Source organism: Oryza brachyantha, chromosome 1 (assembly GCF_000231095.2).
Source record: "Oryza brachyantha chromosome 1, ObraRS2, whole genome shotgun sequence".
NCBI classification, from domain to species: domain Eukaryota; kingdom Viridiplantae; phylum Streptophyta; class Magnoliopsida; order Poales; family Poaceae; genus Oryza; species Oryza brachyantha.
The window spans coordinates 9,361,483-9,433,415 of NC_023163.2; the positions used below are offsets into that span (position 1 = coordinate 9,361,483).

General features: G+C 42.1%; 5 protein-coding genes across 6 annotated transcripts in view; 3 read left to right on the forward strand and 2 right to left on the reverse strand.

The window, feature by feature from the left end:
- The window catches only part of LOC102706419 (probable receptor-like protein kinase At5g18500), a 5,367-nt gene extending 2,351 nt beyond the window's left edge, over positions 1-3,016 (forward strand). Inside the window, exons 4-8 of the mRNA XM_006644062.3 lie at positions 7-129; positions 456-626; positions 721-850; positions 1,858-2,067; positions 2,509-3,016. Coding sequence (XP_006644125.2) covers positions 7-129; positions 456-626; positions 721-850; positions 1,858-2,067; positions 2,509-2,637 — 763 coding nt within the window. The 3' untranslated portion in view covers positions 2,638-3,016. The remainder of the gene's footprint in view (positions 1-6; positions 130-455; positions 627-720; positions 851-1,857; positions 2,068-2,508) is intronic.
- A 1,130-nt stretch (positions 3,017-4,146) lies between these two features.
- On the reverse strand, positions 4,147-8,444 carry LOC102705028 (pto-interacting protein 1). Of its 2 annotated transcripts, none has more exons than XM_015832718.2 (8): positions 8,130-8,444; positions 7,534-7,624; positions 6,141-6,409; positions 5,921-6,047; positions 5,495-5,768; positions 5,259-5,391; positions 5,084-5,170; positions 4,147-4,577 (listed from the first exon to the last, which is right to left on the reverse strand). In XM_015832718.2, the coding sequence occupies exons 2-8, from the start codon at positions 7,616-7,618 to the stop codon at positions 4,419-4,421; spliced, it is 1,134 nt and encodes a 377-aa protein (XP_015688204.1). In that variant the 5' UTR covers positions 7,619-7,624; positions 8,130-8,444; the 3' UTR covers positions 4,147-4,418. The 2 variants fall into 2 exon arrangements, with proteins under 2 accessions (XP_015688204.1, XP_015688202.1); XM_015832716.2 differs by having other exon boundaries at positions 6,141-6,412; positions 8,130-8,443.
- A 5,825-nt stretch (positions 8,445-14,269) lies between these two features.
- Positions 14,270-19,222, forward strand: LOC102705303 (CRS2-associated factor 2, chloroplastic). Its single transcript, XM_006645770.3, has 6 exons — positions 14,270-15,099; positions 16,140-16,267; positions 16,921-17,146; positions 18,001-18,128; positions 18,244-18,397; positions 18,788-19,222. Exons 1-6 carry the CDS (start codon positions 14,307-14,309, stop codon positions 19,219-19,221), a joined length of 1,863 nt encoding a protein of 620 aa, XP_006645833.3. The 5' UTR covers positions 14,270-14,306; the 3' UTR covers position 19,222.
- Positions 19,223-31,105: 11,883 nt separating this feature from the next.
- Positions 31,106-33,463, reverse strand: LOC102706694 (S-adenosylmethionine synthase 2). The gene is made up of 2 exons (XM_006644063.3): positions 33,365-33,463; positions 31,106-32,699 (listed from the first exon to the last, which is right to left on the reverse strand). Exon 2 carries the CDS (start codon positions 32,684-32,686, stop codon positions 31,502-31,504), a length of 1,185 nt encoding a protein of 394 aa, XP_006644126.2. The 5' UTR covers positions 32,687-32,699; positions 33,365-33,463; the 3' UTR covers positions 31,106-31,501.
- A 6,508-nt stretch (positions 33,464-39,971) lies between these two features.
- LOC102705583 lies at positions 39,972-43,624 on the forward strand. Its single transcript, XM_040519934.1, has 4 exons — positions 39,972-40,513; positions 41,827-41,896; positions 42,319-42,514; positions 43,185-43,624. Exons 1-4 carry the CDS (start codon positions 40,284-40,286, stop codon positions 43,622-43,624), a joined length of 936 nt encoding a protein of 311 aa, XP_040375868.1. The 5' UTR covers positions 39,972-40,283.
- Positions 43,625-71,933: the final 28,309 nt, after the last annotated feature.

Below are 71,933 nucleotides of genomic sequence, written 5' to 3' on the forward strand. Positions count from 1 at the left end.
TTTCAGAATGCTTGTCTATGAGTATGTAAACAATGGAAACCTAGAGCAATGGCTTCATGGAGCTATGAGTCACCGTGGTTTCCTTACATGGGAGGCCCGCATAAAGATTCTTCTTGGGACAGCTAAAGCGTATGTTCTTTCTGGAGATGTCATTGCTTTTTTTTTTCTAGCACGTCATTGTTTGTTCATTAATACTTTCAATCCACCTTAGGACAATGCAGTTTTATATCATGTTCAAAACTGCATCATCTTTTTTTTTTCCTGGAGCTATTTCTGTTATTGTACTTGCATCATAATATGACATTCCTCTTTATTGGAGTGAGCGGAAGCTACACAAATTCCTAATACAACACTAAACTTCTGGTTTGTTGTTGAACTTCGTTCACTTTCTCTTCTTCCTGTATTTTGATGTGTGGATTGAACTGAATCCAAGAATTATGACTACCTATCTGCAGGCTTGCTTACTTGCATGAGGCAATTGAACCCAAAGTGGTGCACCGCGATATCAAATCCAGCAATATTTTGATTGATGACGATTTTGATGCCAAAGTATCAGACTTTGGTTTAGCTAAACTTCTTGGTGCTGGCAAGAGTCATGTCACTACTAGGGTTATGGGAACCTTTGGGTATGTTGAGTAAATTGTGAGCAAGAGTTTCATGGTTAAAAGAATGTTAGATTACTAGTACTAGTTACTGATGCATTGCATTGACTCACTGCAGCTATGTGGCACCAGAGTATGCAAACACTGGACTCTTGAATGAAAAGAGTGACATTTACAGCTTTGGAGTAGTTCTCCTGGAGGCAATTACAGGGAGGGATCCTGTTGACTATGGTCGTCCAGCGAATGAGGTAGTGTTAAACCCATGAAATCAATTTGTTCTGATAACCTATCTGTGCATTGTCCTTCAATACTTGTGGTACCAAATTGTAAAATTAGGATGGGAACATTAGGCTTCTTCTCACCAAATTGAGTCTCCTAACTCCCAAGTTTAAATTTTATTTTTAGAAGGATCTAGAATGCTTGGTGTTGACCTATAAGTTGCCTGTCCTAGAAAATTCTTCTATATTTGATTTAGTTGACCAGGCAGTTTTTTTTTTAAATAAAAGCTCTAGAACATCTGAAGGAAAGATCAGTATTCAGACAATAATCAATACAGTCTAACTGAAGCAACAAAAGAACAGTAGACAATATGCCAATACGTAGTGAAGTTGTATGGTTTACTTATGTGCGATATATAAATAAATGCCACAATATTGTTCTTCGAAACAACTAATCTGGGATGTTCGGACTTTGGGTGTTCTTGAAACTTGTGGTGAAATATGTTTTACACCACTTCATATGATCATTAGCCAACCATAGATTGTTGAACTACTGTTGTACCTGCCCTTCATGTGTCCTGATCTATTGGATTGACCTGAAAGCTACAACATTGATGTTACATAAATTCCGATCTGAACATCTTCAGAGCTGTCTACCTATGAAGCATAACAATTAACCTAGCTGTCGTTGAGTTGGAAAAGCAGCCAACAATGCTGTAAATTGTTGGGCCAGCCTGTCAAATTATTATCTGAGGCTCAGTGTAGTGTCCCAAGAGCCCCACATCTGAGGCTTGATAGTACCATCCAAAACCTAGTGCAGCTTATAACAGCTACGTTGCTGCATATTTAGTTTTCGAGTTCCTATATGCAAAAATAGCATAACTCAGCCATTGTAGAATTAAGTATCATTTACAATATTGATTGTCACGAACAGTGCCAATCGCTATTTGTTTCCTGTTAACAGTTTAATAATAATAAATAAAAAGGAAATTCTTCCTACTTTTCTGACTGGACATTTCGATTTGTGCCACATGCAGGTAAATCTGGTTGACTGGCTAAAAATGATGGTTGCTAGCAGGCGATCAGAGGAGGTGGTGGATCCCACCATAGAGACACGACCTTCGACAAGAGCTCTGAAGCGTGCACTTTTAACAGCTCTGAGATGTGTGGATCCAGATTCAGAGAAGAGACCAAAGATGGGTCAAGTTGTGAGGATGCTGGAATCGGATGACCCAATTCCTCGTGGGGTATGTATCAACATATTACAAAGAAATAAGGAGTTTATCCTTGTTATCTTTAATGCAGAAGCATGATTTGAGTTTTCTTTCTTTATGTTCCCTTTCTTGTGAAACATTCCCATCCCCATCTTTTCGCTTTTGCTTACGCTTATCAGCCAAGATTTGGATTTTCAACTTTAAATTTGGAGTTGATTTTGAGGTTTTTTCACTGAAGTTTATTTGCGAGTCTTAGTTTTTAGATTGATAAAAATACATATATTAAATTTATGTGTATAAATTATTTTTTATTTGTAAATATGTCGTTCGACTTTTTTCATGAAAACCCAAACAATCACCCATCTGATTATATGGCAGTCTTTTGAACTAACTCTGTTCCTAGCCGTGCACTTCAAATATTAGCTGGCTCTTGATTCATGTCATACTGAAAGCGGATAATTTTTTGTGAACCAGGATAGAAGATCAAAACACAACCATGGAGGGAGCACTGAAATGGATTCCCAAAGGGACAACAACTCTGACACGGACAAGAGTGACAATCCAGATTCCAAGCCGAGGAGCAGAGCCTCATCTTCCAAATGAGACCATCCATCATTCCTCTCCTATCATATTCCTTTTGGTCCATAATGGACCTTCCATGCTGACGAATTGGTAACCGCAAATTGCTGAAGCTTTGAATACAAAAAGAGCTCGAAGACACATTGGTTCGCATTCCTTCTTTCTTTTTTTCCTCTCTTCTTTTTTGTGGCTGTAACGGTTTATGATTTCTTTGTAGAGAAGGTATTGGTTTTTCCACTTATGAAAATATATATATATATACTCATAAACTTAACGGTGGTGTTGACAATTTGTTGTTGTAAGTTTTTAACAGTGTGTACAGTTGTAGCATTATGAATACTGGTCGAACAAGAATATTTGTGAATGAAAAAATTCCAATTGAATGCCTCTGCCCGTTTTGAAAGAGGTAGATTTACCCTGTCTCAGTAAAAAAGGGGCAAAAGTACTCTGAAAGTAGTATGAATTATTCTGTTCACAATGTCATAGTTGGCCTCTACTCTCTAGCGCATAAGCTGAAGAATCAGCTGAGTTGAGTAGAAAAGAATTTCTGGATAGTGGTTAGCTTTTAGCAACTTGGTATGTATCTTGAGCTAGAGGGTTTTCAACAATAGCCATAAGACCAAGGTACTGCTCAGAAGGCGAGCGCGGACGCTCGTGGGAATTAGATCACCTGCCATTCAATCCTAATGGCACCTGATGAACAGTACAATGCTATTGGTATAATCTTATCCGTTCGTTTCTAGATTGACGGCTATAGATTCATCTGCTATAGTGTTGTGCCATTTTTTGCTTTTAGATGGACGGCTATAGATTCATCTGCTATAGTGCCGTGACATTTCTCTCTTTATTTTCACTGTGCTATCGTGGGAACTGGATTCTCTGCAGTCAACTGCAGAGAAACTCGTCGCTGACATATGGACCTAGCGCCCCCTTGGCCCACATGTCAGCGACGACTGCACGAGGCAGTCGACTGCACCCTCTTGGCCCACATGTCAGTGACGACTGCATGAGGCAGTCGACTGCAGAGGGATCCCGATCCTTACAAATACAGAAACTGGATTGGCGAAACTGGACTGGCGTGACTAGGAGTTTCAGTTTCTTAGGTTAAAGCTTACATTCTGGCTTTATTCTTTTCTCACTACCGATTATGGATTTATCGTGGGCACGCTTCCTAAGCATTTAAACAGTGCGTCTTCTACACAATATTTTTCTTACAAAAATTTCTTATTTGACCATTCTAAAGTAATTTTCAATTTTGCAGTAGATAATTCAGTTGTTTATAATCTAGAAAATGTAAAAAAATCAATGAGAAAAGAACATGGCCGCAACGATTTGTTTTTTGTTAACCTTTCAACGTAACCCAGAAACCATCTTGTTGAAAAGAACGAATGAGAAATCACCAATCTCACAGATATAGAGTTGCATCGCCTTTAACATTCATTGGCCATTTAGCAATTAGCATGGCTTAAGCAGTGACACAGCAAACAAAACTGGTGCCAGTCTTGAATGAAACTGCTGCTCAACTCCGAAAGGTGGACAAGCAAGAAGCATATATTCATCCATTGCTCAAACTACTATAGAGGTCGAGAGGAAACATATTCAGGAGAGGGGATGCGACAATTTACAGAGGCAACGAAGACGAGCAGCAGCAAAAGTTATACCCTCTCATGCACTTCACGCACAACACCAAATCAATTCCACTAAATTTTTTTACACATTGGGAACCCATGGAAAGCGAGCCACCCACCCGTCGCCGATCACCGTCTTTGTTCGTCGTCGTCGTCGGCGGCGGCGGCGAGGGGGTCTCATAACCCAGAATGGTCGCTGGCAGCGCCGACGGCGGCGTTGGTCGGACGGTTGTTGGGGCGGCTGGAGAGCAGTGGGTTGAGAGCCTTGACGACGATGCTCATGTTGGGCCTGAACTCCGCCTCGTACTGCACGCACAGGGCAGCTACAGCAGCCATCTGTTTTCCAGCCCAAAAAACCACACTGGCAATTAATTCAGAATCATGGCAGACAAATTTTCAGGCTGACACTGGGGTTGATTGTTTGGTTTTTCACGAGAAAAGCCAACTAATATATTTGTAAACAAAAAATAATTTATAAATAAAAATTATATATGTTTTCTTAGCGATCTAAAATCAAAGACCGAAAAACAAACTTTGGTGAAAAAAAAATCCAAAATCAACTCTAAATTTAAAAGTCAAAAAATTAAATTTTGGCCTATAAGTATAAACAAAAGCAAAACAACGGGTATCTTGATAGCTAATGAGCTTATGACGTAGAAGTATAGGTCAGAAAATTCAAAGATGCAAATGTTTTATGCTCTTTGAAAATAAATGGTAATAATTGGAGTTTCCGTTGTACTTTTCCGCATAACAAGACTGCTGATTTGATAAAGAACGTCTCTAATACGTTCCGTGTAGCAAACTTATGGTTAAAAGGTGGGCATATGCAAAGTTATTTTTACCTTGGCAACAGCCTTTGGAGGATATTCCCCCTCAAGCCTTGGATCCACACATTGCCTCACCTTGTCTTCACTTAGCCTTGGTGTAGCCTGCAATAATCAACAATACTTGAGTTGCTTGTGTCATGTTTGTCAAGAGCCAAGAAAATTTTCGTGGATAGTGAAAAAAATTGGTTACCCATGTCACAAGGCTCTGCTGGCCACGTGGCAGCGTATGATCGACCGGTTTCCGACCGGTTAAAAGCTCCAATAACACGACTCCAAAGCTGTAGACGTCGCTCTTCATGCTAAGCTGCCCGATCATTGCATACCTGGCAGATTCCAAAAATGAAAGCAGCAAGTACAAGAGTAAATTTCATTGCACATGCCTACTTGATGAATTACAGAAGAACTGGAAATGTATGGGTTGCGTACTCAGGAGCATGGTATCCAAAGGTGCCAAGAACACGAGTAGAGTGAAGGCGAGCAGCCATGTCGGGGGACTGGTTAGAGATATCAAAGTCGCCTATTTTAGCAACATCGTTGTCAAAGAGCATAATGTTGCTGGATTTGATGTCGCGGTGGACAACACGGGGCTCTGCCTTCTCGTGCAGGAACTCGAGCCCCTTCGCGGCACTCAGGGCAATCTTCACCCTCTGCACCCATGACAGAGCTGGCCCTGGCTGAGATCCCTTCACACCCTTTTTGCCTGTGATGATCATGATCCAGACATGCATCAGCTTTGATCAGTAATCTTGATTGGCTCTTACATCAGTGATACTGACAAGAACAATATGAATGGTAGTTTGACTCCATCTGGTGTAATAGCAATGGAAACAAAATTGGTTTATTATTACTGACCGTGGAGAATGTCATGCACCGAGCCCCTTGGTGCATACTCATAGGCAAGAACACGGATGCTCCCTTCAGCACAGTATCCGATAAGCTGGATAACATTCTCATGCTTCAGTCGTGAGACGGCTGAAACCTGCAAAGGAAACGGGAGTGAGAAGAAGGCAATCCGTTGCGTCACATACACATGAAGAGATCTACACAGAATGAAGGAAAGAGGAACAGAAACCTGCAAAAGGAATTCTTGATCAGGCTGTTTGCTGGAGTCGAGCTTCTTCACCGCAGATCTCCTGCCATCTCTCAGCACGCCAAAGAACACTCTGGCGTACGAGCCTTCTCCTATGAGAGCATCGCTGCTGAAGTTCTTGGTTATCTCCTTAATTTGGTCAAGGGGAATGGCCGGTGCTGCGATCGGCAGAGTTCTGCCGGTGGGGGTGGAACGGGCAGGGGCTGGGGCTGGGGCTGGGGGGCCGGGCCGGCTCTGTCCATAGTTGCCACCTGCTGCATGTGGGAAAACAAAAAGATGAAATGAAATTACAAAATTCGGTGTTGCTAATGTAACTCTTAATACTGTTTTGTGCAGTGAGATGCATATTTTAACAAACAGGGTGCAGTTTGTTTATTTATTATTCATCTACAGTTCAAATTTGAATTGAGTTTAATTATACCTCAAAACTAGATAATTAGGGTGTGTTCAGTTTGGAGGAAAAAACAATGTATTTGGATTCCTAAGGAATTCCTGTGAGCATCATTTGGTTTGTATAAATGAAGCATAGGAAAAAACAAAGGAAATTTGCATCCGCAAACAGTTACTCCCTCCGTCCTAAATTAATCATCATATAAGAGAAAACTATAAATCTCAAATTGATCATCATATAAGAGAAGATAGTCTATTATGCATTAATTGTAGTGTGAAAAACTCTTTGGTTAACACGCACATTAAATGCTTATATGCGTCTACCCAATCAGCTTTGATCAGCTTTGATGTGATTTGCAAATTTTGATTATGCATGTATACATGCAGTTTGGGATTTGTGACTCTAGTTTTCCAATGCTAATTATATAGATTCTTGGTCTTTGTACCTAGAGCTTATATGATGATTAATTTGGGATGGAGGGAGTATTTGCTAACAAATAAGCTGGTCAAGATGTCAGCCCCACAAAAATTTCCCCAACATACAAACTTGGAGTAACAATTTTATGTTGACTTTAGAATTCTTTGGCTGATTAAAAAAAGGTCCTTAATGTGGATCAGGGTTGGTAACAAGCTGGTTCTACCGATGAATTTCATTTGCATGCAGGTGCAACTTTTTCAAGTCAACTAATTAATCTGCACGAATTATTGAGCTGTCATAATTAAGTATCGCCTTTACTACTTCCCCTATCTACTGACGAAGAAATCAAAGGAAATGAAATAGCAAGTGCTATGTGATAGAATTTTCCACACATTACAGCTGTATCACGCATATATTTTAAACCAGAGGACAAAAAGAAAGCTGCAGTAATCCATTTTCGAAATGGACAAATTTGTTCGATTCAGCAAGAACTCAGGGCTTTCTTCGATCTGCAGCCATAATCAACAGCATGGGGGATGAAAGCAAAGAGAGGATTAGTCAGCAAACCTGGTTCAGGGATCGGGACGTAAGGATCGTCGCGCTTCTTCCTCTTGCCGACATCGTCCGCTCCGCAGCACGAGAAGCAACCCATCGTTTCCTGATATGATATCCGAGGGAGAAAAAAAAGGAAAACTTAGCACACATTTGCATCAAAACTAAATCAATCCAGAAAAAAAAAGAATTTACTTGTCCGATCAAACCCTCCCACCCAACCGAAAATAGCAATCTTTTCACACATCCGCGTTCCTCGAATCGAACCACACACAGCTGAAATGCGAGTTGGAAGGAAGAAACTGTATCGAACACTTGGAATTTCCCCACGCGACGGGGTTTTTTTTCTCTCGTATATCGATAGGGGGAAAAAGAAATCAAGAAACAGGGCACCCGTTCTTGGTAACTGCTCTCTTCCGCCGTTGCACGAACAAGAAACGGTTCTACATTTCGTCTTTTTTTTCTCAATTTTTTTCACCGTCGAGGATGGATCAATCGAGAAGACGAAGTAGCAAAAGAATTCACCAAAAGTTTTTTAAAAAAGAAAGATAATCAAAGAACCAAGAACCAAACAACAAAGAGAACAAAACGGCAGTAGTCGAGGCAGGCACCTTTTCCTCGGATCCTCGGGCCGAATCGAGAGCGAGAGCAATGCGATGGATGGATGGATGGGTGGGTGGAAGAGAGAGAGGGAGATGGGAGGAACACGGCGCCCTAGGGTGGGGTGGTGGCCTCTCCCTCCCCGCGCGCGGCCGCCCTCTTCTCTCTCTCGTCTCTTCCTCCTTGCTTGTTAACTGGCTCTGCCTCCTTCTTCTTGGCCTGTTTCGGGCCGTTTCATCTATCTTTTATTTATTAGGGTTTCACCTCCTCCCTTCCTCCGTCTCCGGCCTTCCCTTCCATTCTCTTCTCCTCTCCTTGCCTTTCGCTGGCAAACCGCCAAATGGGAAGAGCCAACCGCCTCCAGGGCTCTTGCTATTCTTGCCATGCCCATGCCCTATTTGACCTGTCAGTCCTTGCTATTACGCGTACTCCGTCGTAAATGAATAAATTTCTTAAAGAAAGACTTGATTAAATTTTATTATCAAAAATGCAAAATTTGTTTCAGAACTTTCAAAAATACGTGTAATTGGTCAAGGGACATGGTAAGATTTTAACATGGCCCAAGTTCACTGAAGCCGGCCATACCACTGTCATGGTTATCGTGATAACCATAATTATCACAATGAGAAGCCATCCATAGCCATAACAAAAACCGTGATAATTGAGTGATAATCGTGGTCCACCGGGCAGTGGTTTTGGAGCACTCCACAATAACAAAAACCCTAGACACGACTAAAAGACACTTCAAAATCATATAATTTGCCAAAGGCCGTTTTCTTATTATTTTTTGAAATTTCTAGGGCAATTCGAGAGAGAAACCACTGAAAATGACCCAATAATACTGTTGTCAAAAGCCACATGGACGAAAAATGACTCCACTGTAGAAGAGAAGAGAAGAGAAAACGGAAGAATCAATTGAATACAAATGAAGTGCAAAATACACATTTCTCTTAACTCAGTGGAAAATATTTTTTTATTCTTGAAGGTGTCCTTCTACAAATTACAATAGCTGTGTCATGATCTTGTCCCTTAACTAATTACAAATTTTCGATGTCCTTAGTAAATTTTAATTTACCTGAAACACATTAATAAATGTATTGAAAAAATGCACAAAATATCTTATGTTTAATGTTTATATACTCGATTTCGTAATATGCATGCATCGATCACGGAATATACATAAAGATAGCGAGGGAAGACCATGGGTACTATGTCAAAATGCATGATGTATCCAACTTTCTATTTTTAAGCACTACCTCCAGCCAATTTCATTTGTCGTTTCAGACAAATGATTAGGCCTATTCCCTTTCTTATTTGATTGTCCTAAACAACATATAATTACGTCCTGAGGGAATGCTAATTTAGGAATATAAAGGGAGGAAATTTTGTTAATTTAAATTTGCAAGGTTTTTAAAATTTGCTGTTTAAACCTTTGTAAATTCAAATTAATAACGCGACATTTGGTATATTTTCTTTGAAAAACAAATCTTTAACCGCACCATATGTGATGAGATTTTTTATTTCTTGCATCTTAATATTTATTTTTAAAATAAACATTCTTAAATTTATTTTCAAAATCTACACCATTTTATCATACTAGTTGGTGTCAATATATTATTGTCACGTGACATTGCTTTTGGCCACGCTGGTATAGCATTGCCATGCTTGCGGGGCTGACATAGCCAATGAGGTATTCTTGAAAAAAAAATCTATACATTCCAAAATACAATCATTTCTAGGGTTTGAATTTAGTATCAAAATATAAACATTTATGGCATTATTTACAATACTGCATGTCCATTCAAAATCACTTTTCATTCAAAATTCTTCCCATTTTACTCTCACATATTCTCCTATCTTCATTCCTCGTTTATTAAGAGACACTATAATTTTTCTTCTCAGTTTTGATTCCTGCTAAAGAACATATAAACACTTATTTTTTTGGACCTACATAGTATATTTTAAGATAGTTTATTATCAAAATGAATATTAAAAGGTGCAAGAAATTAAAAAAAAATCCTGCGACGGCGTAACAAGATAAATCTGCCATGTGGTGTGGCACAAGCAACTTGACATGCTGCAGCAAGTAGGGTGGCAAAAATCTGGCTATACTAGTATGATTTTTATGGAGTAAACTGCATGGCCGGTCCTTAAACTTGCAGTGGGGTACTACTCAAATCCATAAACTTAGAAAATACACGTTTAGGTCATAAACTTGTTTTAATATACCATCTAGGTCTATGAACTTGTTTTAATGTATCATCAAGGTCTATGAAACTTGTTTTAATGTACCATCCAGTTTCATGATTTTAGACATTAAAATGAGTTCATGGATCTAAATGTGCATTTTCTAAGTTTATAGAGCTAAGTGATACCGCGCCACAAGTTTAAGGACTGGCTATATACTTTCCTCATTTTTATGGCGGAGTAACATGGTTCTGGAAATATATTTTAGAGTTAAAATTTTGACATGTTAATAACATAAGAAATAAAAAATTGCTATAACTAATTGCATCTTGATCTTCCTAATAGGAAAATATTTTGAAATGGGAAATCACAATAAAAATTGGCAAGTTTCGTAAACCATGTGTATATTCAATCCATCCCAAAATATAAGAACATTTGGAGTATGTTTTAGAGTATAGGATACATGGACTAAAAAGAAAGTAAAATAAAGTGAAAGATGGTTTATGATTGGCTGATATGAGAAAGTAGGCTAGGAAATTAAATGACAAGTGATTGTGATTGCTTCGGAGTAGAAAGATAACTATATTTTAGAATAACTTTTAAATGCTAAAAGTCGATATATTTTTGAATGAGAGAGTACTTTGTTTGAGCATGACAACTAAACGAAAACATTTAGTAACAGTTCAAAGCATAACATCTCGAATTTAGTACCTCTAATTAAAATTAAATATTGTAGCTTCAGACTTTTCAACATGCGAGAGGTCAATGGTACTTCCACCGTTTCCTAACGTACTTTTTTACTTACAATATTTAATCATTTATCTTATTTAGAAAATTATAAAAGTATCATTTATTTTGCTTGTGACTTACTTTATTATCAAAAAAATTTTAAGTACGACTTGTCATTTTTATATTTGTACTAAATTTTTAAATAAAATGAATGGTCAAACGTCTTAAAAAAACAAACATCTTGCACTATGAAACGGTAGTATATAACTTTGAACGAGAAATATGTCAGAGGGCACATCCATTTGCACCAATTGTATTTAAGGATAACGGACCTCATGCGTTGTTTTGCTTATACTCATGCGTATAAGACAAAAAATTAAATTTTAAAATTCAATTTTAAAGTTGATATTGTTTTTTTCACCCCTGTTTACTTTACATCATTTGTTTTTCAATTATTGTGGACATGTATATAAAAGTTTTACCCACGAATTATTTTTTATTTGCTAATAAGCCTATGAATAAGCATATGCATAAGCTAAGCGATATGACTGAATATCGTCTTAAGTAAGGTCGTGCCAACATATTCCTCTTTGTACCAATAAAAAAAATGTGGCCATTTGTCACCTTGGACGATGTCATGTCAGGGCCATATTATAAAATACAATCTGCTAAATAATGCTGCTGATTGCAACGACAAAAGAGGTCTTCTGCACTGCATTCCCGTCCTCTGTTATGATCATAAACAAAAAAGAGGATGTGAGAAACTGTCATCTCCAAAGTTTGACCACTCGATGAATTAAAAAACATATCCTTTTTATTTAGCTTACTAACAGGATGTTTACTTGGAGAAATAAAATTTTTTGGATGTCACATCAGACTTTTGACTAGATGTCAGAAGGGTTTTCGGACACGAATGAAAAAACGAATTTCACGGCTCGCCTAGAAACAGCTAGATGAATCTTTTGAGCCTAATTAATCTATCATTAGCGCATGTTTTGCTGTAGCACTTATGGCTAATCATAGACTAATTAGGCTCAAAAGATTCGTCTCAGGATTTCTCACATAACTGTGCAATTAGTTTTTTGTTTTATCTATGTTTAATGCTCTATTTAGGTGTCAAAAAATTTGATGTAATATTTTTGGGGGAAAATTTTTGGAAACTAAACAGGACCTAAATGTCTCTAGAGGTGCATTTGAGGGTACCACGCATGTTCGAAAAATTCGTGGAAACATCTACTCACCTCTCCGGTGCAAATACTTCACGTATTCAAGCAAATCCATGTGTGTTATCATCATCAATCGGGTGCATGGTTTATCAAACATCAATTATATATATATATATATATATATATATATATATATATATATATATATATGTGGCTTCTCATCATGGCAATAAACTATCACCAATTGTGTATGTGGCTTGTTGAAAAATAAGATTGATATGTGTCGGTCCGGTCAAATTTCTCATAGGGTTTAATTAGATGGTTAAAATGAGTTTTTTTAAAAGAATCTTGTATATATATAGGATTTAACTGGACGGCCAAAATATGACTTTTTCTTAATATAAAGAATTAATTTTTTTGCAGACATAGCAAAATTTATGCATAAAAAAACCAACTGTTGATTGGTTTTAATAATAAAAGACAACCGTGAAAACCGGATTGATATTATTTGCAGTCATTTTCAATGTGCTGGTAGACATATTGTTCACATTTTTTTCACTTATGCTTGTGCTAAAACCTAAATTTAAATTTAGAGTTAATCTTCGCTGATGCTTGTAACAAAATAGTGAAAAAAGATAGGGATTTAACAATACGTGAATGTACTTACGTACGAAAAGGACCAATCAACCATAGTTGTAATTATCGCATCGTTTTGGTTGGTTGCTTTGCTTTGTATTCTCCAACTCTTGGTTAGTACGAATTTACAGGTGGTAAACCTTTCCTTGCAAGTAAATTAACTAGGAGTCGACGACGTACGACATTATATTGACAGCAGCAAAAAAATATTTATAGCGTGGAGTAGTATTCTAGCTCTCGATGGTTACGTTCTATCAACGATCCAAACCGACTGCTATGCGGGCCAAATTAAGGGGAAAAACGAGTATTTAGTTAACTAATATTGATACATTCCTGCATATTTTTACTTTCTGTTTGTACTTATAGACACAATGGATAACATGAGCATAGCTCAATAGCTTAGATTAATAGATTTGACACACTGAGCACTTATATTTAAATTTAATTATTTTTAGGGGTAGGAGACACAATTATTAGCGATGAGTTATTCATCTTGACTTCGTCAATCCCAAGATATACTGGTTTAGTTTTTTGAATATACTTATAAGGGTATACACGTTCACACGATATGATGAGTATGCACGTGTATTATAAGCCTTTGTGTTTGCGCTTAGTTTAAAATATTATCAAGTGGAGAGGCATTAACTACAACTACTGTTACTTCGCTTAAAAAAATCTATAAATTAGATAGACTACTCATGTTCTTGTATTGGACATCATGACTTATACATCCAGTATTTGGCCAGATATTTCACTTGTCGAACAGATTCACTCAAAATTAGTCGTAAAAATCCATTCAAACATAGACAAAATATACAAAACATATCTCAAGAGAGATAAAAAAAACCCGTCGAATTTCAATACCTACCTACGAAATGGCTTTGTCCAATAGCATATTTAAGAGTATGACTAAAATTTGACTATCCAAATCTCAATCTTGCCATTCACGTGAAAAGATTATATTTTCAAATTGATGTAACAGACTCTTCATTCTCACTCACCAAATCATAAGGGCTAGCTAGCACTATTCAAATTTTGAAAACTACAATAACTCTAGTAGATTCTCCATATTCACGCTCTATATTTCTTTAGAAAGTATGAGTCCGCCCCCATTCAACTTATTAGAAAAAATACTTGCTAGATTTAAATATTGAGAGAAAAAGTTTAGCCATTGTCATATAAGTAGTCTACATGAGATCATTTTTTCAATATAATTATTAATATTTATTAATATAGATAGTTATTTAAATCGTTATTTGGTTGCGTGAAGGGAATTCAAATCAAATCCACAATTGTACCGTTGGCTCGAGACAAGACCAAGACAAGAAGAGAGCCCACACGGCCAACGGCCCACGGCCCAGTAGCCCACCACAACAGCGAAAAAAAGGGGAGCAAAACAAAAAAAATATCTCTTCGTTATCTCCTTCCCTCCTCGTCTCCGCCCGCCACCTCCACCACCGGCTTCCAGCCATGACGCCGCCGCCGACGCAGCCGCCGCAGCGGCCACCGCCCTCCCGCGCCGGCCGCGCCAACCTCTTCTCCTCCCCACCCCCTCCCCTCCCCAACCGCTACGACCCCAACACCCGCTCCCTCCCCGTGCCGGGGACTCTCCCGTCTCACCGTCGCCTCCCCAGCAACCGCCGCCGCCACGAGCAGCCCCCGCACCGTGCACGGGAGGGCACGGCTTCCTCTCCGTCTCCGAGGACCGGAAAATCCAACCCGGCCTTCCGCACGCCGCACCTCCGCACCGCCTACCGGAAGCCCGTGCCCCCCGTCGCGGCCTCGGGGGAAGGGGAGGCGCTCCTCGCTGCCGACCCGAGCGACGCCGCGGAGGGCCGCTCCGTGGTCGTGGGGCCGTCGGGGGTCTCCTTCCGTCTCCCCGGGGCGCCGTTCGACTTCCAGTTCAGCTACTCCGAGTCCCCCCGCGCCCCGCCGCTCGCCATCCGGGAGCCGGCGTTCCTGCCCTTCGCGCCGCCGACCATGCCGCGGCCGTGGACGGGGAAGGCGCCGCTGCTGACCAAGGAGGAGAAGGCTCGGAGGAGGGGGGTGCGGCTGCACACCCCGCTCGGGCAGGAGCCGCCCGAGACGGTGAGCGCGCACGGGATCATGATGGAGGTGAGGGGGAGGAGGAAGCTGGACCTGGCCAGGGTCAGCCCCGGCGACGGCAGGAGCAGGGAGGAGGTGCTCGGGGAGCCGCTCACCCTCGCCGAGGTGCGCGACCTCGTCAGGCCCCACATATCGCACAACCGGCAGCTCAACATTGGTAACTCACTATACTGCATTGCAATTGTTTACACAATGGCGTTTTCTATTGCTAATTGTCGAAACTTCAGGCTAAAGCAAATTGTTCAGGCTCCCATCGTTCCTCTTTTTTTGGGAAGATAAAACAAAACCGTGGTTTTGCAAACGGAAAATAATTTACGGGTAGAACTTCTATATCATGTGTCCATAGCAAGTCAAAAGCGAAAGCTGTAAAATAAACAATGATGAAAAAACCACAAAATCATGTTTAAAATTTATTTTTAAAATTCACATATTTGCTTATAAGCACTTGCAACTGCGAAATGATGGAGCCTTCGAGTCTAACCAGGAAGTGCTTCAAACTGATTAATTCACTAATTTTTGTACATGTTGGTGCAAATTTCACGAAACAGCTGTAATCTGCAGGAAAGATTGTCGGCAATTTTCATGTTTTCTTAGTTGTCACGTTGAGTACTGTTTGATCTTTGACGATTGTTTCATGTCATGGAAATCTCATGCTTTCTAAATATCTGGTGGTGCCAACGTGCCATGTAATAAAGTCCGAAATGGTTTCTTGCCTAAGAATGCTACTGTGTTATGTACTTATATCACCTCTCTACCAGAAGTAACATGCTCAGCTGCTTCTTCAAACTTGGAAAATGTATGCGGCGTAAATAATTATCATAAAAGTTTGTCTGAAAGCTTTTAAGGTCTTCTGTCTTAGAGCCTTCTAGTTGTATAGTTGTGTAGCGTATGCATACTACTGAGATTGTGATCTGCTATGACCCTCACAATTTTCATAATCAAAGCTGTAAATTCTTATATATCCAGGAAACAAGTTGGTCCAGAGCTTGGAACATGCCATAGTTAAAAACCAACTGGAAAACTAAAAAATGGACATTTCAGTTGAGGTTTTGAGACAATTTTAAGACACCTGACTCATGCACAACTTGGTCATTTTCCTGAAACGCTCGATAAATTAATGCAGAACTAAACATTGTTTTTGATGTGGTCTGCAACAAAGTAAGCATTTTGTGATTATTATTATTTCTTTACTTGTAGGAAGGGATGGATTGACCCACAACATGTTGGAAATGATACATTGTCATTGGAGACGCCAGGAAATCTGCAAAGTGAGATGCCGAGGAGTTCCTACTGTTGATATGAAGAATCTATGTTATCACCTTGAGGTATGTACCTTTACCATATATAGCTAATTTTCAATTGTGCTCATATACATGCATTCATTCACTCTGGTAATCTTGACATGCTACCTCCTAGTACAATGCACAATGATTTCCATTGTCAATTGCCATTTATAATTTTGTTCTTCAATGCCATGTTATATTGTACACTTGCAGTGAATTTATTGACATTTGAGAAGCATTCTAGTGAAGTTCATTTTGTTTCCTGGTTTTCATAATGGCTCATATATAATGGAAGATTATAACATCACAAGCTTAGCCAGAAAATAACAGAAAAATGACGGATGCTATCTAACCTTTCTTGTACACTTGTTCGTAAAGGGCATTAAGACCCCATTTGTGATGTGACTTTTGCCCCCAATTCCCTTATTTAATTATTATATCCGTGCTACAGTGCAATCAAGGTAGGACATTAGTATCAATATGGATGTTGTGAAACCAAAGTAGTGCCATAAAATATAATTGCATGTTCTCTTCACACTAGACATGTACATGACCCTTGACTGGAGAAGGCTACCGTTAGCCCTCTGTATCGTGGAACAAAAAGATTTCTGTTTTGACATATGCATGCTTGAACATTTTCCAACACAAGTATCCTGTTTTATTACGCTCCAGACATGTGACATCTACAATTACAGGAAAAATCTGGTGGAAAGGTTATTCACCGAGTAGGTGGTGTTGTTTTCTTATACCGTGGAAGAAATTATGATCCACGAACTCGCCCACGCTATCCATTAATGCTTTGGAAGCCAGCTACTCCTGTCTATCCTAAACTTATACAGGAAGCTCCAGAAGGTCTTACAAAAGAAGAAGCAGATGAAATGAGAAGGAGAGGGCAGGAGCTGCTGCCGATTTGCAAATTAGGTATGTATTTATGGATTAGCTAATATTCGTGTTCTACAATCTACACGGTCTTGAGGACCCCCTGATGGGATTACATGCTGAAATCTTGCTTTGTTCCTCTGTCATGTTCCATAGGAAACAGTGCGCAATAGACAACACTGCCAATCAAGTACAGACACAGCGGTGTGACTATAAACCTAGCTTATTTCTGAAGGAAACTAAACCCTGCTCTACACCATTTAAGCTTAACCTAATACCATGAATTCAGAGCTAATTGACAAGGAAGTTCCTATTGCCCATGATTTCTCATTTTTCTTTCCTTCATCATTTGCAAGATTGTGTTGCAAGTGTGCAAGGTAATAGACACACCGGCAGAGCTCTTTTGAGTCTGCCCAGTGAGAGCTCCTTGAGTCCACCCAGTGAGAATTCCTTGAGTTCAGAATGGGTTATGTCCCTCTGCGTTTGATGGAAATTGCTTAAGAAATCCATTCATTATGCAAATTTGGCAACCAAATACTAAAATGACCTGCTCATAAGGTTCTATTTGTTTTGCTTCACCCTCCGCCAATGAATATGCAGTTGTTAATTCTACTACTTGTGTTGTATCTTCCATCTGTTGATGGGAATATACTGGATTAACTGAGGTTGCTGGCTTGTAAATGGAGTATTAGACTGATATATTATTTACCTCTTAATCTGTAAGTCTGTAACTAAACAACCTGGATAACATTAGCAAACGAGAAAGAAAGAGTATATACATATTAGTACATGAGCTGGGCCATAAATGGGCCTGGCCTATAATATCTATGCCTGTAGCTATCTTAACGATATGGAAGCTACCATTGATAATTTTCTTTTGTTCCTTTGTTTTGTAGCGAAAAATGGTATATATATCTATCTTGTCAAGGATGTTAGGGATGCTTTTGAGGGAAGTGATCTGGTGAAGATTGACTGCGAGGGCTTGAATCCTAGTGACTACAAAAAGATTGGAGCAAAACTAAGGGTGCAGCTCATGCCCATAGCTTGCCCTGTTTTCATCTCATTACAGATAGTAGAATTGAATCCTGTATAAACTTTCTGACCCCAACAGATAAAATTTCTTGTTTTTGTACATGCAGGATCTTGTTCCTTGTGTTCTTTTGTCATTTGACAATGAGCAGATACTAATGTTCAGAGGCAAGAAATGGAAGTCCAGATACCCAAAGCCTCTGACTCTTATTCCAAAAATTCAAAAGAACAATCTGCCAACGTCATCTGATGAGAGTAGTTCAGGTGTGTATCTGTAACTTTCTGCCATTATCACAAGTGAGATAGGAGAAAATTTTCAGGCATAAACTCATAACTACAACTATATAAGGTCCAACTAGAAGCAGTGTAATCTTGACCGGATTACTTTAAAATCTATCCACATTTTACTTGAATAGCATTCTGCAATTCAGTGTTTGCTTTTTGGATCTATATCTGCGAAGGATTTATCAGGTGTTGAGGTTTTGCGCATTTCACAATTACTTTAGTAATACTCTCATCTCAGGTGCTCGAATGTCATGGAAACTACTTGCTGCCCTTTTGTTCTGTGTGAACAAAGTTTTCTTTACAGTTATTTTATAGTTTTCTCCCTCAAGAACTCTGTACTCTCTGGATTAACATCTAATTTTCGTACAGATGAAGCCACTGATGCTGATGATTATTTGGCAGCAAGAGAAGTATTGAGACCTAAAATGTTTAAACAATGGACAAATGCAATTGAGTCATCTGTGGCACTTTTGCTGAATGATGCTGAAGTGGATGCTCTTACGCCTGATTTGCTTCTTACAAGGGTAGAGGACTTCAGTGTTATATCTCAAGCTGTCGAACATTCATTTCCAGCTCTGCTTGTGTCAAATGTTGAGACAAACCCAGATGTCCTAAATGTTGAATTCACGGAAGATGGGTCTGAAATAGGATCGGTTGAATCCCTACAAGATGAGTTTACAGAATCGCCTGACATCAGCGAGGACGATCACTTCGAATACGACATGCTCGAGCGTTTGGAATCGTCAGTCCCACTGGGAGCACTACCGATCGACGAAGTGGTAAATCAACAGAACGAAGACTGAATCATAGTTACCATACAGTCGGGAGTTCAGTGTTGAGGCCAATGGGGCAAATGATCTACAATCACAAATACACCACACCCCCAGAATACATGCTCTGAATGAACACCCATTTTCCACCGTCCTCTCAGCCTGATCGATCACAATATTTTGAGGATCATCAGCAATCTGCAACCAAACATCATGTAAAGTGACTAGATACTGTACAACCACTGTAGTCTGCAGAACGCATCCACATGTGTAGATAAAACTGATCCATCAACCTTCATCAAATAATACAGTAGATGGCAGTGTTGTGGTTCCTGACCTGCTGCAGCTGTACATACAGCATATGAATAGGTGGTTGTATGTAAACGTCCAAAATGCTGGGGCGTCACGAGTGTACGTTGGCACTGAACAAGGTTGGGTGGTGCTGTGGAGGTGTCAAACAGCAAGCTGGCAGCTCCAGCGAAAGAGACTGCGCAAGAATTCAGGTTTGTCTGGTGGTGCTGAATGAATTGAGGTTTCGTGCTAAGAATGATGCAAAGGAAAGGGAGATCAAGAAAAGCTATCATGGTCAAATTAGAATATCCTCGATGCAGAAATATATATATTTTACCCCAAACATCCTGATTCCCTGCGCAGAAGCTCTTGCACTGTCATCAAACATCCTGATTCTCTTTTTGGCAACATGTATAATTGATCAACTTGAGGGGAAAATGAAATGGCCAAACAAGTGAGCTGTAGACCTCTTTCCCTGCCTGACGATTTTGAGAGCAGGAAGTTTCAGGTTTCGGTTTCGCCTTCTCCGTGCCACGTTTGCCCAGCCAAAAACAGCACACGAGGAGTCAGCTGCAGAGACCAAACAGAAATGGCAAAAAGTTCATCAAGTGTACATGAATCACGTGCCGTGAGTTCCCCAGAAGAGAGACAAGAGACGAGTGTTCCAGTCATCTTCCTAGTTCAGTTCAGACTGCTGTACAACAAAGTAAACCCGACGACTGGAGCTGCAGTGCACGCAGTTGCGGTCGAAACAAAAGACCACTCGCGCTGTCGGCTCCGGATGCATGTGGCCACGTTCCCGGCCAAGTCCATTATCATCCTGACTGCGTTTTCTGGCCATCGAGCTGCCCTGTGAAAGAAAGAGGTGATCACCTGCATGCCACTCTAGCTATGTCAATGGCAGATCATGACTGTATGTGTATTCATCTTTCGTCCTGTTCGTGGCGACCTTCACTTGGCTAGCTGCTGCCTCGCCCACACGTCTATGGTGGACGTGTCTAGTACTCAAGTCACGGATCCATGAAATCGAGGTCTGAATAAACTAGAGAGATCTCTAGCTTTTTTCCATTGATTTTTAACATAAAATTTTAGAAAAAGCTTGTTGCGAAGCTCAAATCCTAATAAAGATAGTGGGGTCCTCGAGGCTTCCGTTCTCATGATACATTCCCCTTGCTAGTATTCTACTAAAGAAATGTTATAGAGAAAACTTTTATTAGAGAAATCTGGTTAAAATTTATGAAAACCGCACAAGATTTGAGAAATGAGGTTTTCATAGCCCTAAGTAAAATCAAAGTTTGAAAATTGAAATGCAGGAATTCACATGAATTTTATATAATATTGACAGGAATCAGCTCATTTTTATTGTGTTGTGTGTGTGTGTGTGGGGGGGGGGGGGGGAATCATTTCGATTTAGGACATAACGTAAAAGATTCTCTTGGTTCAAAGAAGTACTTAGAAAAAAACGCTCATATTATGGCCTTATTTTTTTTCTTGAGATTTTGTATTTCTCACATATATATACTTCCTAAGCTCCTAAACGGTGTGTTTATTGTAAAAGAGAAAAATTAATTCATTCGTTTGTATATAAAATCACAGCTTTTGTGATATGTCTCAAACAATCATATAACCCAAAAAAAAAATCTAAAATCATTGTATGTCTCAAACAAACAAAACCTCCGTATCACAGCTTTTGTTTCCAATAAAGATGATGCAAGAACAATATTTTCTTTCCTAGGGCATACTATATATGTTGGGTATAATCAGGTTGGCCTCACTCACACATCATGCAAAAGACATCTGACCATGTATATATTCAAGGAAGCTAGCTGGAAGTCGACTACTTAATTATCCAATATCACACACATCGATCTTACGGGAGATTTGCTCCGGCCGGTCCAATAAAAGTACTTCGATGTATTAAATCGTTTTTCATCATTGGATCTAATTGAGTAGGTTGTGCACTGTTAGATCTAACTATTAGAAATAATTTGGTATCGCGAGATATCGGTACCTTGAGAGACTTTTCATTAGACCGAAGCAAATCTCATCTTATAGGATCTGGTTGCATCTTGACCAACTTTCCAAAAAAAAAAAAGGCAGACAACCATGAGGTTGAGTGTTGGACATGGACCAACTGCAAATACTGCACCTGCAAGCAAGAGAAAAGAGAGATTATGGGGTTGGTAATGACCGGTCCCGGGCCACAGCTCAGTGGAATTGGCACGTACGCCACCACCCGGTCGACATTTTAGTTGCCAGATCCAGGCGACTGCCTTGACCACCAAACACCTATACTGACCTAATTAACTAAAGGTTTTGTAAAAATTAATCGCACGCGTGATGTTTTTATTATAACATCGTAGTAACTATAGTATAATTTATAATGTAACTGCAGCGTACTAAGTGCTCTATCCATTCTAAAATAATTTTATTTTTACTCATCAACATATCAATAAAAAACAAATAATCTAGAACATCATCCACTTTATCATATCCCAATACTGATATATCCTACTTTTTTTGTGTCAATGTATTTATTTCTTGATTTTATGAACTTAAATGTAATGATTACTTAGAAATATTATTTTGAAAGAAGCTAGCGTGAATAAAAATGATATTATTTGGAATGAATGTAGTATATAATTATGCTATAATTAGTATATAATTATAATGTAATTGGAGAAATGGTACATATATTTTTTTTGTTACATGAGACTTGCATACTAGATATATTTATAATTATAATATATAATTATATGAACATTCGTGTGATTTCGGTTAAAAAATCTTTTCAGTGATACAGGTAATCCTTTAATTAATACCTGGAGAAAACTGAGGCTACATGTGTATAGTCCCATGTTTAATTTGTGGTGGATGGTTTTAGTTAGGCCATTCGCACCCAGTACATGTACATCTTTTGACTTTAGTCCGTCTGGTACTGTGCTGTTTTTGGCTTACACCCGTCTTTTTTTTTTTTTTGCTTTTGATCATGCTCCTAAGCCAAAATTTAAATTTTCAACCTTAATTTCATGTTAATTTTAAGTTTTTTTATCATAGTTTATTTTTCAGTCACGCCTTTTAGATTACCATGAACATGTATATAAAAGTTCTATTCATAAATTAATTTTCGTTTGTAAATATGTTGTTTAGGTTTTTCCTAAAAAGCCAAATAATCTCCCCTTTAATTTGTACATCAAACTTGTTTGGATCACTTATTCTAAGCTATTTATTCTTCTTTTTCCCTAAAAAGATAAATATTACTAGCTATGGATTTAATTCTATTTTTAAGCGTAGGGAATAGTTTTATAAATATACTACTTAATTATATTTGTAGACGTAGGGAATAGTTTTTTAAATATACTATTTCTATTTGAAACATAGTTATTTCTTACTATACACTCGTCCAGAATAATTTTCAGAAATAACAACATTTCAGGACAAAAATAGTATTATTAACTTTTCATATTTATAAGTAATTTTTTGTTTGTATTTAAGTCAAATTGTTTTTAAGTCTGACCTCTCTCTCTCAACTTTTATCCACATTTCATTAAAAAGGATATATAGTAGTAGTCGCACTAGCTTCAAATATAAAGGTAGTCATATTATAAGTAACAATGGTGCATGATCGTAAAGTGTATTTTCGGGTAACACTCGTGTAATATGACCCCGTAAGTCAAAAAAGAATGTAGTTAAAATTGGCCATAATTAATTAGTCTAAATATATGCTTTTGACGTGAAAACTTACATAGCAACGTTTATTGTATTAAGAAATACCTTAATTTGCTACTATACAAAATAACTGGTTAAAAGCTCTATCTTATGGACTTTAAATCTAAAACAATATTTTTTATCACTACAGGGAGTAATATTTTTTTTTGTAATATGTTTGGTCTATTGCTACACGGCCAGATTTTTCAAAGTTGAAGGCATTTTTTGTGGCTTTGTGTTCAAGTAGAGCAAAAGGCACATAAAAAATAGCAGTGGTAGGCCAACTAAAATGTTACATTTCCCATTACAAAGTGGTAACATATATAGGGAGGTAAGCTAGATGGTACCCAAGTAGTTATAGCGCACAACTATTGAACAACGTTAAAATTAAGAGTAAATTACACTTTACACTGGATAAATGAACCTTATCTCAATTTGCACTGAGTTTAGCCATACTTTCATTCTGCACCATGATATATCAAAATAGGTTTCACTTTGTACTGAGTTGTGTTATATAATTGAAGGCAATTTATAAAGTACTTAGGAAACTTCTTAAATTTAGACAAAGTTTTGTTCAGATTTTATGAAATATCATCAAATTTTCATAGTTTTGAAAATGTATCTTAGTGTTAAGTGAAATTTATTCCACTATAAACTGGTGCAAAGTAAAAGTATATACGATAGAAAGTTTCAAAAAAAAAACTATATACGATAGTGCAAAATGAAACATGGTGCGTTTTACCTATTGCAAAGTTTAATTTGCGAATTTGCTCTATATTAGTGCATACACACGTGTACTCCAGCAAAGACTATATATGTAAGGTTCATAAAATTTCCTTTAACGTTTGATCAAATTTATAGAAAAACACACCAACATTTACAATATGAAATTAATTTCATTAAAATTAACCATGAAATATGTCTCGATAATGTATTAATTTGATATTATAGATGGTAATTATTTTTCTATAAGGTAAATACACTAACTTATGAAAAAAAACTAAATAACATATTTGTAAATAAAAATAATTTTTAAATAAAACTTTTATATATATGTTCTTAGTTATCTAAAAGCCAAGGCTGAAAAACAAACGACAATTTAAGATTGAAAATTCAAATCTTAGCTTATAAATATTAGCGAATGCAAACAGATGGTGTTGTAAATATTTTAGAAAATAAACTTAATAAATACCTTAAAACAAATGGTCTAGATAATATAGAACAGGTAAACGTTTTTTTGACAAAACGATTTCCTTTGAATTATGGAGGAAATAATTCATTTAATAATCGAGTGAATAAGCTTAAAAGAACAGCTACACCCACCATGCATGGTCGTTGCGATGGTTCATTTAAATAATTTGATCTGCCCGTTAACCTGTATGTACATTAATCACGTATTAAACCATTGTACCTCAGGCACGACACATCTACATGCTGAACATAGGGAGCCCACGATGGAGAGTTAATGAGGTTTTATGAGTGAACAGTGAGTGACCTGCACGTCGATTTTCCAATCTGCGTAACGTCGGACGAATGGACGGATGAAAAAACTTTGAATTTGTACAATTTCTAGTTGTCTCATTTTCTTTATATACATATGCCCAGTTTTATTTTATAAAAGAGCATTTTTCTCATCTTTAACAAAGTACTACTGTTTTCTATACTAGAAGTTACTAAATTTTACGTAAAAAACAGTGGTACCTCTTCGTACCTCCTGAAGGATGGTAGACACGTCAGGTACCGGAAGGTATCAAATTTTACGTAGAAAAGAACGGTATCTCTGCTACCTTGATGAGAAAAAACTCTTATAAAAATATACCTGTTACGTAGGATGTGGTGGTACGGCTTCCCTAACACGTGGCACCATCCGGTACTACATATTTACTGGGTAGTATCGTGTTTCCTCACCCAACACCGTGATAAAAATTCATAAAAAATCCACACCAACGTTAATACTAATCAATAAATACATGGAATTAAATTAAATTAAATTAGCAGTATACAGAAAAGGTAAGTATAGCTAATAAAGAAGTAATATAACCGAAGGTACAATTTTCCCAAATACTGCTTATGTAACACTGCTTTGTACAAAATTTGAAATTCGTCCATCCAGTCAACCCCATCCCATGTACTCCTAAAAAATTCATCACTACTTATAAACCTTAAAATTGCATCAGACATGTGACACACGTAATTCAAAAAAATTGTAAAAGAAATATTTGTGGTAAGGCCTTAGTTCATTCATCCCCTATGGTTAGCGATAAATTTGATAATTTGACACTTTCTTCGTTGCCCAATTATTATTTATGTTGCCCAATTATTATTTATGTTGACACTTTTGAGTATGATACGTAAAACCCTCTTAGTTAACGACAATGTGTCAGGATGTCAAATAATCGAACCTCAGTCTTACGAGTGTCAAAAATTTAAACCCCTCCTTTTGCACCCTTGTCCAGAAACAACGATTTTTAGCAGTGGACAATTGTATTGAGATTTGATAAAGTTAAATATATCTTAGTCTTTTAGCTTTATATTGGTAGGTGTGTGATAAGTAAAAGCTGAAGTTATACTGGGACATAGAGAGTAATAAGTTTTTAGCATGATCCAGTTTCAAAATAAGTTTTTAAAAGAGACTAAATTGTACTGTGCCTCTGTCCCGTAATAAGTGTATTTCTCAAATTCAAAATTCTTTCGTAAAAGATACATTTATATCCGTTCCAAAATACAAGACACAACTTTAATCCCGTAATATAAGACATCTATGCAAGCATGCATTAACTAGCGCAACTCTTTTCTCTAAATTTGATTTATTTTAAATTCTTCACCATCAAAACGTCCAACATATTATAGGTATGCATACATACCTATTTTGAGGTAATCTAAACGAAGTGGTAATTATAGCTCTTTCTTGGTCTTTGTGTTGGTGGTAGTTGTGTCTTAGAACAAGTTTTATAATAGCGGTGGATTTGTCTATGTAAAGAATTCATTAATTAAAAGATGACTCCTACAACACATCATCTCTATACCGTCTCTAGTTGTACTAATTTTAACCATTGATTAGCCAATATCCTCTTTCTATTTTTCTTTTTCTGTTGGAGATTATATAGAGGTTACCTCTTGCATTAGAGATGGCTCATTCCCTCTCTTATCCACCTCACCATTTAATCATAGATCATATTTTAGAGCTTGTGTTAAGAGGCTTACAATACTTGCTCTTATATTTTATAATGGAGTAAGTACTAGTCCATCAATCACCTTATATTTAATTCTCTATCCATTTTACCCTAACCAACTGCTGTCACTCTATACCAATCTTCTTATTTAATGAGTGACATTTAAGTTATCTCTACTTTTAAGGCCGCATTTGGTTTATTTTTAGTTATCTAGTGCAAAATACATAGTAATAGATTAGTACATGATTAATTATTTATTAATTATAAAAATATAAAATAGATTAACATGATTTTTTAAAAACAACTTTTCTATAGAAAGTTTTTTTAAAAAATACTATTTAGCACTTGTGTGCCGAAAATCTTGGTAGTAAGAGGAGTGAATAATATACCGTGGTGGTATAATACATTTATACTCCCCCGTCCTAAAACAAATCAAATTTTTATTTTTTACCTATAATGTCTGACTCTTCGTTTTATTAAAAAAATTTACGATTAACATTTTTGTTTTCATTAGATGATAAATCATGAATAGTATTTAACATGTGACTAATTTTTTTTTAATTTTTTAAAAAAATCAAAATCAAATAAGATGGATGATTAAACGTTAGACATGAACACTGAAAAGTTGGTTTATCAAGACGGAGAGAGTACGAGGGAAAGCTGTACAATACTTGAGCAGGAGAGAGAAACAGCGGCGGCGTCGTCATCGTCGTCGGCGGCGGGCACAACGTTCGTTGTCTCATCACCGACAAGATCGACACGAGGAGCAGCAGGACGTGATGGAAGTCCAGTACAACGCGTGACATGCTGGATCGTACGTGCAGCCAGTGGATGTGCTTCGCCGCTGTCCATCCTCACTCGATCTGCCCACTCCCATTCTCCCCTCGCCGTGGGCGGCCGCTCCCACTGTCGCCGACGCAGCTAACCACACAGTCACACCATTCACCGATACCTGGTGCCAGAAACATGCGTCTCCTCTGTCTTACCGTCGCCACCGATACGTGGTTCCATTACACATATAAAATTAAAATGTTGTAGTGCGACTCGTACGTGAGCCGCTCAAAATTAAAATGTTTAACATTTATTATTTCAAAATAAGTCAATTTTTTTAGTTTTAGACAGAAAGTTTAATTCCTCGTCTATTTTTAATTTTTTTATTATTAATTTTTTTATTGATATTGCATGGTTAAACATGAATGATACTTTAGGCGTGACTAATTTTTTTTATAAATTTATTAAATAAGACGGAGGAGTAGTAGTAATTTAGAGGGTTTATTTTTTTTCTCACGCTATCAGATTATTTATGTGGACTCATTAGGTGTAGGATCAGTATGCTAGCTACTTAAAAGTTAGAGTGTAATAAATTAGAAAATATGTTTGTTTGCCTTAGGCCCCTTTATCCGATCACCATGGAGGCATGGATACGTTTTCTAATTAAGTTCGTATAGATGGTGTGAGTAAGTGAGTTCTGTCTTAGAAGTTCTCTTCATTTAGCATGTCTTAGAAAATACTTATTACACCAGTTTCTTATGCTTAGTTTATTTGTTTGTATTCTTAATAATTATTATAAACTTAGCTTCATCCTTTATCCACCGCCACTTTGTGAAGTAATATCTCTGCCTTAAAATATAAAAATTCTATGTTATTTAGCATAGACTAAAAAAATATTAAGAGATTTTCTTTTAGTCACTTCTCTGGTAAAATTTTGAATTTTGAATTGATTAGATTTTCTTTCTAAGTATCTGATTGGCTCTGGAATAAGTGAAATCATGAGAATCAATGAAAAAACTTATATTGTAGTATAAAATTTAAATCTTAAAAATATTTGTATTTTAGAATGGAGGGAGTAGTCCATTTAGCCATGTTCTCTTTGGAGGAACAAAATGATTTTGTTTGGTCCGAATAGTCAGTTTTACTCATGGTAGAAGTCGCTACCTATATTTTGAGAGCTTCTTTTGGATAAAGGAAAAAAGAAATCCATGTTTCAGGTTGGATATACCACCTCTTCACGATAGGTGTACATCTCTTGTCCAATATATACCCTCAATTTATTTTTAAGAAATTAGTCTAAAAAATAATCTCCAACAATATATAATACCTAATTTTAATTTTACGTTGCTCTTACTATTAACTAAAAATGAGCCATATGTAGAGGCTTTTAAGTAATCATAATCGCCACGACCTGTAAAAATAGGACGGATAGATATACAAAATATTTAGGTCTTGTTTGTTTTCATAAGTCTTAGGGCTAAAAATTAGTTTCACGACTAAAACATAAGTCCTCTTTAGAGCATCTCCAACAGTATGGTAAATGCCTCTCCAAACTAAACTTTGGTCATTCGACCTCAAAATTGCACTCCAACAGAGTGGCCGACTGGATGGCCAAGTCATCCGGCTGGCCAAACAACTCCCACGGTGGCCAAATTTGGCCAGCCAAGAAGGACTTGCCAAACGTGGGCCCAGACCTCTCTCTCCCCTCTCCTCCGCTGCACGCCGCACAAACGTCGGCATCTGCCTACCGCTGGCAGCCATCCGCCTCTGCTCGCCGGCGCCTGAAGTCGCGCCATCACCCGAAGCCACGCCGCCCCCTGCTGCTGCCTCCCCCGCACCGCTCCGACGCCGCCTCCTCGTGCCGGCGTGGCGGTCGTGCCGCCTCCCCAGCACCGGCCGCCGTCAATGCCCTCGCCGTCTGCGCTCGGCGGCTTCCCTAGCCGTGGCCGCCACCGCCGCCGGCGTCGCCCGCGCCGGCGTGGCACCGTGCCACCTCTCGAAGCCGCGCCGCCGCTTGCTGCCGCCTCCCCCGCGCCGTCCCTGCTCCACCACCGCTCCATCGCTGCATGCCTCTACCGCCTGTGTTAGAGAGATAGAAAGAGAAAGAAAGAGAGAAAGAAAGAGAGAAAGAGACTGAAGGAGTGGGAGAGGATGATATGTGGGACCCAGCTGTCATAGAGAGAGGGTGGATGGAGAGGTTGTTGAAGTAAAAATCGAATTTGAGTGGCTAAATAAAATGAAGAGCGACCAAATAGGTATTTAGAGAGTCTGTTTTGGGCTATCTATTGGAGATGCTCTTAGTCCTGCCATGTTTGTTTAGAGAGCTAAAAGGGACTAAATGACATATTCAATAGTACACATCACACGCACATAGCTGTAGGCCTAGAGTAGTGGAGTATGTGTGCTATAGGCCTTTAGTCTCTTTTAGCACCTCTCCCAGGAACTTATGGACCTAAATAGTTTTAGCCTATATTAGTCCATTTTGTTTGGTATTTTAGAGGCTAAAACAAACTAAAGTGGAGGACTTATGTATTTGCCCCTACAAACAAACATCGTCTTAAGGTGATAATTATAGCCTCTTAAGGTGATAATTATTTTGGGACAGCTTTCATTATAACAACTTTGGAACATAATTTTTTGATCTAACTAGAAGATGCTTTAGGGACATATGTACTATTTCAGTTCCCGGATGTAAACTGAAATTTGATATCTGAAACTTGTGTTATTTATCTGTCTCGTATCTTTAGTCTTTGTTAAACAACATAAATTCTATGCCCAATGTATGTACCCAACAAACCAAAATAATCAGTCCAATAAACTTCTAAAATAATTAGTGTCTATGATTGAGATTTCAGTCCAAACATTATGGTTAAGAAGGTAGGGTACATAGGTACTCTGAATAACATACTACTCCCCGTCCGCTATTTCCATAAAACTATTTCTTAAAATAAAACTATTTCTTCGCTGCTAAAAATAAAACTATTTCTTCGCTGCTTAAGAAATTATAACATTTTTTTTAATTTTCTTACCTACAGTTTTCTACCTATCCAATCATTTCCAACTATTCTCTCTCACTTTTTCTTGTTTTACGTGGTTAATATTTGGATCTATGAATATATGTTTGACATATCTAAAATTTTATACAAATATATAAAATTATAAATCATGCTAAACGTATATTTTACTAAACCAAATCATAATAAAATAATTAATATATTTAAATTTTAAATAAGATAAATGATTAGACCTAAAAGTCGATCGTTTTAAACAATAAAATTAAGGGAGTGCTTTGTTAGTTTCAGTGAACAGCTCTTCTTGACAGCTCCGTAGAGATGTAGTATGATTTAGTATTTTTTTTTCTGCCTATATATATTTGTAAGGTAAAATTTAAATATTAACTTTAAATTTGAAGTTAATTTTATCTTTTTTTCGTATATACAATTTTTATTCATAAATATAAGGTAAAATTTAAATTTTTAACTTTAAATTTGAAGTTAATTTTATAATTTTTTTACGAAGTTTATTTTCAGACGTAGCCAAATTGCTAAAAATACGTATATACAATTTTTATTCATAAATATAAGGTAAAATTTAAATTTTTAACTTTAAATTTGAAGTTAATTTTATAATTTTTTACGAAGTTTATTTTCAGACGTAGCCAAATTACTAAAAATACGTATATACAATTTTTATTCATAAATTATTTCTCCCGTGTAAATTCCAACTATCATCCGAAGCTGGCTGTCACCTCCCAGCCAATGCAAATTTGTACAGTTTTGGGACGGAGAGAGTGCGAATTTGTACAGTTTTGGGACGGCGGAGTACCACTAGCTGTCACCTCCAGCTGAAGTCCACTAGCACACCAAAGATAATTCAGCACTGACCGAAGTACTGAAACTGACTCCGCGGCGAAGATTGAAGTGAAACTGACTTCATGTAAAATTCAGCGGCGAAGATTGAAGAACACAGCACAGGATGATGAACTATGATGCCGGTATCACATATGGTTCTTTCACTGAAAGACAGTATTACAGATGCGGTTACACAAAACCTGAAAAAAAATGGGGACAAACTGATAGAGCAAAACTGCAGAAGCTCTCTTGCAGTTTCAGCTTTGACTCAAACCCAAAAAGAAAAAAAGAGATAAAAACGCCGAAGATATCCAAAGACTAAAATTTTCTGGCTGCTACACCAATCACTAGCAACGACGACGATACGCCGATTGAACCCTTTCTTCCTCTTCGTCTTCATCCATGGAAGCAACCAGTCACTACTCATCAAAGACACATCAGGTAGGCAGCAGCGGCGGCGGCAATGAAGGTAGATAGCGAGGTGAAAGACCCCTCATGTCGTCCTCATCTTCTTCTTCCTCAAGCAGACGCCTTGTCATACTTGAGGGGCTTGACAACCTCCCAGGTGAAGTCAGGGTCCTCGCGGCCGAAATGGCCGTAGGCGGCGGTCTTGATGAACCGGTTGCCGCCCCTCTTGAGGTCGAGGTTGATGGTCATCATCCCCGGCCTGAAGTCGAAGTTCTCCTTCACGATGTTGAGGATCTCCTTGTCGGGGATCTTGCCGGTGCCGTAGGAGTCGACGAACACGGAGAGCGGCTCGGGCACGCCAATGGCGTAGGACACCTGCACGATGCAGCGGCGGGCGAGGCCGCTGGCGACGATGCTCTTGGCCGCCTGCCTGGCGATGTAGGCGCCGCTGCGGTCGACCTTGGTCGGGTCCTTGCCGGAGAAGGCGCCGCCGCCGTGGGCTCCCCAGCCGCCGTAGGTGTCGATGATGATCTTGCGGCCGGTGAGGCCGGCGTCGCCGTGGGGCCCGCCGATGACGAAGCGGCCGGAGGGGTTGAGGTGGAAGATGGTCTTCTCGTCGAGGTACTTCTCCGGGATGACCGGCTTGATGACGTGCTCCTTGAGGTCGGCGGCGATCTCGTCGTTGGTGACGGTCTCGTCGTGCTGGGTGGAGATGAGGACGGTGTGGACGCGGACGGGGACCCTGGCGCCGCCCTCGTTGAGGTACTCGACGGTGACCTGGGTCTTGCCGTCGGGCCTGAGCCACGCACAGGTGCCGTTCTTGCGGACCTCGGTGAGGCGGGCGCCGAGCTTGGTGGCGAGGACGTGGCTGAGCGGCATCAGCTCGGGGGTCTCGTCGGTGGCGTAGCCGAACATGTGGCCCTGGTCGCCGGCGCCGATCTCCTCGGGGCGCTTGGTGAAGTGGCCGTGCACGCCCTGAGCGATGTCGGGCGACTGCTGCTCGATGTTGACGAGCACCTTGCACCGGTCGGCATCGAGCCCGACGTCGTCGGAGACGAACCCGATGTTCCGGCAGGTGTCGCGGACGATCTTCTCGTAGTCCACGGTGGCCTTGGTGGTGATCTCGCCGAACACCATCACCATGTTGGTCTTGGTGCACGTCTCGCAGGCGACCTTGCTCTCGGGGTCCTGCGCGAGGCACGCGTCCAGCACGGCGTCCGACACCTGGTCGCACAGCTTGTCCGGGTGACCCTCGTTCACGGACTCGGAGGTGAAGAGGAACGTCTCCGCCGCCATTTCTGTCTGCCCTCTGCGCGCATTACAACCAAGCAATCAGCAAAGATTCCATTTTTCCCCTTCTCTGCAGACGATTTGTACATACAACCCATTCATCGCAGCCAAGACTACCAACGAACTGGTGGGTTCGAGAGAAAAGATTCGTTTTTTTTTGCCAAAAAAATGATGAGCAATTTTACTACCACTACTTCATGATAAAAGAAGAGAGCAAATTCGAGTTCTCCATTGGTGTAGCTCAAAGGCAAAATTAATCGCAAAACAGAGACAAATACTCCCACTTCAGATCTACTACTGCAAAATATTATACTGCTCTGCTGCCGACAACCAAGTAGTGACAAAACTTGGATTTTAAAATTGGATCCACCAACAGGAAGAAACCACCACTAGTTAGATCTAGGCGATTCCCCTACGAACCACCGCAAAGAAAAAAAAAGTTCGATTTTCCCCCCATTTTTTATGTTCATCCAGACATCCATAATCGATTGAACAACCCATTCCCGCAACCGAGAAACGAACAAGCAAAATCAAACAACCCCCAGATCTCCAATCCCCCAACTCAGATCTAACCTAACCAAAAACCCCAAACCCAAGAGAAGGGATCTCACATGGCGAGCGAGCACGCACGCACGCACGACTCGGGAAACTGAGGCGGCGGAGGGGATCGAGGAGGGAGCTCACCTTCCTTCGCCGCTTGTGCTTTTATTCGGGGGGGCGCGGGGATACGGCGAGCGGAGGAGAGAGGGAGAGTCCGGTATGTGTGATGTCTTTGCAGCACACGGGGGTGGCCTCCGGGATGCGCTCCGGCCGGCTATTTATAGCCGGCGGGGCAGCAGGCGTCGGGTGCGGATCGGCGGAGGCAGGAGAAGACGACGACGACGACGCGGGCGCTGGGGCCCACCAGGGCGGGCGGGTGCGCGAGGCGTCGCGTGCGAAAAGTATTTCGCCTAGCGACTAGCGAGGGCGTGCACGTGAGGGACCTGCACGATCGCTGGCCCGGAAAAAACTTTTCTCACCCGACTGGCCTCGGCGCCGCATCACTGATAGGTGGGGCCCCTTTGCACCCGTCTCGGCCGAGGACTCACCAACCCCGTGGCTGGCTGGCCGCCACCAACCCCATGTTGTGTGGGGCCCACCTCACCAAACATCTCGCGCTCGCGCTCTCTCTCTCCCCTTCCACTAGCTTTCTTCTTTTGTATTTCTTTTTTTCCAATTACGTGGTGGTTTTATTTTTTTTGTTTTGAGGGTTTTTTTTTAGTTTGGTTGGCAAATTTTCTCCGCCTCACCAACCATTGTTGCTTTTGGTGACGTGAGATGTTTTTTCTTTCTTTTTTTTTGTGTATTTTGAGTTTTGGAGGAGGGTTCAATTTTTTTTATTAATTTGTGGGTGTGGGGAGCTCTTGCAAAAAATGATTTTGTTTTTGCATGTTGTTTTCAATCGGCTTTGTAGTTGGTGGAGTAGGAGCATGAGGGAAAAATAGTGCGGCGTGGTCTTGACAGTGAAAACAAAAAGTGAAATAAATTAGTGTGCTTCACAGATTACTAGACATCGAGTTAAAAATATAAATTAATATCGGCAAAAAACATTTAACTATGAACCATGTGCAACTTGTTTTTGAAATTATGTGTAACAACTAGCATAGACCCATACATCATTTTTCAGCATCAACTATGAAATTTTGCAACTTTTTATAGCAATTGAGAAAATTACTGACAACTATTTCTAAATCTGCATTTATAAGAAACATTTTATTTATTTCCTACTTGAAAGATTCCAACAGAACTTTCAAAAGGTTTTGGTCAAGAATAAAGGATTTTCTTTACTGACAAGGACGTACTAGTGACTAGTATTTGATATAAAATCCAAAATTTCACTATATGAACACAGAACACACATATCTTTGGATTTTTATTCATGCTTGTTTGACTAGATAGCTCAGAGCAGCAATATTCGAGCTCTTTTGAAGCACATGTTTGAGAAACACAAAGAATTATGATAAACACATACATTTTTAATAAGAATGCAATTACAAAACAATCGCAGACCACCAGGAAAAAAATATAAGAATTATCTTTTGAATTTATCGCAGAAAAAAACACATGAATTGGATATAATCATAGTCTCAAGAGAATTTCTAATATGCTAAAATTCTTGTTAACTTTTCTCCAAAACCTACAAATTTCTTGTTAAATTTCTTAAGAATTTCATATTATTTGGAAAACTCTAGTGATTTATTTCAAAATGCCATATAGGGGGGAAAACACCTACAAAATTCCTCTACAAATCATTTGATTCAATGGGGGCCTTCATGTGTGGATTTTTTCCTCCTATTTTTGCAAAAGCAAAACTTACAAAAGTCCTCTACAAATCATTTGATTCAACGGGGGCCTTCGTGTGTGAATTTTTTCCTCCTATTTTTGCAAAAGCAAAACCTACAAAATTCCTCTACAAATCATTTGATTCAAATTGCTGCCTAGTTGCAGCCGTGCAAAAGAGAAGTACAGTTGACGTAAACAACGGAAGCGCTTACACACAAAATAAATTGGGAGAAGAAAATGTCACTTACCTAAAAAAGGTACCTGTATTTACTGTAACCGTTATATATACGACGAGACAAAATCGTACGAGCAGTGTACGTTTTCAGCCGCCGTAACCGTGATTTGTTGATACATGCGGATCTCCGTGCCACTACATACGCTGCTAATATCGCTGTGCGCCGTTAGTCATACGTACGATTGTTATTGTTCGTACGCATAGCACTGCTCTTACTGTAAACATATATCAATATCATTTATTCCGTAACCTATACAACCTATAAAACCGTGCGAAATGCTTAAAAGATTCCAAATTGACATTCTCCTCCGCATCATCTTTCATCTTCTTTTGACGCCTAAAAAAATGAGCTGAAAGCTCAACAACATGCACCCATGTTCTTGATGACTGGCACAGACCATTACAAAATTAACCATGATGATTTGACACAAAAAAAATCTCATATGATCGCGTCCCTACACATATATAGCCGTTATTAACATGCAATCTCAATCTCTCATGCAGCAGCTAGCATCAACCAAAACATACTGATCAATCAAGGATTAGAAAAATCAAAAAAAAAAAAAGGTGGGAGCCTGAAATGAAATTGCCAACTTGGAGTATTGGACAGCATGCTTCACGCACAAAGCAGGCAGATTTATGTGTCAGTTATTCTGTCTCCTTGCCTCTGTATATTTCAAATAACATTTTAGATAATAGTACTATAAATAATACCAAACATTTCAATATAAATTTAAATCTTAAAGTTATTTGACGATGAGGATATTAACTGTGATTACAATGTTGGTCTATCCTGCGATGGAAGGGGCATTAATCATGCTACCTATGTGCTGGGCTACTTTTCATTAAATAAATCCGGCTGATGTGCTGGACAGGTCACTGAAGCCCGGCGCACTTTGTGCTTGAGCAGGTATGACCCCAAATATAAATATTTCTATTTATTTACTATGGAGGAGATGTTATTTTTAATCGTTTTAGTGATTAATTTTTGAAATCTGAATTGATTATACTCCCTTTGTAAACTAGCTCTTGAATCATTAGAATAAATAAAATTATGGCAATCAATAGAAAATACTTATATTATGGTACAAAATTCAACCTTAGAAATTATTATTATTTGGGTCTTTTGCAAAATTTCCACTGTTTTTTCCATATTGCAATGATGCCAATACAATCACATGACAGTTCTAATGATATTTTTTAATATAGTGGCAATTTTACAATAATATTTTAGACCAATGGCAAAATCAATTATCCTTATATTTTTAGACTGATGGAGAATACTGTATATGTGAGATCTAGCAATCGTTCACCTTTTTGCAAATGAGTGGCTCCACACACCGCTTTTTGCTCGGTTTTCTAATCACACGCTTTAAGAATTTTAGTTTATAACATTTGTCCATACTTGTTTTCAAAACCTTTCTGGAAAGAAAGCTTTGTGATCCGTATAACATTTGGTACGGAATTAGACAAAACAAATATGATAAACAAGTTAGACCATGCCCTTTTCTTTTCCATCTTTATTTATTTATATATTGTTTTAGCATTCATTACTCCCTGTCTTCCATAAATGAAAATTAATTTCTGGGTTGAATTTGGGCATGCATCCAAAAATTATTATTATTTGGACAAAAGGAGTACAAGCTAACCAACATTCCCTCCAAACCAACGCTCTATAAAAACAAGTTTTAAGAATGAATAGGGTTATCTAGATAAGTAAACGGTGTACTTCCTCTCACCAGTAAATATTCGACTTCAAAGCTTAAATCAGATCCAAACGTTGATTTTTTTTCTCCATGGAGCTAAGTACTCCCTCTAGTTCAAAAATAGTGTCGTTTGGATAATGCTATGTTCTTAAAAAAAACTTTGATCATTATGCTTTTTACATATATAGAAATATTAATAAACATATGATATCATTGAAGTATATTTCAAAATTAATCTATATATATAGCCTCCATTTTTCTAAGATGAATATTTGAAAAATTATTTGAAGTTAAAGGTATAAAAGCCTAGCTTTAACCTTATTCAACATAACAGATGCTCCACCTGTTCTAAAATGTAGTTATCCAATAGGAGATTTGATCCATCTTAGCATTACAAATTTTGGATATACTTCGTGTCCAGATTCGTAGTCCTGGTTCATATTCATAATTATAGCATGGGCTAAATTCTAAAAGATAGCTATATTTTGAGATGTTGGCTATTCCCTCCGTTTTATATTATAAGACTTTTTAGGCTTGCTTAGATTTATTCATATATCAAAGTATATTTTTTATATTTGTCTAAATTTATTAGTATATTTATAAATTTATGTAAAATTAGAAAGTGTTATGATATAAAATAAAGAGGGAATACTATGCAAGCTACTAGCCTACTACGGCATCATGTCTTCTATCATCCTGCAGCAACGGGGAACGCACGGTGGAAATATAATCGAGTTGGGGAAGCAGTGAATCCGCACCTGGACAACAAGTGTGTCCAGGTTCATCAAGGACCACGACGTAAATAGGAGTGTACGTTCGACTAGGTTTGTGGTAGGCTTGCAGCATTCTATTTCCGGCTAAAGTAGGCCGGCCCACGTCGTGTCTAGTGTTGGGCCGCCGACCCTTGTTTCTCAGCTTTTGGGCGCACGGGCTACGGCCTGCCACAAAAACATTGGGTTGCTATCCATCCAATCCAACTCGGAATAGCATTGAGGCCGTGTTCTCTTTCCCCTCAAGTTAACTTATCCACTCGTTTTTCACGCGCACACTTCTCAAACTACTAAACGGTGTATTTTTTGAAAAATTTTCTATAGGGAATTTTTTTTAAAAAAAATCATATTAATCTATTTTATATTTTTTAATAATTAATAAATTAATTCTTGTAATAATCTATTATTACGTTTTTTTGTGTGTCATGGTTAAATTAACTTACCCCTACCTGCCACGCGGCATGAGTTCGTTTCTCAATCATAAAACCAGATAAAATATAGTATTGAGTGTGCAAACGAAATCTCCAAACATGTTGACGCAGGATTTTACTGATATGGCACATATATGGCTGGCCCTCATCTCACGTGACCCTAATGTGACAGTGAAAACAAAATTAAAAATTTAAATATACATGGTCCACATGTCAGCCAAACAAACCGATGAAAACATAGAAACCAGCACCTTACTCGCCCTTTCATTCTCTCTCCCTTCGTCACTTGACTTCAGCCTGTCCGTTCACAACGAGTCAACGTCGTCATCCGCACGGCCTTCTTCTTTCTTCGACAGCAGCTGATTCATGTGGTTCATGGAAGGTGAGCTCGCCGTCGACGCCTTTTCTTGCGAACGATGGAATTCCGAAAAAAAAATGGTTCGTTTTCTTGGAAATTGCAGTGTTCATCGTCACCAACCGCGACGGCAACGAGGTTGTCGTTAACTGATCTTGGCTAATTAATCTCCGTAGGTGTGCTTGGGTCGCAGATACGACGTCTGCTAGTAATGTTACCTCCATTTAATATCATAAAACTTTCTAACTTTATCTAAATTCATCAATTAATAAATATATATAATTTATATATATATATATATTCATTAGCATTCATCTAAATCTAGAGTACTACTGCCCAACGACATCACGGCACGGCACAAAGTCGACCGACATCGCTGGCGATGATGGCTGATGCGAGCGGCCAGGTGGAAGCCGAGCGACCGGAGGATTATTTTCTCTTCACTGTCACTGCCACCGCCCGGGCCAGCCCCCGTCTCATGACTCAGTATCCCTGTCTTCTCTGCCGCCCCGACCCCGCCACCCCCACATCTACTCTCTTAACTTCTCCGCCGTCCCCCGCGCTGGGCGTGCAGCCGACCGCAGAGTGCGTCCGTCGATGGCTCCGCGCCGTTGGCTGCTGCCTCGACGTCCTTCGCCACGTCACGTTCTTGCCGAGTCGCCTTCCAGTGGTTGATCTAGGTTATATGATTTAGGATATGAGTGGACCGACCGAATTATTTTTTCAAACATAAACAATTTATCTAATATGGTAATATATAAAATACAAGCGATAATATCAAAAGTATATCGGCAGGCTAGATGATTACATGGTGGTGGATGTGTCAGCAACATCGATGCGAGTGTGACCGGGACAAATGATGGGGCCGCCGGACCGGCGTCCGGCTAGGCGGCCAGGGCTAACATGTGGCGAGCACAGTCATGACTCGTCACTACAGGAATTTTAGGTTTCTGTAACGATTACATTACGACGATAACATCTGTTTCCTATCATTGCCCGCCTGCAATGAGTAGTGACAAAATGGCTGTCATCACAGAAGGTGGGTCGCTAACCATCTTCTGTAACCAACAGAGGACATCGTTATTGATAAAGAGAACTATTAACAGAGGACATCGTTATTGATAAAGTGACGATAGTTCTCCTGTTATTGATGAATGACGAGACAAATTCGTTATAACAAATTGAACCAAATAACACCACGTGTATGATGACATGTGATGTTATAGATAACAAGGCGGGTGATGTGGCAAATGACGTGGCAATTTAAGCATGGGCTTTTTTATTTACAAATTAGCCCAATTTAGCCAAATATTTTTTTGACCCAGCTACAGATATGCTTTTACGTTTATTATAGCCCAACAGTACAATTCTAGCCCATATTATGGGCCAGGCCAATTAAAAAGCAATCACAGAATATAAAAGCCCATGCTTAAATCAGCTCTGATTTGGAACTATTCTCAGTCACGTTTGCGTCGAACCAAACAGCACCTTGATGTAAAAGAGGGGAAAAAAAAAGGAAGAAAAGCTAGCACCACTCTGCCGATAGCCAAAATCATTGGTGCACGCATGGCTGGCTCATGGCGCCGAGGCCGCAAGGGTCCGACTTCGCCGTAGCAGAGCCGGTGCTGCCTTGGGCCCAACGATTCCGAATCGGTTCCTGAACAAATCTGCCAATAAATGCAAACATCCGCGTCTCAATCGGCAGTGCTTGCAGGAACGCGGGGTTCAATCGGCGGCCGGATCGATCTATATATCCGCCGAGAGAGAGATTTGAGATCGAGCTAATGATGGGATCTGTGCTCCGCTCCCTCGTCCTTGCGTACGACGACGCCAAAGAGTTCATGGTAGAGAAGGAGCGGAGGGCGGAGCGGGAGGTTAACCAGCTCCGGCCGGCGGCGTTGCTGCGGTGGGACGGGGCGCTGCCTCTCCCCCTCGACGAGCAGCGGCGGATTGTGCAGCGCTGGATCGAGTACGAAAAGCGCAAGGGCCCTTGCCGCTATAACTTTCTCAAAGGGTTGGTGTTCTCCTTTTTTATTCGCCCCACCTCCGATCTCGCTTCAGTTTTTCAGTGTTAGCAGTATATACTCCTTCCGTTTCGTAACGTAAAATATTTGACTATTTATCTTATTTAAAAAATTATGAAAATATCATTTATTTTTGCTCGCGACTTAGTTTATTATCAAAAGAACTTTAAGCACGACTTGTTATTTTTTATTTGTACTAAATTTTTGAATAAAACGAATGATCAAACGTTGCAACCAAATAAGTCAAACATCTTATATTATGAAACGAACTGAGGTAGTATATATTATCCTTGTTAGAAGATTAGAAATTTCACACATTCGTCCGAGAAAAGATACGCAGGCAATGTTGATCTCTATTCAGATAAGCTAATGCCGGGGATCTATTGGTGTGTTTTTCCTCAATTAGTTATTTCGTTGCAGCTAATCGTTGTCTATCCAAGTGCTGTAAGAGATTATTTCTTACAGATTTTTAGAACAAAACAAGGATCATATAAATTTCGTATCAAAATTTAAATTTCTAATAATAAATAATAAACATTAAATTATAGTAATGTATATATATTTCAGGTGAATACCCAATCTTGTCCCTTAAGATTTATCATGGGCTTAATTTAGTCCTTGAGCTTTCATTTTGTCCATATGTGCCCTCTATGTTTTGACTTAAAATCATCCTGAGATCCACATGACATGCTACATGGCTAATCACAATTAATATTTGTATTAGAAAATGTAAATTTCACCCTTAGCTCGAAATTGTATATGTATTCTCCATTGTTTCAGTAACTCCACGTGAGCGTTTAGCTTTACTTCATGCCTTAAAAGTAAATAATTATTTTTTATTTTTACATAAGTTATTGTGCATTACCCACCTATACAAAAGCAATTCTTAGAGAAAAATATCATCATATATTTATTGGATGTATATCTATAGAAAGTTGGATATATGGAATTTTCTAAATACATAGTTTTACTGCATAAATATTGAGGCATATTTTTTTCATTTTGTTACATATGTGAATGAGGGGTATAAGAGTCATTTATCAATAAATAGGTTGATTAGGATTAATCATGTGCTTTATAAATGGGTTCAAGGACAAGTTTGAACTAAAGTTAAAACTTGAAGGAGTAAAATGGATAGATTGAAATGTGAAGGACCAATCTGAGCCTTAGGTGAAATTTGAAGGACCAATTTAGCTATTCACCCATATATTTCTAATAAAATTTATTTAAGCACAGCTGTTTGGATGCATGGGAGTAGTACATGGTTTGTGTTGCAGATCTGACATAGATAAATTACATGCAGGGAGATGTTTGCCTGCATTGCTCGCCCTCATGTCCGCATCGCCCTCCGTTATTACAACTCCCATCATCCGGTATGTTAAATTACCTGTGTTGCTCCTTTACACCCAGCATATATGATCATTTTACAACTAAATTCTTTCGTCGTATTTTTTGAAAAAATTGCAACAGTGTTCCTTCACCCGATCTTTTTTTTATTTTAAATTTTAAATTTTGAGTTGATTTTGGAACACGAAGTTTATTTTCCGGCATTAACTTTTAGACAGTTAAGAACACGTATATAAAAGTTTTTTATAAATTATTTTTCGTTTGCAAATATGTCGCCAAACAATCATCCCCTTAGTGATATTTCATACTTGCTTACGGATCACGCTTTGTAACATTGATCTTTCGGTGGAGGGAATATAATTTGATTTGTTTCACACACATGATTCTATTTAATTAGAAGGGATTTTAGTTATTTCTTTCTTGATTTATTTACGTGCGTATTTTCCAGGGTGCTGAGTTTGATGCTGTCAGGTCTTTGAATGCACATTTTGCTTCATTCAGAGGTGACGATTGGTCCCATGTCAACTTCCTGGCTCGCAGGAGGGGTTGTATTGATGCTCCCGTGCTTCGCTTCTTCGCTGAGATATCCTACCATGGCCATCTCGCTATAAAACCAGTGTTCGTATCATGCACCATATTACGGGGTATGTACCATGCTTGTTTATCTATCTATTTATTAGTACCTCCGTTTTAAACGGTAAGACTTTCTAGCTAGTCTAAGTTCATCAATGGATAAATGTATATAATTTATATATATGTCTAAATTCGTTAGCATCTATATAAATTTAGGCAAGACTAAAAAGTTTTATGTTGTGAAACAGACGGAGTGTGTGATAAACCTAGCTTACCCATGACACTAATTATACTGAACATAGTACGAGAGAAAAATCCTGCAGGAAATGTATACGTTTGTTTTTTCTCTAATAATATAGTCATAAAAATATTGAAAATGACATCTTTCTCATGAATCAAATCTTTATATCTTTATAGTTTATATGATTTGGGGGCTTAATTGCATTTGCACACATCATATAACTTCATTTGTGTGATAATGGAGGGGGTCATTTGCGATTCCCTCCATTGATTTCGTCATACCCTATGTGTAGGATTGGCTAGAGATCAATCCTTCTTTTTTTAAACACATACCTCTCTAATTGCTGAGATAGAACATATTTACATCTGCCACTATATTTGCCTCCTACAAGTCTAATCTTATTTCCTTTTTGTTGGGGGAGGGGATTATAGCAGTGTAACTTCAATAGCTTCTTTACTACATGCATCGGCCTAATCATTCTCTGGAACTGTTAATAACAGAGGAGCCACTGTTCGTCAGGAGAATAGAAACGGTTCAAGAACCAGTACACCTCACCACAAAAAGGGGAGCAAATCAAGAACAAATAGTCCACAAGTACAGAAGCAAGTGTGCATTTTGCCCCGATCCCGGTGAGAGTTCGCACCCCAGCGACGAGGAATTTGATCTCTATGCGATTTTGCACCCTAGCGACGACGAATTTGTGTGTGGAAAGGAGGGCCAGGAAGTGGGTTCATCCTGGTTGTTCTACGTGGAAGAAAGAGCACTCGATCACATCCTCGTCAGACAAAGAAATTTTTTAGATGATGTGACCGATTCTTTTTATTTTGTATTCTGTGTATTTTTCATATGGCTTGCTAAACTAGCTAGGATTCCCTCCTTCTTCATTTATTTGTTAGTATTGACCTCTATTGTTGTAACTTTGATCCTCAATAACAATTAACAATTAATTAATGATTAGTAAAAGTTATATTATTGTATATTTATATGTCATACAACACTCATATGACAAAAATACTTTTTTAGGTATACATAATATTTTTCCAAAAAAGACTAGCGGTTAAGTTAACAAATAAACGATAACAAATTGTATGTTGGTTGATGTAGCAAGTTTTTTACTCAGCAACATACGCGTACTCATTTGAATTACGATTTGGAGCTGATTTTGAGATTTTTTTTATTGGAGTCTATTTTCCAGCCTTGGTTTTAGATCGCAAAAAATACGTATAAAAGTTTTATTCACAAATTATATTTTGTTTGCAAATATATCGTTTGATTTTTTCGCACCCCGTGACACTTAAAGTGCTCCACCATGGTACGTCAAGGCGAATCCGGTAAATTTTGACATGCCTGCCGGTTGGCACGTCCCTCTTTAGCGTTGTTAAAAATAGGAGAAACAACATTTTTTAGAATAAATTAATACAATTTCTATTTCTACTCTTCGTCCACATTTGTTCGCGTGAGCAATGTGAAAGGCCTAAGACTTTATAAAGAGTTTTTTTTTCCATACTTGAAAAAGTACCTCAAGGTATCAAACTTTTTACACTAAAAAGTGCGATACCTTGAGGTACTTCGTACCTAAGGTACCAAAGATTTGTACTAAAATTCTTGGTAACTTGAGTTACTTTTCAAGGATGGTAAAACTGCCCTATTATAAAACAGAGTAAACCTAACAAATTTACTTTCGTAAGCTTTCGCAAGATTACATGTTTAAGTAACATCGTCAATAACTACATGTAGAACTACATATTAAATCTACAATGTAAAGAAGCTACAGATAACTACACATTAAAGCGACAATGTCAAGAAACTACAGATTGAACATGGTATGGCAAAAGCACAGAGTAACTGCTGATTTTATAGAAACACTACAGATTTGAAATGTTCATTTATAATAGAGGTGGTACGGATCAACCTTATCAATTACTCGGTCTGGCAAGTTGCTATGTACTACATTATCTACATTCATATGAAAGGTAATGAATGTGGACGTTTATATAAACAATATATATTAATCAATAGATTAATATAGATATAACTAAAATATCATATAGTATAAAATATAGTATAAAACGAACAAAGTAAAAGAAATTGGATACGAAAATATTCAATTCAGCACGTAGTGAACCAGAGCTGCAGAGGCACGACCTATCTTTACTTCCATATTTCTATTTGACTTCATTCACTTTTGGATCTTAGAAGCGCTCTTTCTCTAATTCTATGTTGTATTGCCCTGATAAATCTTATTGGTTAATAATGACAGGCTTTACAAGGGAATTGTTCCATTAGAGAAAGAGAGTTTCTAAGATAAAAGGAACATGTTATTTACACTTACCCGAGAGCACCTTTAGATCTGATGAATTTGGGGAGCCCATCACTCAGTCCACGAGCATATCCAGGTTGGGTTTGCACACGGACCTTCACAGCGACGGCGGGGTGATGGGCAGCAGCGGCGAGGAAGAGGGACACAAGCAGGGGCGATGGAGGGCACTGGGAGAGGGAGAGATTGACGGCGGGCGCTCGGGAGGCGGCTACCGAGGGGGAGGCACGGCGGCAACAGTGGGCCGAGGGAGCGACGGTGGTGACGGCGGGGTGAGAGAGTGCGCCGGGAGAGGGAGAGATCGACGGCGGGCTGAGGTGTGGCGACGGCCGAGGGGGAAGGTGCATTGAGGGGTTGGGGGCGCGTGGGTGCGGCCGTGCAGTCGTCGTGCGTGGGTTGTTAATTGCGGTGCTAATTGTAGGGTTAATCCAACTTGAAATCTGAAGCATTGAATGGGCAGATCTGACGGTCAGGAAACTCATGTGTATACTTTTTTGGGTGGACTTAAGAAAGAACAAACAGCTACTTTTTTATTAGTTTAGATGTGCACCAGAGACATATGAGGTTGAGTTAATTGTTTACTTCAACAGCCAACAGCGAATGGTCACCGGTAGTGAACTTTTTACTTCACGGTCCCACTGCACGATATCGGACCCACACTCTAATTCTTCATCGCATAGTTAAAGTTTAACTTTTCTGTAAAAAATTAGCGTTTTCATCCAGCAGCGTACCGGCAGTTATTTTGATAGTTTTTTTAATTGCGCTCAGTTAGTTTTTAACTGATATAGCAATAGTAGTAGTACGATGTTGAGTCAAAATTTAACTCATAAACATCGGAGGTGGGATGGTTGTGTCATCATTTTATAGCTATTTTGTTACATCAGATTAGTAATAGCGGCAGAGAATCTTCTGGCTGCAGGGCACATCAAAACCGGCGCGGTTATCGCTGCGCACGTCTCCCCTAAACGTTTTATTTTCTCCCCACCTTTCTGTGTTTGAACAATTCCTCCCTCCTTCCACGAACCGTTGGTGATTGAAGCGATTTTCCTGGTGATGGCGCACCTTCTTCCCGGTGATCCCTTCATCACCATTCTCACCGGGGGGGGGGGGGGGTAGGTTAGTTCAACCATTGTTTTTTGCAATACCTGTCTCGCGTACCGCGTGTTTTAACACCTAGGGTTTTATATTTGTTGCATATTTTCTCAGTTTCTCATTCCCGATCATGGAGGTTTTGGGGAAAATACCGAAAAAGGTGAAAAGATTATGTTTTCCAATTCACAGAACGACTGCGAAGCAGTACTCCCACAAACACAGGCACGTGGTGGACAATCATCATCAATGGCCGGAGACGGAGCAGCGCAAGTGCGGCCCACGCTACTAGAAAACACATTTTCAACGTCGTAGGGGTTCGATTTTCGTAGGCGGGCATGACCTTCAGAGCCAAAACCCCGCCGGTAAAAAATGTACCCGGGGTGGAGGGGGCGGTCCGCCTGCGAAGATAGATCTTTGCAGGCGGGCCATATAAGCGTCGTCTGCGAAGATTGATCTTCACAGGCGGCAGACATCGTTCGTCTGCGAAGATCGATCTTCGCAGGCGCCGCTTATATAGCCCGCCTGCAAAGATGCCCCTACGTAGTCTTCTTCCTCCCCGAGCCAAGTTCATTCTTCCCGAAGTTTCTCTCTCCTAAAGTGACTTAAATATAGGGGGGTTTTGAACTTCAAATCTTCGGGAGATGTTTCTACGGTACTTAGATCTACTCATTTCCATACTATCATTTCCACACTAGGTATGTAAATTTCAAGCTTATAGACCTCAACTTGTGATCGATATATGCATGCAAAATTGTGAAGGAAAAGCTCCATATTTTTTTAATTTACTTTCTTTTGATATGTTGATGTTAGATGTATGAGTATTACTTGATGCTTCTTATTGCAGTGGTTTACTGTGGTAACATAAATTCTCATCTTTTTTATTTTTCTATCACATCCACCTCCTAGTTCTAGATTTAGATCTAGATCTTGTCATATAAATATGAGAGAGAATAAAATTTTTAATGTCTATTTATTTGGTGCAATCAAATAATAATTATATTAGTTTGTAATATGTCGATGATATGATTTTGTTAGATTTTCCTAATATACTAATTTGCTATGTCTGTGTACAAAAATTTAATGTACGGATCAACCTTATCGATTACTCGGTCTGGCAAGTTGCTATGTACTGTATTTTCTAGCATTATCTACGTTCATATGAAAGGTAATAAATGTGGACGTTTATATAAACAATATATATTATATATTGATTAATAGATTAATCTAGAGATAACTAAAATATCATAGAGTATAAAATATAGTATAAAACGAACGAAGCAAAAGAAATTGGATATGAAAATATTCAATTCAGCACGTAGTGAACCAGAGCTGCAGAGGCACGACCTGTCTTTACTTCCGTATTTCTATTTGACTTCGTTCACTTTTGATCTAGGTTGAATTATTTGTATTATTTATTTTTAAAATATGTAAAATTATAAGGCATGTTTAAACTTTCTTTAGTAATAAATTAAACTTTGTTCAGCTTGAGTAACATTCCGCACATAGCTTAACGATAACAATCAAAGGCGCACGGCCCCCACAAACTGTACCGTGGAAAAACTAGCGGCCTCATGAACCGCAAAGTTAAATTTTAACTTCAACTAGTGAGCATGCACATGCAAGGCATGTAGACATATATCGAATGAAATACACTTGTTGCATCGTTGTTTACCTTAGCAATGGAGAGAAATTTTGATTCACAGAACCCTAAAGCAACCTTCAAAATGAAGAAAAATATTGGTAGTTATGGAGACCACGTCTTATTATTTAATAAATTAGAATATCTTGCTATCTAAAGCATACATATTCTTATTATCCATATTTCTAAGAAATTATCGGACGGCCATTTCTCACCAAGTATATTTAACATTTCATCATCAATACATATTAGTTTAATTTTATAATTGCATAAAACTGGACCAAAAGTGAGAGATTGATTTGTACAAATTTTGAATGTTTTTGTCCCAAAGGCATTTTGGCTATTTATACAAAATTGTACAGTACTAACAAAGACTACCAGATGACAATAATAAATCATAGAAATTAAGCAAATGTCAACGGCATATTGCAGAATATGACAAAGTTCCAAATTTCCATGATATTGCAGAATATGACAAAGTTCCAAATGTCACCAAGTATATATCATGTACTATAAAAAGGAGTATAAAAAGGAGTAGTGGTGGTGATGGGTGAATCTGCCATCTACCCCATCACCAACTCACTCATATTTTTTGAAAGAAAAAATAATAACTTAGACCTATATATCAAACTATTTTTATTAGCTGTACTTTAATAACATGCTAATAATATTTTTTGATAAAATCGCATTGCAACGCATAAGCAATATGCTAATATATATATATATATATGTATATATATATATATATATAATATTACAATATCATGTTCCAATATAGTTAGTTGAGCAGACTTACATAATAGTCAGGTTGCGCACTGAGTATCATTTTTTTATGCTAATACAAAAAAGTATATGGGTCCATGCTGCAGACTAATACCAAGCAAAAACCCAAAAAAAAAACATCACATATAACTGACACGTCACATTGAGGTGTTAAAAAGTTGCTTTCTTTTTTTCAGAAATACAATCTTCATAATGGTCTTAAAATGACCATTTGCACCAATAACAAAATGAATTGATACGGAACAGCCATGACTTTGACTTGTATATTTAATTCAGCTGTGCATCTGCTGCACAGATGGAAAAGAACCATATAAATGGACTGAATTTTGTTAAAAGTTAATCTAAACTAGTATAAAAAGTAGCAGTTCGTTGTTTCTTAAGTCCACCTAGAAAAGTATACACGTGAGTTTTCTGACCATCGGATCTGTCCATTCAACGCTTCAGATTTCAAGTTGGATTAACCCTCTAATTAGCACCACAATTAACAGCCCACGCACGACGGCCACACGGCCGTTGCGCCTCCTGCCCCTCACTGCACCTTCCCCTCGGCCGTCACCGCACCTCAGCCCGCCATCGATCTCTCCCTCTCCCCGTGCACTCTCTCACCCCGTCGTCACCGCCATCGCTCCCTCGACCCCCATGCCTCCCCCTCGGTTGCCGCCCCTCGGACGCCCACCGTCGATCTCTCCCTCTCCCGGCACCCTCCATCGCCCCTGCTTGCGTCCCTCTTCCTCGCCGCTGCTGCCTCTCACCCCGCCGTCGCTGTGAAGGTCCGTGTGCAAACCTCATGGTTAAAACAAGGTACTCACGAGTACCTGTAATCACTAAAATAAAGGTATGTGGTAGCCTGTGATGCTAGAAATTGCATGTCAACCCGCAAATAGAAAGAAGAGGAGGAGCTTTCAACAGTTCAAAACAAGATTCATCTTTGACTCTTTTTTTAGTGTATTTTACAGCATAATTCAGGTTGGGTTTGCACACGGACCTTCACAGCGACGGCGGAGTGAGGGGCAGCAGCGGTGAGGAAGAGGGACGCAAGCAGGGGCGATGGAGGGTGCCGGGAGAGGGAGAGATCGACGGCAGGCGCCCAAGGGGCGGCAACAGAGGGGGAGGCACAGCGGCGACAGCGGGCCGAGGGAGCGACGGCGATGATAGCGGGCCGAGGGCGGCGACGGTGGGGTGAGAGAATGCACCGGGAGAGGGAGAGATCGACGGCGGGCTAAGGTGCGGTGACGGCCGAGGGGGAAGGTGCAGTGAGGGGCAAGGGGCGCGTTGGTGCGGCCGTGCGGTTGTCGTGCGTGGGCTATTAATTGCGGTGCTAATTGGAGGGTTAATCCAACTTGAAATCTGAAGCGTTGAATGGACACGGTCAGAAAACTCATGTGTATACTTTTGTTGGTGGACTTAAGAAAAAACGAACTGCTTCTTTTTTTATTAGTTTAGATAAGCACCACACGACATATGAGGTTGAGTTAATTGTTTACTTCAACAACCAACAGCGAATGGTCACCGGTAGTTAATTTTTTACTTCATGGTCCCACTGCACGATATCGGACCCACACTCTAATTCTTCATCGCATAGTTAAAGTTTAACTTTTCTGTAAAAAATTAGCGTTTTCATCCAGCAGCGTACCGGCAGTTATTTTGATAGTTTTTTTAATTGCGCTCAGTTAGTAGCAATAGTAGTACTATGATGTTGAGTCAAAATTTGACTCATAAACATATCAGAGGTGGGATGGTTGTCATCATTTTATAGCTATTTTGTTACGTCAGATACAGTAATAGCGGCAGAGAATCTTCTGGCTACAGGGCACATCAAAACCGGCGCGGTTATCGCTGCGCACGTCTCCCCTAAACGTTTCATTTTCTTCCCACCTTCATGTGTTTGAACAACTCCTCCCTCCTTCCACGAACCGTTGGTGATTGAAGCGATTTTCCTGGTGATATAAATTCTCATCTTTTTTAACTTGATGCCTCTTGTTGCAGTAGTTTAATGTGGTAACATAAATTCTCATCTTTTTTATTTTGCTATCACATCCACCTCCTAGTTCTAGATCTAGATCTAGATCTAGATCTTGTCATATAAATATGAGAGAGAATAAAATTTTTATTGTCTATTTATTTGGTGCAATCATATCATAATTATATTAGTTTGTAATATGTCGATGATATAATTTTGTTAGATTTTCCTAATATACTAATTTGCCATGTTTGTGTAAAAAAATTTAAAGTAATAATATTAAGGTTTGTATATTTGTACGTACAATTACTATTTTTATTACAACTACCGTAGACATTTTCAAATTACAAAAATAAACTAAAAAAGATTTTGAAATAAATATATTCACATCTATAACAATCTTCGCATGCAGACGGATCGTTTGTGAAGATAGTTATTGTCACGCCCCGAAATTTACACCAATTTCTGAACAATAGCATGCATTAATCTCGATCCAGGAATCAGCCCGAGTACACACTATATGACAAATCAATACACAGTTTCACGACTTAAAAACAAATAAAAACAATTATCTATCAAAATGCAGCAGAAAAAGGAAACAAAACTAAACCATCTAATCTTCAGCTTCAGCTGGCGATGACGGCTCCACACCACAGGCATTCTTGATGGCGGATTGAATCTCACTTCAACCTTCGGAACAACCTTCTGACTGAAACTCTGGCACTTGCCCCGGTGCTTTCTCTGGTAGGGAAAAATTAAGCAAGACTGAGTACAAACCACCGTACTCAACAAGTAACACCTAAGAGAGGGGGAATAATGAATGCAATTGGATACAAGAAATAGGCTAAGGTTAAATTGCACAAAGCTACAGTAATTTAGCAAAACGGTAGATAAAATAGACTCAAATAAAAGTAAAGTAACATTTAAAAATAGTCATCCACTGTTCAACGTTACACCACATTGCAACAGGTCCAAACCACTGTCCAGCGTTACACCACACTGCAACAGGGTCAACCCTCTGTCCAACGTTACACCACGTTGCGACAGACCCGACCACTGCCAACGTTACACCACATTGCGCAGGGTCAAACCAGTTCCAAGATTAATCAGGTTATTAAAAGGTTCACTAATCCTAGTGAATCTGTCAGTTCGCCCAATAACCGCGGGCACGACTATTCGAATAGTTTTACTCTGCAGAGGTGTACAACTTTACCCACAAGACATGACTCCTAAGTATGTTACCATGCCCCAACCTATCACCACGATACCTCAGTACGAAAACCATGATAAGTCATTTCATCTAACCCTCCCTAGACAATCGCACCACACTTCAGGTTTCGCCCCCTCCTTTACACCAAGTCGGGCAGCCCCCTCTTGTGCCTAGGCGAATCCGGAAGCAGCATAGGACCATCGTTATACCACGACTCCCATCCATACTCCATCACACTCACCCTTGCCTCGGTACGTCAAATAGGCACAAGTGTCACACCCAGAAATTCCTCACACGAATTCCTGAACTTAATTGTGTATTAAAATCCCTATACAGGACCAGCCAGAGTACACAAAAAGATAATGTTGATTACATAACCATCGTTCTTAGAAACAACTGAAAATAACATTTATTCTAACGAAAATGCAGCGGAAAGATAACGTAAACTAGCTCCAGCGGGTATGGCTCCAGTCCATAGGCAAAGCTTCGACGGCAGATCAGCTCACTCCTAGGAGTCACCTCCATCGGACACAACTTCTAACTCTGGAGGGGGAAATTGAGAAAGGCTGAGTACAAACCACCGTACTCAACAAGCAGCACGGAAAAGAGAGTAATACATGATGCATAAGGATCAACAAGGATAGGCTAGGTTTAGTTGCAATAAAGCAGCATTTAAGTAAATAACAGAGATTAAACTTGAATAAAGGTAATTAAGTAAATAAAGGAGTAAATTAAATAACAATTGTAAAATACCACAATACTGTCCAAGGTTACACCACGATGCAACAGGCCCAACCACTACTCAACTTTACACCACGTTGCAGTAGTCCCAAGTGAAAGCCAGTTTACCCAAGTCATTAAAAGGTTCAACTAATCACAGTGAAGCTGGCAGCTCGCCCTTAACCGTGGGCACGACTATTCGAATAGATTTACTCTGATCAGAGGTGTACTACTGTACCCAAAAGACATAGTCCCACTACACTTAGAACGTGCGCCGACATACCACCATGACATACCGGAAAGGGAACTATGATAGAACCCGTCGCATAACCCTCCCTATTCAATCACACCACACCGCCTCCTCCTTTACACCTAGTCGGGTAGCCCCCTCTTGTGCCTAGGCAAATCCGGAAGTAGCATAGGCCATTGTTACACCACGACTCCCATCCATACTCCATCATGCTCACCCTAGCCTCGGTACGTCGAATAGTTTGCGATTATACTTCAAATCCCACCTTGCCCATACTCAGCTTGTGGTTAGCACGGAAATAACTTTCTGGGGTTTTCTGCGAACCGGTCCTTAATTGCCATGGGCGCGACTTTCAAAACCATGCACCCACAGACCACCATAAGCAATATTTTAGTTGGCACTAACCCGAACCGGGTAATGAATCATATTTAACAGCTATTCAGAACTAATCATGATTAAAGAGTGATCCCATGAGCTACTTATTGTAGGCACGGCTAAGCATTAATCTAGGCCTAACTCTACTCAAGTTACTCTGGGTAGTCATGAAATAAAGCTGGATAAACAACGGCATAATAATAAGGATTACCCGAAAAATGAATAAGGTAAATACTTTAATTAAAACAATGCATAGTTGAATAACTAAAGTGGGGAATTTGCAATAATAGGTTCAATATGATCAAAGATTAATGTCACTTGCCTTGCTCTGGTCCCTGGGGTACTTCGGCGACGATCTCGAAATAAACCGACGCTTCGGCGAGGTTCGAATCTAAGCGACAAAGCACAAAAATAAATAAAACAGGCACAAACTCTACTGAACTAGTAAAAGAAAGTATTTTTAATGGATTCTTGACAATTTTATGAATTTACTGAGATTTGAATGGAGTTAAACGGAGACCGGATGAATTAGTTATGAATTTTAGAAGTTTTCTGGGTTTTTAACTAAACAGAAAAGTCCTAAATCAATTATTGCGCAATTAAATGGGGCTGCTGATGTCAGCGAGGAGAGAGGAGGGGCTGACAGGTGGGGACCACTTGTTAGTGGGAGAAGGGGAAAAGGAGGGGCTGACACGCGGGCCCGGGGAGAGAGGAGAGGGGAGGTGAACCGGTAGCGACCGACTAACAGGTGGGGCCAAGGGGAGGCAAGGGAGAGAGGGAGGTCGACGGGTGGGCCCCATCGGTCAGAGAGAGGGAACAGAGGAGCGGGGAGGGAGTTCGGCCGGGAGAGAGAGGCGGTGGCCGACCGAGCGGGCGGCGGGGCAGCGACGGGCGGCCGGGCGGGCGCGGCGGCCTTGGCGGCACGCGCCGGCGGGGAGGGGCGACGATGCACCCGCGAAGGGGAAGGCGGTGCGAGGTGACGCGGAGGCGGGCGCGGGGAGGAAGACGCCGGCGACGGCCGGCCGAGATGGCGACGGCGCGCGGCGGCGGGAGGCGGCGACGGGCGCCGGCAGCGGCGGCACGACGACCGCGTGGCGACGCCGACGACGGGCGGGTGCGGCGACGGTGGGGAGGCAGCGCACAGCATCCGGCGACGGCGCGGAGGCCCGACGACGGCGACGGGAGGGGAAAAAGAGGAGAGAGAGATGCGGGTGCTCATCGGCGGCGTCGACGGCGGGGATGAGTCGGCGAGGCGGCAGAACACGTGACAATGGCCGGTAGCGAGGGTGGTGAGTCGCGGGCGGTGAGATCGATCGGCGGCGGCGAACTCGGGCTCGGCGGCGAAAGGGACGAAGGGGCGGTGACGGCGCTGGGGTGCCCGCCGACGAGGGCGAAGGCTGGCGGAGAGTTGGCGAAGTGGCGAAACACACGGTGATGGCCGACGGCGAGCAAGAAGGGCGGCGATTCACGAGATCGATCGGCGGCGGCGACGTTGGGCGTGGCAGCGGCTCGGACGAGTGGTGGAAAAGGGTGGGCGGTGGCGCGAGGCGGCGGGGTATTTATGGCGCGGGGTGGCGCGGCTAGGGCGGAGGCGGCGGTTAGAGGCCGTACCGGCCATGGCACGGGAAAGGCGGCGGCGGGTTCGGCCACGGCGCGGCGGCGCGGCGAAGTCGGGGTGGAGGCGGACTCGGCCGGCACCCCGGGCCGGTCGCTGACAGGCGGGCCCCGCCTGTCAGTGGCACGAGGGAGGAGGAGGCGGCGTGGACTTGGCGCGCGCGGGCAAGCGAGCTAGCTAGATGGGCCGACGGCCCGGCTGGGAGGAAAGGGAGCGCGCGCGGGAGCGGCTCGGCTGGGCCGGCTGGAGGAGGAAGGAGGCCTGACTGGCTCGGTTGGGCCGGCCCGGGAAGGAAGAGAGGAAAAATAGAAAAGGGAAGGAAAAAGAAAGGAGGAAAATTGGACTTCGGCCCAACTTGAGAAGGAAGGGAAAAAGAAAGAAAAAGGAGGGAAAAAGGAAAGCCCCACTTTTGCCGAATTTTAAATTAATTTTGTGGGCACATTTTATATTCTGCAAATTTTGAGTTTAAATCCAGTTAATCGATTTACGAACCTCGATTTAATTATATTAATTCCTTTAGGGAGATTTTTCCTGAGTTAATTAAGCCAATTATTATTTACAAATTTCTTTTACGATTTAGGCTTAGGATTAAACTCCGGGTGTGACAACAAGCTAGACTACGAGTCTCACCGTTGCCCATTCTGGCTTGTGGTTAGTACGTGTAAGGCTTCCAGGATTTCCCGAGAACCGGTCCTTAATTGCTATGGGCACAACTCTCAAAACCATGGACCCACAGCCCACCGTAAGCAGTATTTTAGTTGTATTTAATCCACATAGGTAAAATTAATCATGATCACAACCATTAAAGGTCTATCAAGTCTAACAGATAATTAAATGATAATTGGTGAGCTAGTGGAACTAAGCATGACTAAGCATTTCCTAAGCCTATTTGTAGTCAAATTAACCCTGGGATAACAATAATAAACAATGAGAATCAACGGGAATAAAGGTAAATGCCCAATAGATAAATACAATAAATAGGTTTGCATAAAACAATGCATGTTTGAATGTAAAGCGGGGATTTTATAACCATAGGTTCAATATGTTCAAAGGAGTGTGCCACTTGCCTTGCTCAGACCCACGAGGAACTTCGGCGACGTCTTTGAGAACGAACGGCACTGCGACAGGGTTAAAACCTACGATAAACAAGGCAAAACAAGCAAAAACAGACAGAAAACTACTGAAACAAAGAAAGAAACTATTTTTAATGGATTCTTGGTATTTTTCTGGATTTAATGAAACTTGAATGGACCTAAACGGAGACTAGATGAATTAGTTATGAATTTTAGATGAGTAACTGTGTTTTTAAACTAAACAGAAAACCTTAATTGATTTATTGCACAATTAATTGGAGGGATGACGTCAGCACAGGAGAGAGAGGGAGGGTGACAAGTGGGGGTCCACGGGGCAATGAGAGAGAGGTGGTATGACGGGTGGGGCCCATAGTTTGGATGAGGAGGGAGAGAATGATGGGTGGGCCTGGCGAGGCAGTGAGAAAGAACAGAGGAGGGGGAGGAGAGCGCGGCCGGCGGCGGTCGGCTCGAGCGGCACGGCGGTGGCGGCGGCGGTGCGACGACGACGACGGCGACGTGGCGACGACGATGACCGGTGACGTGAACATGCTAGGGCATGGTCGGGGGCAGCTCGGGGATGGCGTCACGGCGGCGAAACACGGCGTCGGCGACGGGCGTGCGGGGGAGGATGGTCGGCGACGACGCTACCGAGAGGGAGGGGAGTGGCGAGGCGGTGAGGACGGCCATTGACGCGGACGCGCCCAGGCGCGGCTGGCATTGGCTCGAGGTCAGCGTCATGGAGGCGACGTCGATGTCGGGGAACGACGCCGATGGCAAGCGGTCTACTTGGCCGGTGGCGGTGACACGGGTGACGGCGACTGGCTGAGGAGGAGAAGGGAAAGGGGAGGGCGACGCGGAGGCTTACCGACGGCGACGGGGGCGTCGGTGCGTCGACGAGGAGGCGGGACAGGGGATGACGGCCGGCGTCGAGCGATCCCGGCGGCGGACGGCGAGATCAATCGGCTTAAAAAGGCGATTGAGCTCGGGTGCGGGAAGGGAAAGGGGCCGGCGGCGCGGGGAAGGGAGAATTTATAGGGGCGGCCGACACGTAGGGCGGGGAGGTGGTTGGCAAGCACACGGAAAGCGGCGGCGGTTGCAGGACGTGCGCGGTGCGGTAGAGGCATTGAGAGGACGCAGTGGGACCGACGGCACGGGTAAGTCGTGGCCAGCGAGGCGAGGACGTGACGCAACTCGGCGCGGCAGCGAGCGACGTGAGCATGAGACCGACGATCTTGCGGGGAAAACGCACGATGCAGCTCGACACACGATTGGTGGCAGGTGGCGGAGAGGAGAGGAAGGGGAAGAGGGCGGTGCTCACCGGCGAAGGACGACGAGGATGGAGTAGCTCCTGGCGGCAGCGGAGAGGATGAAGTGCGGCGGGGCAATTGACGTCGTCCCGAGGCGGCGGCGCAGCTCAGTGGCCAGGGCGCGGCGCGGTAGATGTGCTGGCGTAGGCGCGAGGAAGTCGTGGAGGACGGGGAAGGTGGCGGCCGACAGCACTCGGCGTGATGATGTCGATGCTGGCGCGCGGCGTGGCTGGTCCTGCACGCGGGGACGACGGCAGGACGCGGTGGCTTGGCACGGCGCGGCTGTGCGCAGGCGAAGGAGGCGGACACGCGCATGGAGGACGCAGTGGTTGCGCGACGCGGCGGATTCGATGACGGTTGCGGGATGCACGCGGCTCGGCCAGGACGTAGCGACGACACGATGTGCACGCGGTGCAGACGGTGCTGCAATGCGGGCGCGATGCCGTGCACAGTGTGGCGGCGGCGAGGACAGCGGTGCACGGGCGGCATTGCGAGGCACGGCGAGAGCGCGGGCAGCAGCGTGGTAGCGCTAAGTGGCACGACGACGAGGCGGCGCGGTGACGCGGCGACACAGCGGCAAACGCGCAAACCCGTGCGGCGGCGACGGCGAAGCGTGGGCACGCGGGCTCGGCGAGCGCGTGGGAGGTGGGGAGGGTTGAGGCGAGGGCATGACCATCGGCTGGGGCAAGGTTTGGCCGGGAAAACGAAGCTGCGCGGCACGGCGGCAGCGGCGGAGGGCGGCCGAGATGTGGCGAGTAGCTGGCGGCGCGCGACGCGGTGCGGTGACGTGGCGGCGTGGGCGCTGGCTGGAGGAAGGGGACGGGCCCGACAGGTGGGAACCACCTGTCGGTGTCCCGGGAGGTTAAGGGGGGCGGCCTGGACTTCGGGGTGCTTGCGAGGATGGGCCGGCCCACGCGGAAGCAGACCGAAGGGAGAGAAAGGAGGGAGGAAGGAGTGGGTCAGGGGTGTTGGGCCCGCGGAGAGGAAAGGGGAGGAAAGGAGATGGGCCGAAGGGAGGTGATGAGGACTTCGAGCGCGGGTTGGGTCGTTGCTCGGGAAATTGCAAACAGAACACGCCTTCGCACAATAGAACCAAAACGTGCACGAATCAGAGATTCATACGACGGATCAGATCTGAAACGCGAAACTATGAACTGTTAGCGGAATAACGACATGAGTTAACGACCCGTTAAATTAAGATTTAATGATTCGCTAAACAGAGATCTCATGACTTTAACGTAAAACCAATCTACGTGCGAAATTAAACTCCACACGGTAGATCAATCGCACGCTAGCTAATTAGATTAGAAAATCTAAGCAATTAAACAGTAAATCAAAGATAGATTGATTCGCATCAGTAAAACGTATGCGAACCTAAGGTTTGGTGGAGAGATCAGCGACGGATTAATGTTGTTCCTCGTTGTTCGGCTAGAAAACCTAAACAATTAAACGGTAGATGAATTTAGATTGATTCGCAAGAATAAAATATATGTGAACCTGAGATTCGGGGGAAGGAAACCGGCGAACGGCTGCACTGCTACTGGACAGGAGGCGGCAGGACGTGCATGGGAGAGGGAGACGGGGAGAAAGGTGAGGCAAATTATTTTTATCCATCTCCTATTAAAAAGGAATAATAAGTTTCAAAGGGATAAAAATTGGAGTCCTAATTGCTTGGAATTGATTTTACCGTGAGAGAGGAGGTAGGGCTGCACTGCTTGGAGATGAAGGGACGCACGCACAAGAGGGAGAGGAGGATATCGTACAGGGGCAAGAGGAAGAGATGGAGGTTGCACCAGGGGGAAGGCAGGGAGGAGAGGAGTTCGGCCAGGGAGGAAAAAAAAGGAAACGAGAAAAGAAAAGGGAAAAAGAAAGAAGGGAAAAAGGAAGGACGAAAAAAAATTGCCTCCAATTTTGCCGATTTTTATAAGTTTGTTTGAGCAAAATTTTATTCTCTGAAATTCAAGTTTAAATCCGGTTAATAATTTAAAATGTTTTCGGGACATTTTAGAACATACCAAAAAGCTTTGAATTAAATTAAATTAATTTACACTGCTTTCCTCCTGAACTTTAATTAACAAATTATTTTTAATGCATTATTTTAATTACTTGTTAGCTAGGGTAAAAATCAGGGCATGACAGTTATGCTGTGTAGGGGTTACATCTTCGCAGGCAGACAAACCGCGTGCGAAGATAGTAAAAAACGGTCTTCGCAGGCGGGTGGTCCGCCTGTGAAGATCATCTTCACAGGCGGACCGCCCGCCTGCAAAGATATTTTCCCTATATAAGGCCTCGTCCGTGGCGCCAAAATTCTAAGTCCAGGCGGGAACGCTAAAAATTTTGGCGCCATCAGGTTGCCAATTTTTTTCGTCGCCGCATGCCGTCCTTCGCCGCCGCCCGCCTGCGCCATCGCACTCCGACCGTCGTCCTCCGCTGCGATCCTCCACGCGCGCCAACCTTCGACCTCCGGCGGCCGCCGCCGACCCATCCACCGCCGCCGGCCTCCACCGCGTGCGAGCTGGGGGGAGGAGGAGGCGGCGTCGTCGTCGGGCTGAGGGGAGGAGACGGTGGCAGCAGCGTCGGGCTAGGGGAGGGATCAAAGGCGTGAGGCCGTGCGCAACCCCAACCGTGCCGCGCGCCGCTGGCTCACTTCAACAGCTCGTCGTGTGTCGCCTGTGCCGGTGGTAAGCTCGGGTCCGTCTACATCCCCGCGGGCCTCATCGACGGTGGCCACACCAAGGACATGTCTGTCAGCTTTGCCGTCCCGCGTTCGCCTCGGCCACCCCGGCGTCGCCGCTGTTGCAGGAGATGGTCGCCACCTCGTGCAGCAACAGCAACAGTAGCTGGCAGCCGCAGCGGTGATGGAGGTCGACTCGTTGCTAGTGGTCAAGGGGAGGGTGACGGTGCTGCGAGTGCTGACGCACCAGGGAGAGGTGGCCAAGGTGTGTGGCGTTGGCGTCTTGCTAGTGAACGACAAGGTGCTCGGCTTTCCGTGCTCCAAGGTTCAAAATGGTCTTGTTGTTGGATATGTTAATTGTGAATGTGAATTTGGGAATGTGGGTAATATGTGAATGAAATTGGGGGTTATATATGCGAATGTGGGGGTTATATGTTAATTGTGAATGTGATTTTAGGAATGTGGGTAATATGTGAATGAAATTGGGAGGGTATGTTCAATTTTTGCAGGATATGTGGATTTGTCAGAAAATTTTAATAACATTTGGGAGGGTATGTTCAATTTTTTTATAACATATGGAGGATATGGTCACCTTATTAATTTTTTAGCAAATTAGTTTGTACTAATTTTAGTTTGTACTTATTTATTACAATTTACAATTATGTACCTAAGTTTTTATTAAAACATTCTATAATTCTGCATGTACTCGTCGCCAAGCTATCCTTGTCCAAGCCCAAGCCCAAAGAGAAGGAGAAAGGGCAACGATGAAGAAGGCAACAAGGACTACATTCCACCTAAAGAAGGGGTAAGTGAACTTCATATGTAAACTGATCACCGTGAAAACTATTAACCAACCTAATTCGAAACTTTGATATATACCTTCTCATAGGAAAGGGCGCCATGACGATCAAAATATCAGCCGAAGAAAAAATATCCGTCCAAATACGACGAGGTCCCAGCTGACACAATCGTCTCAAAGAAAAGTGAATAGTCAGCAGAGGCGAAGAAAAGGAAGGGCGAGAGAAGCGTGGATAAAAAGGATGAAGGGTTTCATATTAACAATGTACAAAAAATATTGTAATATATATATTTTGGCAACACTTTTGAGTTATGCAATATATGTAAATTTCTCAGTACCAAATGCTTGATAATCTTCCAATATATGTACATAATAATCTACCTGCAAGAATTTCTATTAACGGACAAATTATTATTAAATATAAAAAATTTCTACCTATCTTCGCAGACAGTAGTTTCCTATTTTCATAGGCGGACTAGACTAGCCAATGCCCGTCTGCGAAAATTATCTTCGCAGGCGGATGGCCGCCCCGCCTGCGAAAATCGGCGATCTTCACAATCCTTTCCTTACAGGCGGACGGCCGCCCCGCCTGCAAAGATCATTTTTGGCCGCTTGTGATAATGGTTTTCCCAGTAGCACCAAACGGAGATGCCGCGCATCGTCGGCGGGAGATGCTGTGGCTGTCGACGATGTAAGCATCATCTCCCGATTTTATCCATTTCCCCCCTTCTGGATTGCTTTGTGGTAACATTTGGCGTTGGTAACACCAACTAGTCATTTTTTAACTCAAATATTTATATGAGCACACCAACCATATAGTGCCCTGATATCAGTTAAATTTTTACTGCTTACATGTATATGGATGCCTTCTTCGCAGCAGAAATTAACAGTAGAATGTTCAACCTCATGTTTTGCACGTTTTTTTTAATATGTTTCTAGTAGGTTATCCTGTTAAGTTAATTATTAACTAATTCATGTAAACGCATCATTCAACTGTGTAGATGCACACGGATTTGTTTGGGATGTTATGATGATAAGTTAATTTTATTCATTAGTTGATCGCAGTAGCATTAGTTGTTTAACATTAGTTTTTAGCCATAGTTTAAAACTCACATGTGCATGTTGTAACCTTTCTGGTTTGTTCACATATGCAGATAAGCATCCAAATCTGACGCGATGTAGCCCGTCGTTGGCTTCGGAGGCTTGTAGGGCTCTATCAGTCAAGCACCATGAGGTCCTCGAAGAAATAGGGCTCGACGCGGTGGCTTGTATGACGCTCGACAGCCTCGAGAAGCCAGGTTAATACGGTGGTTGATGGGCCGAACGGATCCGGACACCATGTGCATGTCTATCGACGATGACCGGAAGATTCAAATCACCCCTCGGACTGTGCAGCTTGTTTTAGGCACTCCTGTAGAGGGGAGGACATCTCATCGCCACCCAACAAGGTTCTTCGTGTAGCCCACACATCATCGCACAAGAATTGGGGATTGCAAACAACGGTCAGATATCGGCCAGACGCCTGATCAAAGAGATCAAGAACTAGCCTGACGACCCCGCAGCTGTTCGTTTTTGGGTTATGGTCATAATGTCAAAGCTGCTGCTCCCAACATCTGATTTTTATGTCCCCAAGAGCGATGTGTGGCTAGCTTCTTATATTGATAGGGTTGCCAAAATCAATTGGTCAAAGGCGGTGTTCCAAGCCCTGAGCGACAACATCCGGTGTGGGCGACAAAGCCCGGCGTCGTCGATAGCATCGTGTGTGGTTTTTTTGGTGGTAAGCAATCATGTCATGTCTTTGCACATGTATTTTCCACTGATTTATATAAGTTCACTGGTTAGTTTAATTTCAGGATATTGTTCAGTTTTTTTTTTTAACTTACCATATTCATGGAACACACTGAATAGCCTGGAATGGCCAGTTAAATTATAACTGTATGCATCTTAAGAGTTTACTTATAACTGTAAGGAGCTTAATATCCTGGAATGGCTAGTTAAATTATAACTGTATGTAGCTTACGAGTTTTCTTGTTGTTTTTGTTGACAAAGCAGGTCGTCTATCTTGATAACTTACTCCCGCCAAGAGAGATCGTTATCGACATGACGTTCACTCCCCGCATACAAATGTACACCAAGGAGATCGTCGACGAATTGGTCAGTATGAACATAGAATCCGGCGGCGAAGGCAGGCCGATGTTTGGGACCTCCCCGTAAGTGCTTCTTCGTTACAAGCATCATTCAGCCATGTATCCTTTATTCAATAAAATATGTTTGCGTCCTAACAGTCTTCGTGCTTTTTTTTTGCGCATGTTTTATATTTTAAAATGTTTGTTTTCATTCACACAGCTGCGACCAACAATTGAGTCAACCTGCTACAAGCCCAGAATTGCTGAAACATGTGGGGAATTGTCACTCAGCTTTCCTAGCATGCAAGCGACAATCAACCCACGTCTGGCCAGGTTGCAAGACGAGCAAAGGCGAAGCATTCTTGACGCCATATCCGACTATGACAAACTGGCGAAAGATAGCTTGGCTGAAATTGCGCGGCAGATCAGGATCGTGGCTCAGAAGCAGCAAGAAATATGCCGCCCCGTGGTCGAGGCAGTCCAGATGAACCGACATGTTCAAGCACCTATTGGATCGCGGCCAAATGGAGGTAATAACCAAACAACAGCAGCAGGAGGATGAGCAAGACCACAACGAGCACCGCGATGATGGAGGACAACAGCAGTAGGAGGAACAACATTAGCACCACAGTCCGTCGCCGACGCACCAGGCTAAGGGACATTTCTAAGGATGGAGAGAAGCAGCAGCATTAGGGGTTGGAAGAGCAGCAGCAGAGTTCGGAGATGTAGCAGGAGGAGAAGGACGAGGAGGAGCATCAGCATGGGACAGAGCAGCAACATGATCAGCAGAATGAGCCACAGCAGGACGACAACAATGATCAACAGAAGCATGACAGGGAGAGGAGCAGCAGGAGTCACTGCACGAGGAGCAGCATCAGGACCAGGAGAACCAGCAGCTGGTGCTACAACTCGAGGAGGAAGAGCAGGACAAGGAGGAGCATGAGGATCATCCGGTGGAGCAACAGCTCGGGAGCGGCGAAGCCATGGGGCAAGCGACCTGCACACAACCGGCTGAGGAAGGTGGTCAAGGTAATGTAAAACGCACATGCATGTCATAATTGTTAAGTGTATTTTTTCTGCCATTATCGTGCGCCCAACCTAGATAGTGCGCCACGTTATTACGAATCCGGGGGACCCCTATGGCGCTTGAAGCGGGTCGTCGGCGAATGAACATCCCTTGGCGGGGTTTCAACACCATACCTAAAAAACCACATATCTTCATGAGTTATAAACAGGTCACCATCGTCATCAAAAGCGGGGTGCCGATATATGGTGTTGTGTGGTCGTCCGGCGGGTTCAAGTCGTTGACATCCGACGGTGGAAATGGGCAGGGTGTTGAAACATAGCCCAAATCCTCGGCGGTGACAACGATTTCTTCCTCCAACGTTGGCAAGAGTGGGAATGAAATTGCCGACATCGGGGGAGGAGGCTCCAACACATGAAACCCTTCGGGCAACTCGTATCCTGCGGTCAGATCCTCCGGCAGTACGACCCTAGCACTGGCATCATCAACATCAGGTTGATTCTGGCACACCTCGATGGTGGACTCGGTGGTACATTTTTTCTTTTCTTCCTCCATGATAGACGGGTTTGGGAGAGCAATGGGGGGGGGGGGGGAGACTACATATATAGAGGGGCAGATCAATTTCTTTAACATGCAAAGTAATCCACAACGAGGAAAGTCAGGGATTCTGTTTTGCTGATACTATATCTTTTTTTTGTGGCATTATCCTGATTTTCCATGATTCTGTTAACGCCAGATTTTAGCAAATTATCGTTACGAATTGAAACACAGCTAAAAACCAAATCGAACAAGAAGGGGTGAATCGGCTGGAGGCAGGAGACTGGACACGGTATGGATGCAGCCGATAGAGTCCTAATCGAACAGGAATTGAAGTCCGATTGGGCCCAAGACTTAGAGATAGGTTCGGTGTTAGTTGTGAGTCCGTGTAGATTAATTAGGCTTTATCTTAGGATTTGGTTAGGATTTTTATAGTTAATTAAAGTCCGAAAGGTATAAGTTAGTTAGTAAGGGATTCTTATCCGGATAGGTTAGTTAAACCCAGGGTTATAAATATGTGTGACGGGGTCCTTGTAAATTATCTTCAGATCAATTCAATTTGGCGCATCGCCTCAAACCTTCGACTTGCTTGAGCTTTCGGCGAAGGGTTTGTCAGCTTCGCAATGTCAGTTCATGTTTGTCAAAACCCGTCGATCAATTAGAACAAGACTGTCTCGGTTAAATTCGATCTCTTGCCTATTTGATCGGCGAGCTGAGTTCTACTATTGCTTTAATTTGTTTTAGCTTGAAGTAGTATTAGTTCTCGATCAAGTCCTCATGGGTTTCACTGTTCGATCTGATAGCGTGATTACGATTGACCTGATTCTATCTCGGTTCAGTCCGATAAGTCCTGAAGTGATCCGATCGGCTGGTTAATCTTAAGGCTGTCTCGGTTAGGTCTCGATTAGGAGTTTGAGGGCTTGGCTCACCTTGTGCAGAAGGTATCGGCCCACGAGGTCCGATATCAAGAGGCTAGGAAGGATAAGTTCCAACGCCGAGTTGCGTACCTGGCTGAAGAATCGTCGGACTCTGAACTCGATGAGTCCGACATAGGTCTGGTAGAGTGGACCAGGAATAAAAGATCGGTTAACTGTCCTTGGGTCAAAGGAGCGAAGGAGACAGAGCGGTTTGATTTGGACGTCAACAAAGCCGATAAGATCTTTGACCTCCTGCTACAAGAAAAACATATACAACTGCCTGTAGGACATGTCATACCATCGACTGAGGAATTGAAAAAGAAGAAATACTACAAATGGCATAATTCTGTCTCTCATCACACTAACGATTGCCAGATTTTTGGCGTCAAATCCAAGCGGCTGTGGAGCAAGGTCGAAAAAAGTTCGAAGAGCTGAAGAAGCCGATGAAAATAGACAGGCATCCGTTTCCCGTCAACATGGTGCACGCCAACATCGGCCACGGGCCAAGCAGACACTCAAGAAAGCGCCAAGGTACAACCAACATCACGTCTACTTCCATGATGAACAGATGCCGCCAGCGCTACGAGAGGGATCAAGGCATGACGAGCGGGCCAGATACGACGATCATTGGGATTGTTCGTTCTTCCAATACTGCTGGGAGGAGAGAATACGACTGCCATCCAAGGAAGACTGCCCCGAATGCAATCCCGAGGAGCGGGATTACACCAATCGGCGCCCACGCCCCAGGAGGTCAAGGACGCCACCAAGAAAGACAAGGCGCCACGTGCCGGTGCATGACAGGTTGGGCCCCTAGGAACAAGACTACGATGAAGAAGAAATCGGGCAATATTATGAAGATCAAGAGGAACAATAGCCGATGAAGCCTAATTAGTGGTGCCCCAGTGGCTCGTTCACCGAGAATCAAAAGAGACGTATCCAGCGCCTCTGACAACGTGAACTACAGCAGCAGGCCGAAGAGCAGCCACCGGCACCCAAGAGGACGTGTAAAGAATGACGCATCAAGTCAGAAGTCCACAAGCCATCGGCTGACATGAACATGGTCATCATACTCCTAGCAGAGTACATGGCCGATTGGTCTGATGACGAAACACAGGAGGCAACCACCCAACTGGTACTACCACCGCAATTGGCCGTCTTTGAGAAGCCGGCAAAAAAAGACCATCGGCACCTTCGACCACTGTACATCCAAGGGCACGTCGATGGGTAGCCGATGGCCAAGATGCAGGTCGACGGTGGCGTGGCGATCAATGTGAAGCCATATTCCACCTACAGGAAGTTGGGTAAGACTCCCGAAAATCTCATCAAGACCAACATGATGCTAAAAGACTTCGGGGGCAACTCGTTAGAAGCCAAGGGGTGCCTCAACGTGGAACTCACAGTCGGAAGCAAAACGCTGCCGACTACATTCTTCGTCATCGATGGCAAGGGGTCCTATAGCCTGCTCCTTGGACGGGATTGGATACACGCTAACTGCTGCATCCCGTCCACCATGCATCAAAGTTTGATACAATGGCATGGAGACCAAGTGGAGATAGTCGCAGCCGACAGGACAGTTAACGTGGCCACAATGGACCTCCCATGTGGGAATCAGAGGGCTACTGGGGAATTCCTGAGCGTATCGGACACTGGGATTCAGCCGATGCATGATTAGGAGTCCTAGTAAACACTAACCGGGGCAGTCGACGACTTAGATGGAAAACTAGGTCAAGGGTTTATGTCGGCCGACAAATTAGAGGAAATAAACATATGACCTAGAGACAGGCCAAGCCCAACATACATAAGTGCAAACCTATCCCTGGAGTTTCGGGAAGAATTAATAAAATTATTAAAAGGGTATGTTGACTGTTTTGCATGGGAGTACCATGTGATGCCCGGACTAAGCCATTCGATTGTTGAGCATCGGCTACCGAATAAACCAGGCTATCGGCCCTTCAAGCAACCACCATGGAGGTTCAAACCCGACATGTCTGAACCGATCAAGGTGGAGATCACCAGGCTATACGACGCTAAGTTCATCCGGCCTTGTTGGTATGCAAAGTGGGTCTCTAACATCGTCCCGGTGCTCAAGAAAAATGGCAAGCTTCGGGTGTGCGTGGATTTCAGAGATTTGAACAAAGCAACCCCGAAAGATGAATACCTGATGCCGGTGGCCGATCAGTTAGTAGATGTGGCCTCAAGACACAAGATGATAAGCTTCATGGATGGCAACGCCGGCTACAATCAGATATTCATGGCAGAGGAAGACATCCATAAGACAACTTTCTGATGCCCGGAGGCAATCGGCTTGTTCGAATGGGTCGTAATAACATTCAGGCTCAAGAGCGCCGGAGCTACCTATCAGAGGACCATGAATTACATCTTTCATAACCTAATCGGCTCTGTGGTGAAAATCTACATAGATGATGTGGTGGTCAAGTCCGGTACTATGGAAGAACACTTAGGCTACCTTCGACGCGTGCTGGAAAGAACAAGACAATATGGACTAAAGATGAATCCAACCAAGTGTGCCTTTGCCGTGTCAGCTAGAGAATTTTTGGGGTTCATGGTGCACGAGAAGGGGATCGAGATAACTCAAGGATGTCTCCAAGGGATAAATAACACTCAACCTCCAGAAGACAAGACGAAATTACAATCCTTGATCGGCAAAATTAATTTCATCCGGAGATTCATATCAAATCTGTCAGGGAGAATCGAACCCTTCTCTCCTCTGCTGAAATTAAAAGCCGATCAAGAATTCTCGTGGGGGGAGAGTTACCAGAGAGCCTTCGACAAGATCAAAGAATACTTAAAGGAACCCCCAGTCATCATGCCACCCAAAAAAGGGGTACCCTTCAAACTTTATTTATCAGCCGATGAGAAGACAATCGGCTTGGTCCCGATACAAGAGGTAGAAGGCAAGGAACGAGTGGTATACTATCTAAGCAGAAAGCTACTAGATGCCAAAACCAGATACCCGGAGGTCGAAACGCTATGCCTGTGCTTGTACTTTTCCTGCACCAAGTTGAGGCATTACCTACTGGCGGGCGAATGCACAGTAGTGTGTAAAGCCGATGTAATCAAATAGATGCTATCGCCCCTAGTTCTGAAAGGAGGATGGGTAAATGGATTCTAGCACTGACAGAGTATGACTTGAAATATGAGTCGACCAAAGCAGTAAAAGGACAAGTAATGGCCGACTTCATAGTTGAACACCACAAGGAGGCCGATTCATCGAAGCCGTGCCATGGACTGTCTTCTTCGATGGATCTGTCTGTCGGCACGACTGCGGCATCGGCCTAATGATAATCTCACCTCGGGGGTATGCTTTGAGTTTGCATACACGATCAAACTGTATCGGACCAACAACCAGGTCGAGTACGAAGCACTGATCAAAGGGTTGGAACTGCTAAAGGAGATAGGAGCCGAAGCAGTCGAAGTCATGGGGGATTCTTAGTTGGTAGTCAAACAGTTGTCCGGGGAGTACGATTGCAGAGATGATGTCCTCATAACTTACTACGAGGCAGCCAAGGAGTTGCTGGGCAACTTCAAGTAGATTACACTAACCCACATCCCTAGGGAACAGAACGTCGAGGCAAATTCCCTTGCCCAAGGAGCATCGGGTTACCGGCCAACGAACTCGGAAACCGAAGCAAAGATAGCACAACTAGAATAGATTGAAGAAACCAGCATAACTTGTGCAGAAGCTGATGATTGGCGGCAAGAGATCATTGATTATCTAAAAGACCCGTCATCATCGGCCAATAGAAGGGTTAAGTACAAAGCGCTTAAATGCGTGCTACTCGAAGACTTGCTATACTACAGGACGATTGATGGTGTACTGCTGATATCCTTGGACAAAGAAGAAGCTAAATTGGTAATGTGCGAAGTGCACGACAGCGTATGCGGCACCCATTAGTCGGCCTACAAGATGAAGTGGTTGTTGCGGAAAGTCGGATACTATTGGCCAACCGTGCTGGAAGATTGCTTCACATACTAAAAGAGTTGCCAACACTACCAAAAGTTTGGAAACGTGCAGAGATCGCCAGTATTAGCTATGCATCCGATCATTAAACCTTGGTCGTTCAGAGGTTGGGGCATCGACATGATCGGGCAGATATACCCTCCATCAAGTAAAGGACACAAATTCATATTGGCAGCCACGGCTTACTTCATCAAGTGGGTCGAAGCCATACCGCTGAAGAGGGTAACTTTGGCCGATGTAATTAACTTCATCAAAGAGCATATCATATACAGATTTGGAATCCAGCAGACAATAACCACCGATCAAGGATCGGTCTTCATCTCAGAAGAATTCCAACAGTTCATTGCCGGTATGGGGATCAAGCTCCTTAACTCATCTCCTTACTACGCTCAGGCTAAAGGACAGACAGAGGCATCAAACAAAAGTCTGATAAAACTAATAAAGAGGAAGATAGCCAAGCAACCTAGGAGATGGCATGCATCGCTAGCTGATTCGCTCTATGCTTATCGGATGGCATGTCACGAGTCTATCCAGGTCCCACCGTATCAACTGGTATATGTGCATGAGGCAGTGCTCCCGTGGGAAAACAACATCGGCTCTAGGAGGTTGACTTTGCAAGACTACTGACAACCGATGAATACTACAACCTCATGATGGACGAGTCAGAAGATGTTGCTCAATCACGGTTGAGGGCACTAGAGAAGATAAAAGAAAACAAAGCCCGAGTGTCAAAGCACTACAACAAGAAACTCAAGTCGAAGACTTTTGAAGAAGATGAATTGGTATGGAAGCTGGTTTTACCAATCGGGTCTAGAGATAATGTCTTTGGCAAGTGGTCACCCAATTGGGAGGGACCTTTTCGGATTCACAAGTGCGCGCCCAGAAACACATCCATGCTAGAGGGACTGGATGGAGAAGTGTTCGGAAGAACGTTAAACGGAAAATACCTAAACAAGTATTATCCGAGCGTATGGATAAACACATGATCGGCCAAGCCGATTAACGTAAAATCCGATACAACTTAGTATCACCTCAAGATGGCCGATGTCGATACATCGCCCTTAGACCAAAACTTCATTACAGACTGAGACAAGTCACGGTAGAAAAATAGAAGTTGTATCATTAAGCCAAAGGTTGCCAAGAGCCAACAAAAGTATCAAGTTGTACTAACAAGCTGATCGCAGAAGTAAAGTTAAATAATTACAAGCCCAAGTGTTTCTTAAGGGCCGCTATCGCACGCAGGCGAACGTCATCGGCAGCTTGGATTATCTTCAAGTCATTAGTGTCAGTACCGGGGATGGCTTTCAGGGATCGACGACTGTGGATAGCATGTTGGACAGCTGACTTCAAGACCTGTTCCTGTGTAACAATCGCCGACGGCAGGTTGGCCAGCCTCTCTTCCTCAGCGGTAAGGCTCTCCATGACCTTGGCCAACCTCGCCTCTAAGTCGGCTTTCTGCGCCATCAAATCAGCAATGGTGGCCGATATCCCAGGCGCGGCCGATTGCAAATCGTCCAACATGGCCTTCTCGGCGACAACCCTGTCCCGATCGATGCGTACTATCGCCTGAGAAGAGACTTGGGAGGCATGATCTGCGATCCATTGGTGAGCCCGGAGCACAGGGAGCCGATGGGATTCGATGTAGCCCGCCAGGGCAATCGCATCGATTAGGTCGTCAGGTAGCCTGTCTTGGATCTCTTCGATCCTGGATCGGATTGGACCAGCGTCATTGATCAGCGTGTTGATTGGATAGTCCAATCGGGACAAAATGTCGTTGAGCTACCCTCGGAGGTCGGCGGGCAAGGCAGCCGAAGCATCGGCATCAGCTACGGGTAGATCGATATATTGGCCGATATCAAAAGAAAAGAAATCGCCCAAGTCCTGGGAGAAATGTGCCAGGTAAGGCAAGAGGCGAGGGAAATGACAAGATATGCCAAGATGAAGTTACCTGATTCACAAGGGCAGCATCGGCTGGATGGGCAGGCGAAATTGCGTATAGGGATGTTCCCCCTGAAGAAGTCATCGGCGCCGGAGCGGTGTCGGCCGGTGGAATTGGCGCGTTGGGGGCGCCAAGGGGCTAGCACAGAGAGAAAAGTATTAGCCATGGTAGCAAATCTGAATACCATAGAAGTCAGTAGGAAATTACCTGTGCTGAAGACGCCGCTCGCTGAGAAGAACGATGGACCACCATTTTCTGTTTTTTGCCGGACCCCAAGGTTGGGCCAACTGCTGTAGGCACAGGAGCTAGACTTGTTGGTGCTGGCGCTACATCAGCAGGAGGAGCAAGGTCGGTGATATCAGTTGGCGCGGGAGCATCATCAGCCGATGGCTTGATGGGAGACTACAAGGAAGGAAGTCAGTGGAGCAATCGGCTGAATGCAGTCATGAAACTGTGTCACAGGGCAATTACCTACCGAGGTGGGAAGAGATGAGTAATCACCTACTAAAGAATCTCGGTGTCAGAGACTTCTTTGGCGGCGGCATCGATGGCGGCATCCAGTTCGGCCGATGACGCAAGAATCGGCAAAGCCACTGCCACCGTCTTGGCTTTCTTCTTCGGGACTAGAGGGCCCCAAGAATTTCTGGATATACTCGCTCAGCGAGGGTGCGCCGTGGCCCAAGGAAGGAAGAGCCAATGTTGAGTATTCAATTGGCTTACCACTCCTGCTGACAGCAGGGACCGCGAGAGTAGGCTGCAAGATGAAAAGTTAGTAGTTGCAGAAGAAGTATATCAGAAGTAGAGAAATAACCCCTGCAAAAGAGATACCTCAGAGTCGGAGTACCCATAATCGGAATCGATCCGATTACAGAAGAAACCGACTGCCGCCGAGAAGAGATCCTCATGTAAT

Coding starts and splice junctions, on each gene's coding strand:
- LOC102705028 (XM_015832716.2), bottom strand. CDS start 7,618: ATGGGTTGCTTCTCGTGCTGCGGAGCGGACGATGTCGGCAAGAGGAAG. Junction 6,048..6,140: donor ATCAAGAATTCCTTTTGCAG/GTTTCTGTTCCT, acceptor TTTCCTTTGCAG/GTTTCAGCCGTCTCACGACT. Junction 5,171..5,258: donor AGCAGAGCCTTGTGACATGG/GTAACCAATTTT, acceptor TGATTATTGCAG/GCTACACCAAGGCTAAGTGA.
- LOC102705303 (XM_006645770.3), top strand. CDS start 14,307: ATGACGCCGCCGCCGACGCAGCCGCCGCAGCGGCCACCGCCCTCCCGC. Junction 17,147..18,000: donor GCTGCCGATTTGCAAATTAG/GTATGTATTTAT, acceptor TTTGTTTTGTAG/CGAAAAATGGTATATATATC. Junction 18,398..18,787: donor ATCTGATGAGAGTAGTTCAG/GTGTGTATCTGT, acceptor ATTTTCGTACAG/ATGAAGCCACTGATGCTGAT.
- LOC102706694 (XM_006644063.3), bottom strand. CDS start 32,686: ATGGCGGCGGAGACGTTCCTCTTCACCTCCGAGTCCGTGAACGAGGGT.
- LOC102705583 (XM_040519934.1), top strand. CDS start 40,284: ATGATGGGATCTGTGCTCCGCTCCCTCGTCCTTGCGTACGACGACGCC. Junction 40,514..41,826: donor CGCTATAACTTTCTCAAAGG/GTTGGTGTTCTC, acceptor AATTACATGCAG/GGAGATGTTTGCCTGCATTG. Junction 42,515..43,184: donor ATCATGCACCATATTACGGG/GTATGTACCATG, acceptor TGTTAATAACAG/AGGAGCCACTGTTCGTCAGG.